The 72,089-nt window shown below is 37.2% G+C and overlaps 1 non-coding gene across 1 annotated transcript; it reads left to right on the forward strand.

The window, feature by feature from the left end:
- Window positions 1-35,296: 35,296 nt before the first annotated feature.
- On the forward strand, window positions 35,297-35,368 carry TRNAR-ACG (transfer RNA arginine (anticodon ACG)). The gene has a single exon. It is a non-coding gene; the product is annotated as a tRNA-Arg (tRNA).
- The last annotated feature ends 36,721 nt before the right edge of the window (window positions 35,369-72,089 follow it).

Below are 72,089 nucleotides of genomic sequence, written 5' to 3' on the forward strand. Positions count from 1 at the left end.
CTTAATCAACAGACCAAAATCATGGATTAGTGGCGGGGAAAATGTGAAAAAAAAAAATCCACATATCCTGATTTTTAGTTTGAAACTGTTTCTCCTGTCCCACACTCTAAATCAACATTTAATTTCTATAATTATTTTTCTTTGTCACTAAGAAGCATGATGCTTTAGAATTGTAGTGCTGGAGAAGACTCCTGAGAGTCCCATGGACAGCAAGGAGATCAAAGGAGACATCCCTAAAGGAAATCAACCCTGAATATCCATTGGAAGGACTGTTGCTGAAGCTCCAATACTTTGGCCGCCTGATGAGAGGAACCAACTCACTGGAAAAGACTCTGATACTGGGAAAGACTGAGGGAAGAGGAGAAGGGGGCTAACAGAGGATGAGATGGTTGGATGGCATCACAGACTCAATAGACTGAGTTTGAGCAAACTATGGGAGATGGTGAAGGACAGGGAAGCCTGGTGTGCTATACTTCATAGAGTCACAGAGTGGGACACAACTTAGCGACTAAACCACAAGAAGCATGAAATATAGAGGATACTCATTAAGTCCTTAAATTTCCATTTTTTAATCTTGTATCCCAACCTACAACTTATGATTTTCAAGACTATTTTTACTAACTCTGTGGAAGTACACTTTCCTATATGAATTTAATCATCAAATTTTTCTCATTAGGAATTATCTTCAGCTTTATACAAGTCAATATGCTTTATGCTGATTAATGCTATACTTGTTCCAAATAATAGATGCTTTTACACAGCTCTTCACTTTAAATATTATTTGTGTGTATCTATCATATAGGTAAAGAAACATAGCACATGGAAGTAGAACAAAATGAAAAGAAAAATGAGATAGAGACAGAACGGGAAAGAATATCCATTTAAAATATTTTTGGTACATTTGTGGTGATATATTTGATTTTTTCACTTGTATTAAAAGACTAGGATCATATGTTCATTTTAGGCAATTTATGAAATGGTTTCAGTTAAATTTTTCTTTAGAGAGACACTAGTCTCTCTAAAATGTGTCTGTTATGTGTTTCACAACTTCTTCTAAACTCCATTTCCTTCCACGCTAATATTCTAATCCTTGATATACATTTAAAAGCATTTTGATTTAATTCAAGATGCATAGGGATCTCAGATTTAGGGATGCATTGTTAAACCTCAACTAACCCATTTGTGAAAAGACAACCATTCTGGATTTTCTGTTGCTAACCCAGTTCTACCATATTTGAAAGCTGATAATTATCTTTCCCAGAATCCTCTTCATTTTATTAATTTCTTTGCCCAAAAGAAAAGTTCATGTAAGATTAGGAAAGTAAATGAAAAGGAGAAACTATTGTTCTTGGGAAGGGGCTATAGTTGGACTTGTAGGTAGACAAAGATTTACAGCCACCGCCTAGCAAGCTCATGAGAACCACCTCTCAACTGTTCCAGAGCCAAACCCTCTGATCCACAATGCAGCCGCTCTGATCTCTGGCTCTTTCTGCTTGAAAATGAAAGTGAAAGTTGCTCAGTCGTGTCCAACTCTTTGAGACCCCATGGAATATACAGCCCATGGAATTCTCCAGGCCAGAATACTAGAGTGGGTAGCCTTTCCCTTCTCTAGGGGATCTTCCCAACCCAGGGATCGAACCCAGGTCTCCTGCATTGTAGGTGGATTCTTTACCAGCTGAGCCACAAGGGAAGCAAAGTGAAAGTGTTAGTCGTGTAAGACTCTTTGGGACTCTATGGACTGTAGCCCTCCAGGCTCCTCTGTCCATGGAATTCTCCAGGCAAGAATACTGGAGTGGGTTGCCCTTCCCTTCTCCAACATGTCTTCCTGACCCAGGGATCGAACCCAGGTTTCCCGCATTGCAGGCAGATTTTTTATCATCTAAGCCACCAGGGAATCATTTTTTTTGCTTAATTCTGTAGTAAGTTTTGCTTTGGGGCTTCTCTGGTAGCTCAGTTGGTAAAAGAATCTGCTTGCAGTGCAGGAGACCCAGATTTGATTCCTGGGTCAGGAAGATCCCCTGGAGAAGGGAATGGCAACCCACTCCAGTACTCTGGCCTGGAAAATCCCATGGATGGAGGAGCCTGGCAGACAATGGTCTGTGGGGTCACAAGAGTCAGACACAACTTGGTGACTAAACTACCACATATACAGTGGTTTCTATTTTCCTGAACAAACCTTGTCTGATATTGATTTTAATATGAGGATAGAGGTTGTGTTAAAACAAACCCTTAAAATATGTGCATTGGATTTTGGCAAGAAAACTTTTATCAGAGGCTGCAAGAACCATAAACTATATTCTGTAGTCATACAACATCTGGTAAAAGTACACATCAGACAATGTACCTTAATGAACTTGCCACCCTGGGCAAGAAAGCTTTGATGCAGAGATTTAAAAGTGTGAACTAGCTGCCTTGATAGGTATAACATTATCTGGCCAGTTTAAGGGGAATGCAGAGGGAATAAAGAGTCTAAAAATAGTAATGTTTTTAAATACAGAGATAGCTCATTAAATCAAAGGTAGGTGACATAGCTTTAAAATATGTGGGAGGGAAATGACTCATAGTGACTAAGATGGCCAACTGTGGTCTCATAGGGCATAGAGAGTACTTCTCCCTTTTACTCCAGGTTTGGCTATGTGATGCTTTACCAGTGAGATGTTAGCAGGTGTACTATGGGCAGAGATGTATTGCCTATGCAGTTTAGCTGCTTTTTTGTGTACCTGCCTTTGCCGTGAGAAAAATACAATGAAGATAGATACTTCTCTCCCCCTTGATTCAAGAATTAAATATCACAGACAGATAGCCTTGCTGTCCCAGCCAACTGTAAACATGTGAGCTATAAACACATGTTTACTATCGCATGGTACTCAGATTTTTGTGACTATGCCTAGAACATGAAGCATAAAAAGCTGATTGATGGCATGGGCCTGAAAGAGGAATATTTTCATAGATATAGACTTCTAAGAAAAAGGAGTAGGAAGAAGGTCAAAATACACACACTTGGCTTTGAATGAATAGATTCTCATAGAATGAATAGACTGGATTGCTGTTCTAATTATCACTCCTATGTTACATACAGACTTTTCAATCCTAGAAATACATATTATCTCATCTGGATAAAAATATATGTTCACTTTATTTAGTTGGGTTTGTGCAGTTTATAAGATACAGGGAGAAATTTTAAGAATGCTTTCCTGGTTGAGTTTTCCCTTCTGCTCTCTTATGATTATCAATTAAAAGCATGTTCCGCAGTAACCACTGACCCAGAATCAAAAACACACAAAGCAGACCTGAACAAACATTGAAAGCTTGAAGCAAAGTCACTCCATCTGACCTCCTGGACCCATGAGCAAGACAAATATATATATATATATATATATATATATATATATATATATACACATATAAATTCTAAGTCTCTGAGTGTATGGGTAATTTGTTATTCAGAAAAAAAATGACTAATAAAGGTAAGGTATGATATTGAGAACAACATGCTGTGGGCTGTTTGTATGGCCTGCTAGCTTTAGTATTCTAATACTGAACATTTTATAAAACAACAAAAAAGGAAGGTAAGATTACTTTGTGACCTAGCTCAGTTGTGTCTGACTCTTTACAACCCCATGGACTGCAGCCCACCAGGCTCCTCTATCCATGAGACTTCCCAGGCAAGAATATTGGGGTAGGTTGCCACTTCCTTCTCCAGTGGATCTTCCCAACCTAGGATCGAACCCAGGTCTCCTGCATCTCCTGGTAGGCAGATTCCTCACCACTGCGCCACCTGGGAAGTCCTGTGACCTAGTAAAAACTGGGTAAAAGAAATGTATTGTAGCTCCCTTATTTCAGCATAGTCATGGATGGACAATAGGTCACCAGAATATTTTTGGCATCATAACAGTAGTTCAAGGTGAATTTTAGAGATTGTGTAAAGCAACAGTATAGCTCCAAGTCAAGCCAAGTCAAGGTGCTTAAGTAAGAAAAGCAGGTTATGCTGCATCATGACCAAAGATCTGTGTAGCCATCATAGGAAGACACAAGGGATGGAAGTTTCAAATATGTAAGAGGACATCATAAGTACAAGTGAAATGACCTCATTGCCACCAGAATCCTGGAAGGGAGAGCCAGTGATCTGATGTGCCTGCAGTTAGACAATCCGGACTAATGCATATACTCTCAACTTGGAGAATTCTAGGGCAATAATAGTTGTATTCATTTTATTTAAAAAGTACACTTATAATTTATGTTGAAATTTTTGACTTTTTATGTGTTGAAGAAAATGGGTAGTTTGGATGATTTAACCCACTAAAAACAAACAACAAAAATTAATTTTAACTGTCAGTTACACAACAGACATAGAAAATCCTTTTTTTGATGGTTTTCCTAATGATTTAGTTAATTTTTCAAGAACAACAATATTTTTACTTTTCAAACATACACCTCTTGAATACAGAGGAGTATGTAGACTGAGAAAGATGTTATAACTAATTTTGTTTCCAAAGTTCTTAAAAAATAGCACAAGCAAGTTCACATAAATATAACAACATGAAATGAGAAAGTTAGAAAATTCTAACAATCTTGTTAAAAGACTCAAGCATTGTTTTTCTAAAGAACAACTGAGAAGAGGATGTTAGGTCTCTTTTACTCAGATTTTTTAAACTATAATTCATATACTATTTTATACATCCATTTCAAGTGCATGAGTCGATATATTGTAAGGAAACTGGTAGGTCCAACCTTTGCTTCAATATAGTTACAGAGCACTCCATCACTCAAAGATATCCTTTGTATTTCTATGGAATCAATTTTTCTGGATATTTTATATAAATGAAACCATATAATACATAGTCTTTTGTATGTATTTTTGTATGAAATAAGCCTGGCTTATTTCATTGAGCATAAAGTTTTTGTGGTTCATTCATGTTGTAACATTTATCAATAATTTGTTCTTTTTATTGTGAAATTTAATTTTTTTATCTAGTCAGTAGTTGGTAGATTTTCAGATTGTTTTCAGTTTACAGCTATTCTGAATAATGCTGCTATGAGCATTTGCATAGTCGTCTTTGTGTAAACAAATGCTTGGATTTCTCATGGACTTAAGAATGGAATTAAATGCATATTTAACTTTTTAAGAAACTGTCACAGTCTTTTCCAAAGCAGCTGTACTAGTTCGCATTCCTACTAGCATTATATAAAGGTTCAATTTTCTCTACACGATTGCCAACACTTGGTATCATCAGGTTATTTCTTTTTTGTAACTTTTTAATGATAACAGTGGATATCTGATCAAATGAGTAAGAAAATAATTTGCCCAATGTTTTAATTGGCTTGCTTGTCATCTTCTTACTGAGCTTAAGGATTTCTCTGTATGTTTTGGTTACACATCCTTTATCATATATATAATTTGCAAATATTTTCTAGATAGGTTGTCATTTTTCTGCCCCAGGTTGGAGGAGAAAGTTTATTCATACCCACTACAAATAGGAATTACTAAATATAAAAGTGATGTTTTGTTGTGGTAAGTACACTTTATACATTTAAAGTTATATTTACTGGGAGAAATATCAACAACCTCAGGTATGCAGATGACACCACCCTTATGGCAGAAAGTTAAGAAGAACTAAAGAGCCTCTTGATGAAAATAAAAGAGGAGAGTGAAAAAGTTGGCATAAAGCTCAACATTGAGAAAACTAAGATCATGGCATCCGGTCCCATCACTTCATGGCAAATAGATGGGAAAGAGTGGAAACAGTGGCTGCCTTTATATTTGGGGGCTCCAAAATAACTGCAGATGGTGATTGAAGCCATGAAATTAAAAGACACTCACTCCTTGGAAGGAAAGTTATGACCAACCTAGACAGCATATTCAAAAGCAGAGACCTTACTTTGCCAACAAAGGTCCACCTAGTCAAAGCTATGATTTTCCCAGTGGTCATGTATAGATTTGAGAGTTGAACTGTAAAGAAAGCTGAGTGCTGAAGAATTGATGCTTTTGAACTCTGGTGTTGGAGAAGACTCTTGAGAGTCCCTTGGACTGCAAGGCAATCCAACCAGTCCATCCTAAAGGAGATCAGTTCTGGGTGTTCATTGGAAGGACTGATGTTGAAGTTGAAACTCCAATACTTTGGCCACCTGATGAGAAGAGCTGACTCATTTGAAAAGACCCTGATGCTGGGAAAGACTGAGGGCGGGAGGAGAAGGGGACAACAGAGGATGAGATGGTTGGATGGCATCACTGACTCAATTGACATGAGTTTGTATAAATTCCGGGAGTTGGTGATGGACAGGGACACTTGGCGTGCTGTGGTTCATGGGGTTGCAAAGAGTCAGATACGCCTGAGAGACTGAACTGAACTGAACTGAACTGGAATAAATTGGGTTTGTAAATTGAAAGGCACAACATTTACACACTAAAGAGTTTGCTAAGAGAAATTAGATTCTTTAGCTATACATAAACATGTACATTTGGACTTCAGATGATGGAAAAAGTAATATAATTGATTAACCTTTTTGGGTTTGTAAACCATGGAGAAAATTCTGACTCACAAGGCTAAGAAGTTGCATTTTTTATCTCGTTTGCACTCTTCAATTAGACTGATAAAGCATTTTGAAAGAATAAGACATTTTAAAGTTAGATCACTAATGATACCAAAGGAACTGCTTACTTTCCACAATAAAGATTCAAGCACAAAGGCTCAAAATTCAAAACTGCTAAGACTTCCTAAGAACACAGAATTATCTTAACATGATATGTTATGCATTTATTTGTCATTGCACAATTGACTATTAGGCTGTGACCAGAGCACGCATTGAGCAGATGCACGGGGAATGTGCTTGGCATTTAATTGAGCATAGCATTCAGGTTAGGTAGATGGATATTACTTCTACATTTTTACATGAGCAAACATGTGCTGTATTGAATTTTAATGTGCCCTAATGCAGAGCTACAATTGTCCCTAGTCAATGGTATGTTGACAAAGTTTAAAAATACACACAGATGCTATGTTCAGACATTTGACCCCCAGATGAAGGACTCAAGTCATACAGTACATAGGAGGGAGCTGGCTACACAAAAGAAAAGTAATGAACAGCCAAGAATTGAAATACACACATTTGAATGGCCCAATATACACTTAAATGAAATTACTAGTAATTATATGCAGAAACTCTGATGAATTTCTACCAAAATCTAATGCCTATTATAGTAACATGAGTGTCTTGACTCTTTGGGACCCCCTGGACTGTAGCCCACCATGCTCCTTTAGCCATAGGGTATTCCAGGCAAGAAAACTGAAGTGGCTTGCCATTTCCTCCTCCAGAGGATCTTCCTGACCTAGGGATCGAACCTGTGTCTCCTGCAAGTCTCCCACACTGCAGGTGGGTTCTTTACTGCTGAGCCACCAGGGAAGCCCTATTTATACACCCTACTCTTGAGAGTCCCTTGGACAGCAAGGAGATCTAACCAGTCCATCCTAAAGGAAACCAGTCCTGAATATTCACTAGAAGGACTGATGCTGAAGTTGAAACACCAATAGTTTGGCCACCTGATGTGAAGAAATGACTCATTTGAAAAGACCTGATGCTTGGAAAGATTGAAGGCAGGAGGAGAAGGGGACGACAGAGGATGAGATGGTTGGATGGCATCATCAACTCAATGGACATGTGTCTGAGTAGATTCTAGGAGTTGGTGATGGACAGGGAGGCCTGGTGTGCTGCAGTCCATGGGATCCCAAAGAGTCAGACATGACTGAGCGACTGAACTGAACTGAACTGAACCTTCTAAAGATATTATAGATGGAGAGCAACGAGCCCCAGTGAAGGGGCCATACAACTATTTCTGCTGTAAAATTCAAAGGTTTTTCTCAGAGTGAGAGGGAACCCTTTCCACTTTCCTGGTCTTCCTTGCTATGGTTTCCAAACATTCTAAATTCTGTCCTCCACTCTTCAGAGAGGCAACTGATAAGTGGCACTTATTAGACACATTTCTGTATTGTTTAGCTATGCTGTCCAATACCATACCCACCACCCTTATGTGACTATGATGAATTTAAATAGTAATGCAATTTAAAAGCAAAGTTTTTGGTCTCATTAGTTACATTTCAAATGTTCAATAGTGCAAACATAGACTATTTATATTATGGCAGAAGTTCTACTGGGCCATCCTTAACATTTTACAAAAAGTACAATTCATATGACCATAATTAATTAGGAAGAAAGAAAAATGTATTTTTACAGCTATAAACAATTAAGATTGGTTATAGAGATGCAACATATTTCTTTAGTGGCTTCTTTTATTTTTCTATTGTCTTGGAAACACATATTTTAAGATGTGCACTTTCACCATTCACTATTTAACCAATATTTATTATTATTCCAGACTTCATGTCAGGCTTTTGGATACAATAATTAGGATGGCAGATATGAGCCCTACCCTCATGGGAGTTATAATCTAGCAGGATGAAATAGACATTAAATTGATTTTTACACATCATAAGAAAAAGTAGCATACCATGAGTGTTGGGAGAAGGAGGTTACTAACCTATTCTGAGAGGGTTGGTGAAGTTTTCCTCCAGAGAATGACTATACCTGATGCTTTGAAATGGAAAAGAAAATAAGTTACACAGATAACATTGTATATATTGGGCACCTACAATAGGAAGCAGTGGTGGGGCACTGGATGGGTATTCTAGGTGGAATGAATAGTAAATGTATATATAGACATTGAGCAAAAAGAGAGAAAATCAGCTGCTGGTGGGTGGCCAGTATGGCTGGTTTGGAGGAAAAATAGTAGAAGAAGGCAGGGTAAAGAAAGGCAGGAAACAGTCACAAAAGGTTTGATCTAAGTAGTATGGGTTGATTTTGTTTTAAAAGTGATGAAAAACTATCAAACTGACAGAAGCAGAGAGTATAAAGGTTATTTTCAGAGGCTGTGCATGTGTGCGTGGTAAGTTCCTTCAGTCATATCCCACTCTGTGTGACCCTGTGGACACCTGTCAGGGTCCTCTGTCCATGGGATTCTCCAGGCAAGAATAGGGGATTGCCATGACTTCCTCCAGGGGGATCTTCCCGACCCAGGGATCAAACCGGTGTCTCTTAAGTCTCCTACATTGGCAGGCAGGTTCTTTACCACTAGAACCACCTGGGAAGCCCCTGTCAGAGCCTGGGGAAGGAGGAAATAGGAAGACGAAAGTCAAAACATACAAAATTTCAGTTGTGCAAGATGAATAGGTTAGGAAGATCTAACGTATAACATGGTGACTACAGGTAATCATACTGCACTTATATTTGAAACTTGCTAAAAGAATAGATCCTAAGTGTTCTCAGCAGCAGTGGGTAGGGCCAGGGAGGGGGCAGAAATTAACCATGTGAAATGCTGTACATGTAATCACCTTGATGGTAGTGACTACATTGTGATGCATATCAAATCTTAAATCTATACAGTTTTAAAAATGGAATAATTTGAAGATTAAAAGTTCCTGATCAGATCTTCAAAATTGTTTTGTCAGGAAATGGTATCTATAACATGGAAACATTAAAACAATTATTTTGGGAACATCTTCTGTCATTTTGCTTTTAAACCATCAGTGGTAGAAATTTTTTGACCCATTCTACCTTTTACTCATGGTCCTGCTGCTCTTCCATACCGATTTACCTGTGCTCCCTTTGTTTATCTATCCTCACTCCCACCTCGAAGATCTTCAGCACAGACTTAGGCACATTCCTACTCTCAGGTGGGGACATAATCCTATCAGTGGCCTCCACCAACACAAATGGTTCTTTTTCCTCTACTGTAAGGTGATATAGGGGACTGTGGTTTTCTGATCCTCTCTGTATTCTCTTTTATTACCTATCCAGAAATTCCTTTATTTTCACACAATTTCACACCTTTTGAAAAGAAGAGTGTAGGTCTCAACTTACTGTCATGTCTAAGAAGCCTACTTACATGTTCACAGGCCCTTGTGATTGTTTAAAAGACTCCTATGCCACTAGAGGGACTCTGCTGATCCACCACTGGATTAAAAAAGAGAATGACATGCCTCCACTCAGTATGTATTCTAAGGTATTTTCAGAAATTACATCTCCTACTGTTATGCAATGATGCTGGTAGCAAATCATGTGGTAACGTGACCTGGAAATTCCTGACTCAATTCTTGGCCTGGGATCATATTTAGGACTTCAGTAAAGAGGAACTAAAAAGCCTCTTGATGAAAGTGAAAGTGGAGAGTGAAAAAGTTGGCTTAAAGCTCAACATTCAGAAAACAAAGATCATGGCATCCAGTCCCATCACTTCATGGCAAATAGATGGGGAAACAGTGTCAGACTTTATTTTTTTGGGCTCCAAAATCACTGCAGATGGTGACTGCAGCCATGAAATTAAAAGATGCTTACTCCTTGGAGGAAAGTTATGACCAACCTAGATAGCATATTCAAAAGCAGAGACATTACTTTGCCAACAAAGGTCTGTCTAGTCAAGGCTATGGTTTTTCCAGTGGTCATGCATGGATGTGAAAGCTGGACTGTGAAGAAACCTGAGCACAGAAGAATTGATGCTTTTGAACTGTGGTGTTGGAGAAGACTCTTGCAAGTCCCTTGGACTGCAAGGAGATCCAACCAGTCCATTCTGAAGGAGATTAGCCCTGGGATTTCTTTGGAAGGAATTATGCTAAAGCTGAAACTCCAGTACTTTGGCCACCTCATGTGAAGAGTTGACTCACTGGAAAAGACTCTGATGCTGGGAGGGATTGGGGGCAGGAAGAGAAGAGGACGACAGAGGCTGAGATGGCTGGATGGCATCACTGACTCGATGGACGTGAGTCTGAGTGAACTCCGGGAGTTGGTGATGGACAGGGAGGCCTGGCGTGCTGCGATTCATGGGGTCGCAAAGAGTCGGACACGAAAGAGCGACTGAACTGAACTGAACTGAACTGAGAGTTCCTCTGGGCTTAGATATTTCATTTTGCAAACAAGAAAGGAATTGAGAATCTTGTGATTGTAATTTTCCTATCATATTTTGCTGAATAAACACCATATCCAATGTCCCATAAAGTATAAAGATTTTCTGTTTATAATTTGTTTTGTGCATTTTCATTTAAACCATGCCTGACAAGAAATCATCCTTCTTCAAAAGAAAAAATGGTTATTGTTTCACCAGTTGTTTTATTGCATTTATTCTTTTTGTTTGTTTGTTTTTAGTTTATATTGTATCTCCTGCCTCGTCTTCTCACTAGAGCCAGCTGTTGAGTCAGCAGTGTGTAGGCAACTCAAGTAGGACATGATTACTGAGATTTCTTTTATGTTCTCCTCCAGGGCAGCCACCTGCTTTGTCATTGCAAAAAAAAAATGACTCATGTGGCAGCCTGACAAATACCTGGTTGCTCAGCATAGCCTTCTGTGAGACACACTTGTAGCTCGGCTTTAAAGGAGGGTTAAAATGAAGATTAAGAAATCATTGAAATATCCCTGCAGAGCCCAGCTAAAAGGCAAAGAGAGACCTTCACATTATAAATAAAACATTAGCAGAGTCAGAGCAGGGCGTTGGGTTTCTTTTATGATTATTATACCTAAATGATGCAGGAAAACAAAGTAACAAGATAAAAATATATGTCAAAGCAGTATCTGATTCCCTGATGTACTCTCTGACCCAACAGTCAAAATATTTCAGTCATGTTTCTTTGTAGTTTACCCTTTGAACCAGAAAAGTTTCAGTTAAATCTGTGTCAAAAATCCTAGTTTAGTTAGCACACACAGCGTAATTAACCTGAAACAAATCCTCCCTTCTCTTCTGTATTAAAGGCTCACAGAGCTGGTTTCTCTACCACCTAGAAATGATACTGGAAATTGTCCCATTTAACTATTTCTGGGTAACACACTACCTCCAGACTCAAATAATTTAAGACTCAAAATAATTATTTTATTTGCTTACGATTTGTGGGTGGGAATTCAGGAATACTCTGATTGGGTGGTTTGTCTCTGATCCTGGGCACTGACAGCTGGCTATCTGGGGCTGGAGAACACAATTCCATAATGACCCCATCATTCAGATGTCTGGTGCCCCAATTTTCATTGGTCTCTTGTTTTCTCCACAAAGCATATCCTGGGTCTATCCATGTGGCTGTGCTTCTCACCATACGGTGGTCTCAGGATAGGTGGCCCTCTTACCCACTGGTTTGCTTTCTCCAGAGTGAGTGCTGCAATAAGTCTAGCTGAAAGATACACACATGCTCGGTTGCTAAGTCGTGTCAATTCTCTGCAAACCAATAGATCATGCCCACCAGGTTCCTCTGTCCCTGGAATTCTCCAGGCATGAATACTGGAGTGAGTTGTCATTTCCTACTTTAGGGGATCGTCCTGACTTAGGGATCAAACCTGCATCTCCTGTGTCTCCTGCATTGGTAGATAGATTCTTTACCACTGGTTACCTGGAAAGCCCAGATGAGAGAGAGAGAGAGAAAGAGAGAGAGAGAGAGAGAGAGAGTGTGTGTGTGTGTGTGTGTGTGTGTTGTTGTTGTTGTTTCAGTCATGTCCAACTCTTTGCAGCCCAATAGACTACAGCCAGCCAGGCTCCTCTGCTCGTGATATTTTCCAAGCAAGAATACTGGAGTGGGCTGCCATGCCCTTCCCCAGGGGCTCTTCCCAACTCTGGGATTGAAGCCTCATCTCTTATGTCTCCTGCATTGTCAGGTGGGTTCTTCACCACTAATGCCACCTGGGAAGCCCAGGTGAAAGATTCAAGGTTTCTAATAATGAAATATCAGAATACCAGGATGTCTCTCACATGCATTCTATTAATCAATCAGGTTACATCACAAGTAGGGAAAAACAGACCCCAGCACTGGATGGGGGAAGTGTATGAACATACAGGAAGCATGAAACAAAAGTCCATTTGTTCAGTAACAATATGTACTTTATTCTGTGAGATTGCGCTGAGGTTCCAGCTCAGTGAAGAAGATAATATTATAGGTTGCACAATGGGCTTCCACATTATTTTCTTCATGTTAACTTTATGACAAGGCATAACATGTCAACAATAAGTTTCTCATTTGGCTGAGAATAGCTGCTCAAATCTAGTCCCATTCTTTTTGCTTTTACATATATATTTGTTTCATAGTGGGTTATACTCATGTAACATATACTGAGTAGATGAAGTTGTTTCTAGGTCTGAGAATCAGATTTTCTTAAAAATATCTTTCCAACTCATTTGGTTTTATAAGAAACATATAATAATTTCTTACTAATCATTTATATTTTCTTTCAGGTTTTTTTTTTTTTAACAATGTGAATCAGGGTTATTGTTACCATCTTTTTAATGGCTGAGTAATACTCCATTGTGTATATGTACCATAGCTTCCTTATCCATTCATCTGCTGATGGACATCTAGGTTGCTTCCATGTCCTGGCTATTATAAACAGTGCTGCGATGAACATTGGGGTACATGTGTCTCTTTCCCTTCTGGTTTCCTCAGTGTGTACGCCCAGCAGTGGGATTGCTGGATCATAAGGCAGTTCTATTTCCAGTTTTTTTAAGGAATCTCCACACTGTTCTCCATAGTGGCTGAACTAGTTTGCATTCCCACCAACAGTGTAAGAGGGTTCCCTTTTCTCCACATAACAATAACCCTGTGTACGAGACAGCAAAAGAGACACTGATGTATAGAACAGTCTTATGGACTCTGTGGGAGAGGGAGAGGGTGGGAAGATTTGGGAGAATGGCATTGAAACATGTAAAATATCATGTAAGAAACGAGATGCCAGTCCAGGTTCGATGCACGATACTGGATGTTTGGGGCTAGTGCACTGGGACGACCCAGAGGGATGGTATGGGGAGGGAGGAGGGAGGAGGGTTCAGGATGGGGAACACTTGTATACCTGTGGCGGATTCATTTTGATATTTGGCAAAACTAACACAATTATGTAAAGTTTAAAAATAAAATAAAATAAAAAAACAATGTGAATCAGGTCAAATGATCATTTGCCACCCCCTAAAAAAAAATCTCTATTAATACATTAGGTATTGTGATGATTTTTATAAATTAACATTTTATTAATGTAGTTATATTTCAAATTCTCTATTTTGTTTGTTATTAACAGTAATCAACTGAAGAAAATTTCTCTCATTAGAAAAGAATTATTGTAAACTTTAAGAGTTATTCTCTTGATGGTAGTTTTGTGAAAATATGTATTTTCCTCAAGAGTGTTCCTTCTTATTTTTATCATATTATTGAGAAATTTGAGAAAATAGCACACTTTGTATTCTCTACAGACTGCAGTTACCGTATTTAAGGAAACCATGAGAGTTATATATTTCTAAGACAAAATCCTGTTTTTAATCTCTGAGTTTATGCAAATTAATGAGAGCTTAAATATATATTTGCAGATCAAGACAAAATACTGAAAATAGCTATTGACATATCCCATGAGGTGCAAAGATGTTCAAAGGAAAAACCCTAGTTCTTAAAATGGAAATTAACTACAAGATAATTTACATAGAATCAGTTGTGGTATTATTGAATTCCTCTATTAAGCAACCATACAAGAAAAAATAACTTACTCAGGTAGGTTCATGATACCTTCTGGTGGAAGGTATTTAACGAGAAGACCCTGCTACATTTTGAACTATTTCTTGCCTAATTCGTTTTATAATAGTAGACTTTTGCAGCCATGATAGATGGTATGGCTGAAAGAGATCTTAAACTGTGAGATTATACAACAAAACTAAATCATAAACTAAAGTGAAAGTGAAGTCGCTCAGTCGTGCCTGACTCTTTGCGACCCCATGGATAGTAGCCTGCACCAAGTTCCTCTGTCCATGGGATTTTCAAGGCAAGAGTTCTGGAGTGGGTTGCCATTTCCTTCTCCCAGGAATCTTCCCAACCCAGGGATTGAACCCAGGTCTCTCACATTGTAGACAGACGCTTTACCATCTGAGCCACCAGCGAAGTCATAAACTAACTAGATTCCAAATATGGTCATTTTAAATGTCTCTTAATTTGGATGTATGGGTCCTAATGTTGAAAGACAGCCTCCAATCTTCAAAGGAGTTCTCACAGAAGTTTTATGGAAAATAAAGGGAACGATGCTAATATTAAATGTCTTCTGTCACTGCCACTGTTACCACTATCAGGACCACTACTTCCTACTGAATTATTATGATAGTAACAATAATAAAATTATCTTGCAGAAAGTTTCAAGCTACAGACATCAGCAGAAAATATTCGTCTTAGTCTTCAAATGATATAAACAGACAGTCATAGAAGCACATCAGCATTTATAGGATATGCTCTGCTAAGAGTTTTTTCCGATTTAATTTCACCAATTTCTAATTCAGGTAATTTGACTGTAATCTCTAAGTTTCTTTCAACAAATTTTAAAGTATACTTTCATGTATCACTATTATTCTCCTGATGAAAATGTGAAACAGAAATGCAAAATCCAAGCACATGCTCATCTTTAAAAAGAAATACACTTAGAAATTAGCAAAAACACATTTTGAAAAACATCATATATTTGGAAGCCATTTCTCCTACTCTTATGTTGTATTTGTAGGCCACTACAACATCCAATTTTTATCTTTATCTGGTTTATGGATTTCTGGGTACCTGTTTGGTTTATGGTATCTGGGTACCTGTTAACATAACTTATTATTATTGTATTGACTGAAATTATATCCATTGTGGAATTATATATTTGCAGCAATAGACAAATATATAAGGGGGCAAATAAAATTAGACTTGTTTTTATCCTATTTTACTTTCCTGATGAAACTAGTGAGTCCTCTTTCAAGTGATAACCTAAATAATTTAATAGCTTCAGGCCTGAAACACTGTAGTAATAAAATATAATTTAGTAAATGTAGATAAATATTTGATTGGACATGAGTAAAATTTCTGCCCACACCATTCACAAAAATCCTAGATTCAGGATTATGACTATTTGTTTTTTAACTTTTCCTACCTAGTTTTATAATTTTATAATAAATAGGATTTTATTCTTTCCATCAAGTATTAATAATGCTTATGTAACATTTCTTATGAATCAGAAGGTAGGAAAAATAATATACAAGTTATTTTCATATCGTGTTTTATACTGGATAATTTTTCCAGAAATAAACATAAAACTGCTTCCCTGCTTACAATGTGTGAGTCCAGAAAATTATGCAGCATACATTCAGAAACGAGAGGCAGAAATCTCAATTATGAGTAGATTTGACCCGCTAAAAGAACTTTGTTCTGTTATCCTATTATTTTGGGTTCTTTATAAAAACACAGATAAAAAGCAACAATGATATGACTAATGCCTACTTCATGAGGCTGAAGAAACTTGGGGTTAAAGATTATCTTTGTCTTTGTGCAATGTGTTTTTTTCTATGTATCAATCCACTGTGTGTCAAAATATGATTGTTCTATGTACTGCAAATTTCCAGCATGATTAGAGAATAGGATTATAATTCACCAATCACCAATATTTAATGGGATACTAGTACATATTGTCAACAGAAAAAAAAATGGGTAATGATCATTAACATGTAATTATAAGGGTGTAAATGAAAACCAAGGGAACATTTCATGAAAAGATAGGCACAATAAAGGACAGAAATAGTATGGACCTAATAGAAGCAGAGGATATTAAGAAGAGGTGGCAAGAATACACAGAAGAATGATACAAAAAAGATCTTCATGACACAGATAACCACAATGGTGTGATCACTCAACTAGAGACAGACATCATGGAATGTGAAGTCAAGTGGACCTTAGGAAGCATCACTATGCACAAAGCTAGTGGAGGTGATAGAGTTCCAGCTGAGCTATTTAAAATCCTAAAAGATGATGCTGTGAAGGTGCTGCACTCAATATGCCAGCAAATCTGGAAAGTGAAACAGTGGCCACAGGACTGGAAAAGATCAGTTTTCATTCCAACCCCAAAGAAAGGCAATGTCAAAGAATGCTCAAACTACTGCACAATTGCACTAATCTTATACGCTAGTAAAGTAACGTGCAAAATTCTCCAAGCCAGGCTTCAATTGTACATGAACCGTGAAATTCCAGATGTTCAAGCTAGTTTTAGAAAAGGCAGAGGAACCAGAGATCAAACTGCCAACATCCGCTGGATCATCCGCTTTTGAACTGTGGCATTGGAGAAGACTCTTGAGAGTCCCTTGGACTGCAAGGAGATCCAACCAGTCCATCCCAAAGGAAATCAGTCCTGAATATTTATTGGAAGGACTGATGCTGAAGCTAAATTCCAATACTTTGGCCACCTGATGCAAAGAACTGACTCATCGGAAAAGACCCTGATGCTGGGAAAAACTGAAGGTGGGAGGAGAAGGGGACGACAGAGGATGAGATGGTTGGATGGCATCACCAACTCAATGGACATGAGTTTAAGTAAACTCCAGGAGTTGGTGATGGACAGGGAGGCCTGGTGTGCTTCCGTTCATGGGCTTGCAAAGAGTTGGACATGCCTGATAGACTGAACTGAACTGAAATGAAAACATCAATATCTTTCAATATGTCATGGAATATTGCTCTTATATTAATATTTACTATTAAAGACTGCTACCTTTTAGCCTCAGTAGCTATGCCTACAGATAATATTCCAAAAAATTTGAATGTCTAGAGCTAGAAAACCTTCTACCTTAACCACTGATTAAAACACCAAATTCATGCACCAGTACAAATTCAAACTGTCAAATATTGTAAAATTGTTAGTGCATTTGAGTGTAAAGAGTGGTGCTCATTTTTGAGAAATTAACAAAAAGATTAAAAACTGTGTAAGGGGAGATTAAGGGGAGATGTAGAGGAAAAAATGAAATGCTCTGCACTAAATATAAATATGTACTGCATAAAAAATCCTGCAAAATGTCAACTTGATATTGAGGCAGGGATGGAATAGCAGAATGGCTTTGCTTTGGTGTCAAATATACTTTGGGGATGATAATTATTCTATATTCAAGTTTTGCAGGACAATATGGCATAATGAAGACTCTAAGGTTCTTTATTACTAACAAAATAAATTTGATTGACATTTTTTATCTCCCAATTTCCCAATACATTTGACCTTCAAACCTTGTTTTATCTTTTTGCTTAGTACCCTTTTTTACCATAAAACACCTTTTGTAAAAAATGGATACAGAAAAATGTGAACCCCAAATTAATTTGTATAGTTTAGACTGTGCAGGGGAAAGGCTAAAAGAGTTGCATCAGTACCTAGGAATTCATATTTCTTTGACATTAGGCTGAATGTTATGTATCTACTACCTGTGAATATATATAAGCAGATCAGGTATTCATACACAATGACACAATGATCATACACTTTCCTTTTGTTTTCTATAATGTGATCTTTACATCTGAGACCTCCATATAATTACCAAAATTAAACAAGTAAACTGATATTCTAGAAACCTTTTCATTTGGAGGGCACCTAGAGAACTGGTGGTTTATTCACTGTGGATATGTTTTTTATCTGACTTACTGCTTATTTGTACTTCAAAGGGAGCATAAATCACAGAACAGCCTTCTGTTTAAAATATTAATAAGTTTTTATTTTGATAATACCTTCTCTACTACTGCCTGAGAATAATTACAGAAAGAATATCAGAATTCTATCTTATGCAAGTGTGCCTGATCAAAAACACACGTAAACATTCATGCACCAGAGAGAAAGACAGAGCTGCTTATGTATGCAGCAGAATAACATCACACTGAATTGAGAAACTAGTCTCTCGGGACCAATTTTATGCCTTCCTCTACAGCTGTATGGAGCCACTTTGGAACATAATATATTCTTTTGAAGTCAATGATCCCTGAGGGTTCAAAGCAAGATAAAAATTTGGCTCTTGATAGAGTGGATGCATTGTGCAGAATAGAGTCTTTAATTCTAAGCCTCACTGAGCACATGCATACCCACACACATACAAGATAAAGAGAAAGGGGGAGTAATTCACTGGAGAATATGTAAAATGATCAGGGCCCAAAATATTGACTTGACATGCAAGAAGTAAAATCAGAAGCTTAGCTATCCTTTGTATTAGAGTGAGGTTGAGGAGGTATGTCTATTTATACGTCTTTACTCAAAAAGGGGAGAAAAAATAGGAGAAAAATAAAAGAGAAATGATCACATGGCTCAAAGGGATATGACCACAGAAAAGAAAACCAAGGTTTAAGAAAAGAAATAATGTTGCTATTTTTTTTTTTCTGAAATTGTGTTTCACAACATTTAACCTGGAACCAATCTTCAAGTATCAACCAAATTTTCAAAGGGACTTGATTGGAGTAAAGCTGTTCACAGGTTTAGTTCAAACTTACGAGCATTCATTATTAATCTGTGTGCACGTGTGTGCATGCACGTGTGTGTGTGTGTATGTGTGTTCAGCTTCTTTGAGAATTTCTATTGCTCACATTATACAAAACACAAGACAAAGTCCATTTTTGTATGCATACTGCATACAGTTAAACAGTGGAAATGATCAATTCATGATAACTTCAGTGATGGCTTTGTCAGTATTTATTTGCATGTTTTTGTTAGATTTCAATTCATATAGAACAGTCTCCAAAACTAGCTTAGATTTTATTAATTTTTGTACCTAATTTCAGGTTAAGAGACTTTGGAATGTTTAGCTGGAGTTCTTATTTAACATTACTAACACATATTCTGAAATCTGATAGCATGCTAAAAAGGAGGGGCTCTAGGGTTCCTATTCAGAGAGCTTTATAATTAGAACAGAGTTGAAATTCAGAAAACTGTTAATAGAAGTAAAGCTTGTGAAACAGGAAACACTGGGCAAAAATCTAAGACTTTTGTCAGATAGTCCTTGGATCTGAAAGAGAGAAGACAAGGAGACATTTACTCCAAGAAAGGGGTTCATGTACATATTTATCCAATGGGTTAGACTGAAAAAGAAGTTCAGTTTCAGAGCGGTGTTGAAGCAACTTCAAACAGTATACACTTCCGCTTCTTTGCTGCAAGGATAAGCTATTTTTTGTAGGTAGTAAGAACTATGCAAGTGTAAGGACCTTTTGATGGAAGAGGCAGTGATATGATCACACAGTGATGGATACTTTGGATCAATTCCAACATACTGTTGCTGGGCTCCTTGTCATCAGGATGGGCTGTATTTCAGTCGGAACCTTCTGACTCTTCCATGGCAGTGCCTAACCTATTGATTTGGAAGTTCTGACCCTCTACTTCTAATATTGGAGATAGGCTAGATAGGTTATAGTCCTAGATGAGTTATAGATTGGCCAGCTCTTCTAGGTCATGTATAGATCTTTTCTCCTTCAACTGTTCTCAACCTATTCCTCTACCCTTCACATTTGGTCAACTGAGCTTTTGACTATTGCAATTGTTTTTTTTTTTTTTTGCACATATCAACTTGGTAAAGTGTTCTTTCAACTCCAATGTATTTCTTTAGCAAGAACCTAGAATTCTCTTTGTCTCTTATTCTTTATACAGAGTCCTGGCACAAGCCAGCAGGAAAACCATGTAGGATTTTTTAACATATAACTAAAACATTAGCCCACTCTCACATTTTAAAGCATCTAATGATACCAGTTTCTCATTAAGACCAATACAAAATGCAGAGTATGAGGGAGGCGCCAAGATGGCGGAGGAGTAGGATGGGGAAAACACTTTCTCCCCCACAAATTCATCAAAAGAGCATTTAAACGTCGAGTAAATTCCACAAAACAACTTCTGAATGCCGGCAGAGGACATCAGGCACCCAGAAAAGCAACCCAACTCTTCGAAAGGAGGTAGGAAAAAATACTAAAGACAATAAAAGAGACAAAAGAGGGAGAGACGGAGTTCCGTCCCGGGAAGGGAGTCTTAAAAAGAGAGAAGTTTCCAAACACCAGGAAACCTTCTCACTGCCGAATCCGTGCCGAGCTTTGGAAGCACAGAGGGCAACATAACAGGGAGAAAAAATAATAAACAATTAAAACTCGCAGATTGCGAGCCCTACGGTAACTCCCCCAGTGGAGAAGCAGCGCAGACGCCTGCATCCGCCATTAGCAAGCGGGGGCTGGGCAGGGAGGCGCGGCGCGGGCTGCATTGCTGAGAGTAAGAATCTGGCCTAAATATCCTGAGCACTATCTGAGCGAAATAATTTGGGCTAGCAAACCAGACTGTGGGATATCTACCATGCGAAAAGCCAGCCCTAACCTAAGACACCACCAGCCCGCGCACGGAACAAAGGACTAAACAGAGATAGCCGGCTGCAGACCTTCCCCCTCCGGTGACAGGCAGCCAGAGCCGGAAGGGGGCAATCGCAGCCCCAGAGAGACATTATCTATAAAACTGGCTTCTTTGCTAACTAAAACTTATTGGGGGTCTGGATGGTCAACATCTGCCTGAGAAGGTGCGCCGGTTTTACACCCAGATAACCGAGTGGCAGGGAGGCGATAAGTCGCAGTATTGGCGCTCGCCAAACACCTCATCACCTGAGCTGCTCGGACCTGGGAAGAGCACAAAACGCAGGCCCAACTGAGTCTGCGCCTCTGAGGACTACCTGAGTGCCTGAACCTGAGCGGCTTGGACCTGGGAGGTGCATGCAACCCAGGGCCAGCCTCGGATTGTTCCCGGCGGAACAACCTAGAGCCTGAGCAGTGTGGGCAGGGAGGCTACAGGCGCCGTGAGCGGGGGCAGACCCAGTGTGGCTGAGGCACTATGAGCGCACGCCAGTGTCATTTGTTTGCAGCATCCCTCCCTCCCTCCCCACAGCGCGACTGAACAAAGAGAAGAAATACAGCTCCACCCACCAGAACACCGACACAAGCTTCCCTAACCAGGAAACCTTGACAAGCCACCTGTACAAACCCACACACAGCGAGGAAACGCCACAATAAAGAGAACTCCACAAACTGCCAGAATACAGAAAGGACTCCCAAACTCAGCAATTTAAACAAGATGAAGAGACAGAGGAATACCCAGCAGATAAAGGAACAGGATAAATGCCCACCAAACCAAACAAAAGAGGAAGAGATAGGGAATCTACCTGATAAAGAATTCCAAATAATGATAGTGAAATTGATCCAAAACCTTGAAATTAAAATGGAATCACAGATAAATAGCCTGGAGACAAGGATTGAGAAGATGCAAGAAAGGTTTAACAAGGACCTAGAAGAAATAAAAAAGAGTCAATATATAATGAATAATGCAATAAGTGAAATTAAAAACACTCTGGAGGCAACAAATAGTAGAATAACAGAGGCAGAAGATAGGATTAGTGAATTAGAAGATAGAATGGTAGAAATAAATGAATCAGAGAGGATAAAAGAAAAACGAATTAAAAGAAATGAGGATAATCTCAGAGACCTCCAGGACAATATTAAACGCTACAACATTTGAATCATAGGGGTTCCAGAAGAAGAAGACAAAAAGAAAGACCATGAGAAAATATTTGAGGAGATAATAGTGGAAAAGTTCCCTAAAATGGGGAAGGAAATAATCACCCAAGTCCAAGAAACCCAGAGAGTCCCAAACAGGATAAACCCAAGGCGAAACACCCCAAGACACATATTAATCAAATTAACAAAGATCAAACACAAAGAACAAATATTAAAAGCAGCAAGGGAAAAACAACAAATAACACACAAGGGAATTCCCATAAGGCTAACAGCTGATCTTTCAATAGAAACTCTTCAAGCCAGGAGGGAATGGCAAGACATACTTAAAATGATGAAAGAAAATAACCTACAGCCCAGATTATTGTACCCAGCAAGGATCTCATTCAAGTATGAAGGAGAAATCAAAAGCTTTTCAGACAAGCAAAAGTTGAGAGAATTCTGCACCACCAAACCAGCTCTCCAACAAATACTAAAGGATATTCTCTAGACAGGAAACACAAAAATGGTGTATAAACTCGAACCCAAAACAATAAAGTAAATGGCAACGGGATCATACTTATCAGTAATTACCTTAAACGTAAATGGGTTGAATGCCCCAACCAAAAGACAAAGACTGGCTGAATGGATACAAAAACAAGACCCCTACATATGTTGTCTACAAGAGACCCACCTCAAAACAGGGGACACATACAGACTGAAAGTGAAGGGCTGGAAAAAGATTTTCCATGCAAATAGGGACCAAAAGTAAGCAGGAGTCACAATACTCGTATCAGATAAATTAGACTTTAAAACAAAGGCTGTGAAAAGAGACAAAGAAGGTCACTACATAATGATCAAAGGATCAATCCAAGAAGAAGATATAACAATTATAAATATATATGCACCCAACACGGGAGCACTGCAGTATGTAAGACAAATGCTAACAAGTATGAAAGGAGAAATTAACAATAACACAATAATAGTGGGAGACTTTAATACCCCACTCACACCTATGGATAGATCAACTAAACAGAAAATTAACAAGGAAACACAAACTTTAAACGATACAATAGACCAGTTAGACCTAATTGATAGCTATAGGACATTTCATCCCCCCCCCCCACAAAAAAAGACTGCTCACTATGGCAATTATTGAAGCTGACTTAGGGTGACATAGAGGCTTATTTCCCTTTACCCTTCTGAGTTCTTAGCTGAGGATCTCTGTAAGAAATGACAGAATAGCAGGACAAAATCAAACAGAAGTTTATTAACATAAAAAAAAATAAAATAAAAAGGAAGCAAATTCTAACACAGATTACAACATAGATAGTCCTTGAAAATAGCTAAAATAGCTAAATAGCCCAGTCACAAAAGAACAAATACTGTGTGATTCCACTTAAAAAAAAAAGAAAAAAAAAAAGAAAAAAGGGGTACTCTTTCTACCTCTTTCTGATGTCTATGTCAAAAGCTTTCTCTATCCTTTCACTTTAATAAAATATATGCTGCACAAAAAAAAAAAATACATTATGTACACGGTCATGCTGTCATGTTTAAAAAAATGTTTGCATATGGATGAGAATAAAAGTGGAATGGCTAAAAACAAAAAATGCAGAGTATAAGCACTGTCATACATGTGCTATTTCTTCAAATGATTTAGTCTCAAAAGTGAAATGAGAACACTGTCCATAGAAGAACAAGCAATATTTAATTGAATAATCATGTTAAAAATAGATACAAAGAGAGGCATATTTAGTCTACCACTCTATTTGATATTGCAGGAAAAAAATGAGACAATAGGACAAAGGAGAAGGGAGGGGTATGCATATATCAAAGACCTTACTAGTAGGAGTCATTCTCCTCAGACAAATATGCAAAGTGAGAACACTTCCATGCCAGCAAAGGATGTGGGACAGAGTTATGCATTATGACTTAGTAGGTAAAGATTTTGGAGAGAATAAAATAACTAGGAAGAAAATAGCATGATGACAGCAAAGGATAAAAGGTGATATAAATCCCTTCACATCGAACACATTTCCACATAGCTTTTGGTATAGCCATTCCAGAAAAACATAGCCTTTCTCATTTTCACGTACAATAATTTCATGAGGCCACATCTTTACTAAAAATTCTAATTTAAACTTAAACGAAAGCTCTTCAAGATCACACCACCGCCTCCCTCTCTGGCTTACTTCCCTCTCATCTTACCTCTAAGTATTATACCCAAGTTCTAGTAATACCAAGCTTCTAGCTGTGCTTACATGCACCAAGCCTGCTCCTTCCCAACTTCTGTTACCTCTTTTCTGTTGTTCAGTTGCTCAGTCGTGTCCGATTCTTTGTGACCCCACGGGTTGTAGCACACCAGGCTTCCCTGTCCTTCACCATCTCCCCTTCTCCTCCAGCGTTCAATTTTTCCCAGCATCAGGGTCTTTTCCACTGAGTCGACTCTTCGCATCAGGTGGTCAAAGTACTGGAGCTTCAGTATCAGTCCCTCCAATGAATATTCTATTGTAACCTCTGCTTAGGCCTAAGACCCATCTTTTTCTCTTCCCTCAAGTTTGATATTTTGCTGACCCTTTCACACTCCCAAAGATGAACCACATAATTATCTTTTATGCTCCCACAGTATCCATTGATCAAATTCAACACACTCTGTTTTAAAAATGCTTTTTCATCCTACCCACATTAAAGTCATCCATTGCTATACATGCACAGCCTAATACAGCACTTTCTACATACAGACAACCCCTGGTGTTCAATGTTTTGATTTTACAATACAAAGATTTATTCAGTGTTTGAATGCTGATCTTTTCCTGGGCAGAAAATATTCAGTACAATTCTCTCTTGTGATGCAAGGCAGCTTCAAGCCACAGCTCCCAGTCAGCCATAAGATCACAAGGGAAGACAAACAACTCATACAACCACTATATACATCCATATGGCCATTCTGTTTTTCACTTTCTGTACAGTATCCAATGAATTAAACAAGATATTCAATACTTTATTATAAAATAGGCCTTTTGATAGATGATTTTGTACAACTGTAGGCTAATATAATTATTCTGAGAATATTTAAGGTAAGCTGCACTAAGCTATGGTGTTTACTAGGCTCGATGTATTAAATGCACTTTCTACTTAATAATATTTTCAACTTACAATGGGCTTACCAGGATGTCATCCGCTTATAATTTGAGGATGATCTGTATTACCAACTCAAATTTTCTGACCAAGTGGAAAGCAAATACATGGTTCACTGGGTCACCTAGAAAGTCATTTAGAGAATTCTATATTTCTCTTATGGAAGTTAAATTTTAGAAGGATATATATATATATATATATGAAGGCAATGGCACCCCACTCCAGTACTCTTGCCTGGAAAATCCCATGGATGGAGGAGCCTAGTAGGCTGCAGTCCATGGGATCGCTAAGAGTCAGACACGACTGCGCGACTTCACTTTCACTTTTCACTTTCATGCATTGGAGAAGGAAATGGCAACCCACACCAGTGTTCTTGCCTGGAGAATCCCAGGGACGGGGGAGCCTGGTGGGCTGCAGTCTATGGGGTCACACAGAGTCAGACACGACTGAAGTGACTTAGCAGTAGCATACACACACACACACACACACACACACACACACACACACACACACACAATAAATGGGTTGCCTTGAAAATGAACCAAGATCATTCTGTTTTTTCTGAGATTGCACCCAAGTACTACTGCATTTTGGACTCTTCTGTTGACTATGAGGACTGCTCCATTTCTTCTAAGGGATTCTTGCCCACAGTAGTAGATATCATCTGAATTAAGTCATTTGAATTAAGTTCACCCATTCCTATTCAGCTATGACACACCTAGACAGCATATTAAAAAGCAGAGACATTAATTTGCCAACAAAGGTGTGTACAGTCAAAGCTTTGGTTTTTCTAGTAGTCATGTATAGATGTGAGAGTTGGACTATAAAGAAAGCTGAGCACTGAAGAATTGATGCTTTTGAGCTGTGGTATTGGAAAAGACTTTTGATAGTCCCTTGGACTGCAAGGAGATCAAACCAAACAATCCTAAAGGAAATCAGTCCTGAATATTCATTGGAAGGGCTGATGCTGAAGCTGAAACTCCGATCCTTTGGCCACCTGATGCAAAGAACTGGCTCATTGGAAAAGACCCTGATGCTGGGAAAGACTGAAAGCAGGAGGAGAAGGGGATGACAGAGAACGAGATGGTTGGATGGCATCACCGAGTTGATGGACAAGAGTTTGACCAAGCTTAGGGAGTTGGTGATGGACAGGGAATCCTGGCATTTTGCAGTCCATGGAGTCACAAAGAGTCGGACACAACTAAGTGACTGAACTGAACTGATTCTCATTCATTTTAGTTTACTGATTCCTAAAATATTGATGTTCACTCTTGGCATCTCTTGCTTGACCACATCCAATTTACTTTGATTCATGCACCCAATGTTCCAGGTTCATATGCAATATTGTTCTTTACAGCATCAAACTTACTTTCACCACCAGATACATACGCAACTGGACAATGTTTCCACTTTGGCCCAGCCTCTTCATTCTTTCTGGAGCTATTTCTTCGCTCTTTCCCAGTAGTATATTGGACACCTACCAACCTGGGGGGCTCATCTTTCGGTGTCCTATCTTTTTGCCTTTTCATACGGGGGTTCTCAAGGCAAGAATACTGAAGTGGTTTGCCATTCCCTCCTCCAGTGGACCATGTTTTGTCAGAACTCTCTCCACCATGACTTGTCCAACTTGTGTGGCCCTGCATGGCATGGCTCATAGCTTCATTGAGTTACACAAGGCTCTTATCCACGTGATCATTTTGGTTAGTTTTCTGTGATTGTGATTTTTGTTATGAAGACTCTACGATTGTGGTTTTTTCTGCTTCTGCTTGTCTTCTGATGGATGGGGATAAGAGGCTTCTGCAAGCTTCCTGATGGGAGAGGCTGGTTGTGGGGGAAACTGGGTCTTGCTCTGGTGGACAGGGTCAGTAAATCTTTAATCCAATTTTCTGCTGATGAGAGGGGTTGTGCTCCCTTCCTATTAGTTGTTTGGCCTAAGGTGGCCCAGTCCTGGAGTCTACAGGCTCTATGGTAGTGCTAAAGGTGACCTCCCAAGGGACTTATGCTATCATGTGTCACCCAGGACTGCTGCCAGTGCCCCTGTCCCCATGGCAGACCAATGTCAACCCATGCTTCACAGAAGACCCTCAAACACTCATAGGCAGGTATGACCCAGTCTCCTGCAGAGTCACTGCTCCTTTCACACAAGGTTTTGTTTGTGCCTTCCAAATGTCTGTTTCCCCCAGTCCTGTAGAAGTTCTGTAATCAAATCCCACTGACATTCAAAAGTTAGATTACCTGAGGATTCCTAGTCCCTTTGCCCTGAGGATTCCCAGGTTGGGAAGTCAGATGTGGGTCCTAGAATCTTTGCAACAGTGCAAGAACTTCTTTGGTATAATTGCTCTCCAGTTTGTGGGTCACCCACCTGGTAGCTCTATGGTAGGATTACAGGCTCTTATTTTAGGGCTAATGACTGAAGTTGATGAATCACAAGCTGGAATCAAGATTGATGGGAGAAATGTCAACAACCTCAGATATGCAGAAGGTACCACCCTAGTGGCAGAAAGCTAAGCAGAAATAAAGACTCTCTTGATGATGGTGAAAGAGGAGAGTGAAAAAGCTGGCTTAAAACTCATCATTCAAAAACCTAAGATCAAGGCATCTGGTCCCATCACTTCATGGCAAATAGATGGGGAAACAATGGAAACAGTGGCAAATTTTATTTTCTTGGGCTCCAAAATCACTTCAGAAGGTAACTGAAGCCAAGAAATTAAAAGATGCTTGCTCTTTGGAAGAAAGGTTATGACAAGCTTAGACAGCATATTAAAAAGCAGAGATACCACTTTGCCAACAAAGGTACACATGTTCAAAGCTACCATTTTTTCAGTAGTCATATACAGATGTGAGAGTGGGACCATAAAGAATGCTGAGCATCAAAGAATTGATGCTTTTGAACTGTGGTGTTGGAGAGGACTCTTGAGAGTCCCTAGGACAGCAAGGAGATCAAACCAGTCCATCCTAAAGGAAATCAGTCCTGAATATTCATTGGAAGGACTGATGCTGAAGCTGAAGCCCTAGTATTTTGGCTACCTGATGTGAAGAGGCAACTCATTGGAAAAGACCCTGATGCTAGGAAAGACTGAGGGCAAGAGGAGAAGGGGGCAGCAGAGGATGAGATGGCTGAATGACATCATCGACTCAAAGGACATGAGTTTGAGCAAACTCAGGGAGATAGTGAAGGACAGAGGAACTTTGTGTGCTGTCCTCTGTGGTGTCCCAAAGAGTTGGACACAGCTTAGTGATTGAACAACAACAATAATAAATATAAATCTGTATGCAATCACCATGTATAATAATAGTATTTATTAATCAATGCGCAATGCTCCTGAAAAATTAAAAGCATTTGGCTTTTAATCTTTTCTTTCCTTTTTTTTCCTTAAATCTTAATATCTGAGTTGCTATATTGAATATCATAAAAAAAATTGAAGAGAATTTGGACTACTTCTTTTTTCATTTGTAATGTTATTTGCATTTTGATAGATTTATCTTAGGACAAATAATTTAAATGTTTCATGTAACAAATATATAAATACATAGCAGTAGAAATTAATAACACATTTTAAAATCCTATACATAATATATTCTCTTTTAAGACTGCTTCCAAATTTATTCTATGAGGCCAGCATTACCTTGATACCAAAATCAGACAAAAACATAAGTAGGAAAATTAGAGGTCATTATTCATTGACCTAGATGCAAAAATCCTCAGCAACATATTAGCAAACTGAATTCAACAATACATTAAAAATATCACAGACCACGGTCAACTGGGATGGATCCAGGAATGTAAGAATGGATCAGTATCAGCAAATTGATAAATATGAAAAACCACATTAACAAAATAAAGAATAAAAATCATATAATCATCTCAATAGATGAAGAAAAAGAAAACTCTTGACAAAATTCAACATCTATTTATGATAAAAACTTTCAACAAAGTGGATATAGAGGGAACATACCTTAATATAAAAAAGGTCATATATGACAAACTCACAGCTAACAACATACTCAATGGTGAAAAGCTGAAAGCATTTCTGGTAAGGTCAGGAACTAGACCAAGATAACCTATATTGCCTCTTTTATTCAATACATTGCTGAAAGTCCCAGCCATAACAATGAGAAAAGAAAAAGAAATAAAATGCATCCACATTGGAAAAGGATAAATAAAACTGTCACAGTTTGCAGATGGCATGATACTATCTATAGAACACTCTAAAGATTCTACAAAAAAAAAAAAAAAAAAATAGAACTAATAAAGAAGTCCAGTAAACTTTACTGCAGGATGCAAAAGTAGTAAGCAGAAATATTGTATTTCTACACACTAGCAATGGATTAACAGGAAGAGAAATTAAGGAAATAATCTATTTACAATTGTATCTAATATAGTACTAAGCAATAAATTTAAGCAAGGAGGTGAAAGATGCAGACTCTGAAAAATACATAATGTGGTAAAAGAAATTAAAGACACAAATAAATGGAAAGATATAATATGCTTATGGGCTGGAAGAATTAATATTGTTAAAATATCCATACTACCCAAATCAATCTACAGATTCAATGCTATTGCTATCATAATACAAATGGTAGTTTTCACAGACTGAAAATATATAATCCTAAAATTTGTCTGGAACCAGAACCACCAAAGACCCCAAATAGCCAAAGCTATCTTTAGAAATAAGAACAAAGCTGAAGGTATCACATGCCATCATTTAAAAGTATCCTACAAAGCTAGAGTAATCAAAACAATATGGTGCTGGCATGAAACAGACATCTTGAACAACAGAACAGAATGGGTGCACGCATGTTAAGTCACTTCAGTTGTGTCTGGCTCTGTGCACACTGATGCACTGTAATCCTCCAAGTTCCTCTGTCTGTGGGGATTCTCCAGGCAAGAATACTGGAGTGGGTTGCCATGCCCTCCTCCAGGGGATCTACTTGACCCTGGGATCAAATCCACGTCTCATGTCTCCTGCACTGGCAGGTGGGTTCTTTACCACTAGAGCCACCTGGAAAGCCACAGCACAGAAGAGATAATCTCAAGAAGAACTCATACTTATATGGGCAATTGGTCTATAACAAAAAGTGCAAGAACATATAATAGGGGAAAGGCAGCCTCTTCAGTAAGTGATGTTGAGAAACTGGAAAGCAATGTGAAAAAGAATGAAACTGAGCCACTTTCTTACACCATATATGAAAATAAACTCAAAATGGATTAAAGACTTAAATTTAAGACCCCAAATCATAAAACTCCTAGAAGAAAACATAGCCAGTATGTGTTCTGGTATAACTCTACATAGTATTTTTCTGGTATGTCTCCTCTGGTAATGTACACACAAATAAAAACAAACAAATGGGACTACATCAAACTAAAAAGTTTTGATACTTCAAAATGATTCATCTTGTAGGGGGTTAATATCATATATATATATATATATGTATATGTATATATGTATATATATAAAGAACTTATATAATGCCATAACAAAAATTATTAAAAATGGGAAAAGAACCTGAAGAAAAAAACAAATTTTTCCAAGTGAGATGTAAAGATGGCCAACAGACACACAAAAAGCTACTCAACATCCCTAATCATCAGGGAAACACAAATGAAAACTACAATGACATATCATCTCACACCTGTCAGAATGGCTATCATCAAAAAGAAAGCAAATAAAACAGACATAGGTAATGGTGTAGAGAAAAGGGAACCTTCATATACTGTGGTGAAAATGTAAATTTGTACAGTTATCACAGAAACATTATTGGACATTCCTCAAATAATTAGAAACAGAACTGTCATATGATTTAACAACTCCATTTCCCAGTATTTAAGTGAAGAAAACGATCATTCTAATTTGAAAAGATAAATGCACTCAGAAGTAGATTCATACACACAGAGAAATTGTTGGATGTCAGAAAGGAGTTGCATACGAGGTTGGGTGAAATAGCTAAATGGGATTAAGAAGTATGAACTTCCAGTTGTAAAATAAATCAATCACAAAGATATATTGTATAGTATAAGGAATATGTGTGTGCTTAGTCACTCAGTCGTGTCCGACTCTTTGCGACCCCATGGACTGTAGCCTGCCAGGTTCCTCTGTCCATGGGGATTCTCTAGGCAAGAATGCTGGAGTGGGTTCCCATGCCTTCCTCCAGGGGATATTCTTGACCCAGGGATTGAACCCAGGTCTCCCACAGGGCAGGCAGGTTATCATCTGAGCCACCATGGAAGCCCAGTATAAGGAATATGGTCAATAATAATGCAACAACTTTGTACAGGAACAGATGTTTACTAGACTTATCAGGGTGATCGTTTTGTAATGTATTTAAATGTTGAATCACTAAGCTGAATACTTGAAGTTAACATAATATTGTACATAAGCTATATTTCAATTAAACAACTAAAATGAAAAATTAAACAATTCTTGCAGAATTAATAAATGAACATTTAATTATATAATCTAAATAAAAATATAAGTCAAGGGGTTAACAATGGAATTAATATAGCTTTTAGCTAGTTACTTTTATAGTCACAAAATTTAGTATCAGCACTGCATTAGAGTTGCAGCAGGAAATCAATGAAATGGATATACAAATCAATATACACCCAAAGAAAACAATCTGACCCCAAATAAATTGTGTCTCACGATGTGGAGGCAAATTTTGTTTTGCCATAGTATAGTAGCACTTCTGGGTGCAAATCTGGATCTCAAGATGCTTGCAATAATCAAATATATGTATATACTTGGGTATGTTAAATGCATTTACAATACCCATATATCCTTGGCCATCATTTAGGTGTAGAAATAGTAAAAGATATAAAGATGCTGATCTAAATTAGTACAGGAAATAACAGTACATTCCTCCTACATTCAAAAGAAATGTATCACACATTCATCTTTCACATGTCCCTTCCTTTCAAATCTGAGTACTAAATATTTTTTTCAAATGTCATTTGTCACCATTAAGAATCAATTTGGTTTAACTTTTTATTGCTTTTATGGAAAGAGTCTCAAATATGGTAAGTAATGGAAAGAAATAGTCAATGCCAAAGGGTTAGTTATTCTGAATGGATTTTATTGTAATAGCATCCACAAATGTATATATCTAGCTTTAAAACTAATAACTGAAGCACATCATTTAAAATGTTTCAGTTCTGAGACAGCAATGAAAAAAAAAGAATTCAAATTACTCCAAGTAAAAGTAATTTTTCTTGAAGTTAGGTATATATTAGCAAAACAACTCTAGGCAAGTCTAAATGGGAAAAATACTCAAATAGGGAAAAGGCAACTGAATTTTTTTCTGAATTTATCAGGATACACCTTTTGTGTTTGATAGTGTTAAAAGGACAGTAACGGTCAGTTAACTACCAAATTGAACTGACAGCATTTCCATTTGGACACAAGTGATGAACTATAATTACTTGCTCTTAACTTCCCTACTCTTAGTTAATACTGCTTTACAGTGGGTGGCAGGGTAGAGGAAAATTATATTACTATATAAACATCTTGGGCTTCTCTGGTACTGCAGATGGTAAAGAATCTGCCTTCAGTGGGGGAGATCTGGGTTCAATCCCTGGGCTGGGAAGACCCCTTGGAGAAGGGAACGGCTACCCTCTCCACTATTCTTGCCTGGAGAATTCCATGGACAGAGGAGAGCACTGATTCAAAACTTACTCTACCTGGAATGGAGTCTAGGCACCTTTTTGATGGCAGCTTTCTTTGATTATCTACCTTTTTTTTTGAGCTCTTTGTGATTGAATTTTGTATTGTATTTTTGTTTAACCTTTCACTTCTCCCAAGGATTTGGGTCATGTTTGAGATGGTCACAGAAGCCTTTTCTGTCCGTAAATGATGCTAGTTCTGTTACTTTCACACCCAGCAGTGGAATCTGCTGTGTAACTGGCTAGACCAATACACTGTAGTTATATTTATCAGATTCATTTAGCCTTTGTTTTCCATGTTCTGTGGGTTATATTTTTCTCAGACTATATATTAGACTGAATAAAACCCTTATATGACTTAAAATTCCCTATACATTTCTGAACACTTTGCACCATAGAGTAGAGGATGCTTTGGGTGAGGTCAACCCTTGAATCAAGTTAATTTCCAATTCTTTTGTAAATTGGACCAGGGGATCTTTTTATTATCAAAAGAAGGAAAAAATCTGTATTAATGAATTTGATATTTTGTTCTCTCATATTTAGTTTGAATATTAAAAACATGTGTTTTCCCCAAGACTGTGACTTTTTCAATGCAAACAATTTTTTTTCATAGTTTGTGCCTCCCCTAAAATTTAGTATTAAACTTCACACATAGTAGAGAACTAATAAAACAGTTAATGAATTTCTGTAATGTTGCTGCTGCTAAGTCACTTCAGTTGTGTCCGACTCTGTGCGACCCCATCGACGGCAGCCCATTAGGCTCCACCGTCCCTGGGATTCTCCAGGCAGGAACACTGGAGTGGGTTGCCATTTCCTTCTCCAATGCATGAAAGTGAAAAGTGAAAGGGAATTGGCTCAGTCGTGTCCGACTCTTAGCGACCCCATGGACTGCAGCCTACCAGGCTCCTCTGTCCATGGATTTTCCAGGCAAGAGTACTGGAATGGGATGCCATTGCCTTCTCCATCTGTAATGTTACTCTAATATAAACAAATCTAGCACCTCTGGTAAAACAAAAGTCTATTTTTTAATTTCCTACAACTTACAGTTTAAAAGTTAGAGTTCTTCAGATCAATTCATTAATATGTTGCACTGATATTTGAAACAGAGGATGGAGAATTCAAGATAAGCAATGATTTTCCTAAGTATGCCACATACATTTTTGTTGATTATGGTATCTTTACCTTATTACTGTGGATATTAGTGATAGCATATCCATTAGATATAATACATGCAAACATTAGATTTTTGATCTACTTAGTCAGTAAGTTGAAATACAGTAGTGTTGTTTTCTATTCCTCATTTATATCACAAATTACCTGAAGTGTGATCTGTACATAGACATATGAATTTTCAAGTTTCCATAAGATGCAACTGGATTCTCAAATAGTGCAAACAATTTTTAAAAACCAGTTTAGAATGTAACATATTACTCATAAGGTACAATCAATTAGGAATAGTAGACAACCAAAGTAAGATATGGGCTTCCCTGATGGCTCAGAGGTTAAAAGAATCTGCCTGTAATGTGAGAGACGCCAGTTCAATCCCTGGGTCAGGAAGATCCCCTGGAGAAGAGAATGGCTACCCACTCCAGTATTCTTGCCTGGAGAATTCCATGGACAGAGGAGCCTGGTGGGTTAGAATCCAAAGGGTCACAAAGATTGGACATAACTGAGGGACTAACAAAAACAACAAAAAAGTAAGCTGTAAATACTTCACATTTTAACTGAATGATATAAACCTCGGGCACTAGCTAGTGCGTGACAAACTCTAACATGATTTTGAATAACTAGAAATATAAATGGGAAAATAGGGATGGCTGAATCAAGGTGTTGAATGTTAATGTTCTCCATTCAATAAACTTAACTGCTTCTTTACCACTTTATGAACTAAATATATTTTCTGACTATCATAAAGGTTTACTTCTTATCTACAGAATAAATTTATAATAGTTACTAGTATTTTTGCTAATATTATAATTAATAATTAAGACATTAAAGTAATGTTAAAACTTGATACAATCCCTTGAAGCTAATGTTAAAAGCATGAGTAGTCTTTGAATAATGTTACCCAGTAATGTTGAGTTTTCTAAATTAACATTTATTTTTAAAAATATTCCTGTAAAATAACTCCATTTTAAACACCTAAAAACAACTATTTTTCTTAAACTATTCACTATCTAGGATTTCCCTGGTAGCTCAGATGGTAAAGCTTCTGCCTACGATGCAGGAGACCCAGGTTCGATCCCTGGGTTGGAAAGATCCTCTGGAGAAGGAAATGGCAACCCACACCAGTACTCTTGCCTGGAAAATCCCATGGATGGAGGAGCGTGATAGGCTACAGCCCATGGGGTTGCAAAGAGTCGGACACGACTGAGCAACTTCACATTCATTATCTATTTCTATAATTTACTGTACTAGGCATGATACCATTCACAAGAGCAGGAATGACTATGCTATTGCAGAATTTGAAATTAAAGCTGGAAATACCAATGTTCAGTTCAGTTCAGTTGCTCAGTTATGTCCAACTCTTTGCGACCCCATGAAGCACAGCACACCAGGCCTCCCTGTATATCACCAACTCCCGGAGTTCACCCAAACTCATGTCCATTAAGTTGGTGAAGCCATCCAACCACCTCATTCTCTGTCGTCCCCTTCTCCTCCTGCCCTCAATCTTTCCCAGCATCAAGGTCTTTTCAAATGAGTCAGCTCTTCGCATCAGGTGGACAAAGTATTGGAGTTTCAGCTTCAACATCAGTCCTTCCAATGAACACCCAATGATCTCCTTTAGGATGGACTGGTTGGATCTCCTTGCAGTCCAAGGGACTCTCAAGAGTCTTCTCCAACACCACAGTTCAAAAGCATCAATTCTTCGGCACTCAGCTTTCTTTATAGTCCAGCTGTCACATCCATACATGACTACTGGAAAAACCATAGCCTTGACTAGATGGACCTTTGTTGACAAAGTAATATCTATGCATTTTAATATGCTGTCTAGGTTGGTCATAACTTTCTTTCCAAGGAGTAAGTGTCTTTTAATTTCATGGCTGCAGTCACCATCTGCAGTGATTTTGGAGCCCCCAAAAATAAAGTCAGCCACTGTTTCCCCATCTATTTGCCATGAAGTGATGGGACTGGATCCTGTGATCTTAGTTTTCTGAATGCTGAGCTTTAAGCCAACTTTTTGAGTAAACAAACATTAAAAATCAACAAAACCCAGAATTAGCATTGAATGAAAGTAGTGTCTTTAAGTATCCCACTGATATCCTTTTGCACCTTTCTTACAATTCTTATTATTCATTTCATACTATTAAAACTTTTACTACATTTTAAACTTCTAGAAGTTAAAACTTACACTTGATGTACTTAGCATGAGGTATCAATCAAAGCAATCATATAGCAGCAGGCTCAACAAATATTTTTCTGATAAGTGAATGATTTTTAAATTAAAAAAGTCACACTTCCGGTGGGAAACAAATGATGGAAGTGTCAGGAATATAACATTTCTTTTCTTACAAAGACATGTGGGGATTTTCTTTCCTTTTGGAAGGTTTGAAGGGGAAACTTAATTCCAAATTTATTGGGTCCAAATTAAAAAAAAAATGAGTGTTTGGATGAGTACATCTGTTGTGTGCTGAGGATGAAGAGTAGAAGGTAAGCATGGTGATTAGAAAAAAGAAATTAATAACTATTATTACATCATAGACAATGGCAAGGAGAAAAAAGAAAGTCTTCTTAAGTGAATAATGCAAAGAAATAGAGAAAAACAATATAATGGGAAAGACTAGAGAGATCTCTTCAATAAAATTGGAGATACCAAGAAAACATTTCATGCAAAGATGGGCACAATAAATGACAGAAATGACAAGAACCTAAGAGAAGCTGAAGCGATTAACAAGAGATGACAAGAATATATAGAACTATACAACAAAGGTCATAATGACTAGGAAAATCACGATGGTGTGGTCACTCACCTACAGCCAAACATCCTGGAATATGAAGTCAAGTGGGCTTTAGGAAGCATTACTACAAAGCTAGTGGAGGTGATGGAATTCCAGCTGAGCTATTTCAAATCCTGAAAGATGATGCAGTTAAAGTGCTGCATTCAATATGTGAGCACACTTGGAAAACTCAGTAGTGGCCACAGGACAAGAAAAAGTCAGTTTTCATTCTAATCCCAAAGAAAGGCAATGTCAAAGAAAACTAAACTGTCAGACAATTGAGCTCTTTTCACATGCTAACAAGGTAATGCTTAAAATCCTTCAAGCTAGGCTTCAACAATATGTTAAACAAGAACTTCCAGATGTACAAGTAGGATTTAGAAAAAGCAAAGGAACCAGAGACCAAATTCCCAACACCCACTGGATCATAGAAAAAGCAAAGGGATTCCAGAAAAGCATCTACTTATGTTTCATTGACTATGCTAAAGCCTTTGACTGTGTGGATCACAACAAACTGTGGAAAATTCTTAAAGAGATGGCAATACCAGACCACCTTAGTCTCCTACTGCTGCTGCTATTGCTGCTAAGTTGCTTCAGTCGTGTCCATCTCTGTGCGACCCCATAGATGGCAGCCCACCAGGTTCCCCCATCCCTGGGATTCTCCAGGCAAGAACACTGGAGTGGGTTGCCATTTCCTCCTCCAATGCATGAAAGTGAAAAGTGAAAGTGAGGTTGCTCAGTCATGTCCTACTCTTAGCGACCCCATGGACTGCAGCCTACCAGGCTCCTCCATCCATGGGATTCCCCAGGCAAGAGTACTGGAGTGAGGTGCCATTGCCTTCTCTGTTAGTTTCTTGAGAATCCTGTATGCAGGTCAAGAAGCAACAGTTTGAACTGGTCATGGAACAATGGACTGGTTCAAAATTGGGAAAGGAGTACCTCAAGGCTGTACATTGTCACCCTGTTTATTTAACTTATATGCAGAGTGCATCATGAGAAATGCAGGGCTGGAGGAATCATAAGCTGGAATCAAGATTTCTGGGAGAAATATCAACAACTTCAGATATGCAGATAATACCATCCTATTGGCAAAAAGCAAAGAGGAACTAAAAAGCCTCTTGATGAGCATGAAAGAGAGTGAAAAAGCTGGCTTAAAACTCAATATTCAAAAAACTAAAATCTTGGCATCTGGTTGCATGACTTCATGGCAAATAAATGGGGGAAAAGTGAAAACATTGGCAGATTTTATACTCTTAGGCTCCAAAATCTGTGGATAGTGACTGCAGCCATGAAATTAAAAGATGCTTGCTCCTTGGAAGAAAAGCTATGACAAATGTAGATAGCGTAGTAAAAAACAGTACATAACTTTGCCAACAAAGGTCTGTCTAGTCAAAGCTGTTATGTACAGTATGTAGTACTCATGTACAGATGTGAGAGTTGGACCATAAAGAAGGCTGAGTATTAAAGAATTGATGCTTTCAAACTGTGGTGGTAGAAAAGACTGTTGAGACTCACCTGGACTGCAAGGAGATCAAACCAGTCAATCCTAAAAGAAATCAACCCTGACTATTCATTCGAAGGACTGATGCTGAAACTGAAGCTCCAATACTTTGTTTGGTGCAAAGAGCAAACTCATTGGAAAAGACCCTGATTCTGGGAAAGACTGAGGGCAGGAGGAGAAGAGGGGACAGAGGATGAGATGGCTGGATAGCACCACTGACTCAATGGACAAGGAGTTTGAGCAAACTCTGGGAGATAGTGAAGGACAGGGAAGCCTGGTATGCTGTAGTCCATGGTGTCACAAAAGTCAGACACGACTTAGTGACTGAACAACAACAAGACACCCTGATGGAGGGTTGAGCCATATAGTAAGATCTATAAATAGAATAAAAATGTATAAACTGAAAATTAAATCAAGATAAGGATTGAAGATGTCTTTTTTTTTTTTTAATATAATAATATTCATCATCAAAGGAGGGCTTTGCTGGTGGCTCAGTTGGTAAAGAATCCTCCTGCAATGCAGGAGACCTGGGCTTGATCCCTGGGTCGGGAAGATGCCCGGGAGAAGGAAATGCCACCCACTCCAGTATTCTTGCCTGAAAATCCCATGGATGAAGGAGCCTGCATGGGGCCCACCTTCTGCAGGCCGCATGGGTTTGCAAAGAGTAGGACACGACTGAGCACAATGTTCTGTCTTTCTGTCTATTCATCATTAAGGTCCTGCACCAGGGTCTCTTAGGCTCAGTGACTCACAAGAAGGATTCACAAGACAAAGTTGCATTATAGGAAAATAATATAGACTCAAATCAGCATAGGGAAAGACATCTGGGTGAAGCCCAGGAGAGATGAGACACAAGCTTCCAGGTGTCCTCTCCCAGTGGAGTCACATGATGGACACACTTAATTCTACCAGAAATGGTATGTAACAACTCATGTTAAGTGTTGCCAACCAAAGAAGTTCCTCATCTCCAGGGTTTTTAATAGGGTCAATCATGCAGCCATGCAGCACTTGAATGACTGGCCTCACTCAGACTCCAGTCCCTGCAGAGTGAAAATAGGTGTAAATTAAATTGTTAACATAAACTATACAATCAAACTGGTACAGCATGGCCCATGTCCTCAGGAATAAAAAAAACAAGCACTCATCACAGATTACATTGTTAGCCAAACTTACCTGGTCAAAGGGTATAGCATGAACCAAAGTTTCAGGCATACAAAAGTCCTCTTTATCAGGGAGAGTATTCCAAGGCTCAGAGTTCATCATCTAAGAGCCAGTTAAGGGCTAGTCATGACAACGAGCATTTTTGGTGAATGTCCCTTATATAATACAGGAAATATTGAAAGGATTACAAGAATTTGAAAAATCTGTTATTTGGAGTTGGTAATGGGTCCCTCTCAGGAAGCATACAAAATAGGCAGAAACTTGGAAAGGATAGTGGGTATAGACTGCCATGTATTCAGCAAACCTATTTTCTATCTCTCTTGGTCACAGAGTTGTACTAAATTGTACACATTCTCATACAGGTTTCTAAGACCAGATAACTGAGACTAGATGATGAAATGGTGGTGGTAGTGAGGTGTGTTATTTTCAGTGATGTGAAGGTTATCTATCAAAGGAAAGCTAAGCCTGAGTTCAATGGTTTAGGTTTAAATCGCTTTTACATACAAGGTCAAACCTGTAATTATCTTAAGAAGCAATCAGTTGAAAATTGCTATACTGTGAATTTCAGTAAACTAATAGTCTTTTACTTTTAGATCTGATAAATTACCTGCAAACATTGTAAGATAGCAGAGTGACATATTAAAACATTAGAATACATAATAAAAGTAGAAATGACAAAAATCCCAAGTATCACCAAGAATAACACAAATATCTATTAACTTTATTAAACAATGTTATGTTTAAACTAACTTTTAACAATGAGCTCCATAATGTTTTTATTTATGTATGCTTTGTGTTCTGAATGAAAAGTTTGAATTTTTAAAAAAATCAGTTGCGTGATATCATAATTGCAGTATAAGTCTGAGGAAATATAATTAAGACAGTGAAATGTTAAATATTTAAGAAAAAATGAGTTTCACAAAAGGTGGATCAATATTCTAGAAACAAAACAATAATCTAGAAAGGATATTATGCAATTCATATAAGATTATCCAGTGAAAGTTTAAAATTCAGTGTAACTTTTCAGTGAAAATTCAGTGAACTAAAAAGCAGCGCATAAAAATATAAGCAGAAGGAGCATAGCTTTTCAATTTGTTATGAGGTAAAATACCTCATTCAACATACAGCAAGCTTGTGCAATTTTTGTGTCACTATTCTGTGGGTATGAAAGGGGCGTTGTTTTTTTGTTGTTTTTCCTTCTGAAGCAAAACTAAAATGGCTTTTATCTTTGTTCATCTGATTTTAGGTTTACATTGCTCAAGGAAGCTGCATAATATTGATTACTACTGCTTAGGTTCTGTATTTCATGTGAGAACTATCTTTACATAAGAAAGATAGTTTAAGTGGTAAACTATGGCAAGCACTTCATTCATAAGAGAATTTATGTTTTGTTCACTTGTATTTTGTTGGCTCAAAGATACCTTGGTTACTTAGACTCAGAGTATATTTTTTCACAAATGAAGATTAAATGATTTCCTTGACTTCCTAATTTTTGGCCAGTTCCCAGTAGGCTATACAATAAATGACTTTCATGTAAAAAAAACCTGAATTTCATAACTTTAATTATTATATATACATTCAGTAAATTTATACTTAACAATGTGTGGTTGTTTATGCATAACTGTGCCGTGAAGAAGCTATCAACTCTTTATAAATTGAAGTATATGGCTTTGCATCAAACCATAAGTGAATCTGCAAGGACAGAAATCAAGTAGTCACACTTTCTAACTATATACACTATTATTAAGACATAAACAGTATAAAAACTAGTTTTATTTGTTTATAAACTAAGTTGCTAGACATGGCCAACATAGAAAAATCTAAAGATGTCCTGCCTCCTAAAAATAATTGACAATAAAATGAAATGAAGAGGGAATGTCCTACACAGCTGAAGACAATGTGGCTACTTGTTTTCACATTTAATAACAACTCTTCCAAAAACAAACAAAAAATAACTACACAGAAGCCACCCCTTTTGTAACTCCAAAGTCAGAAAATGATGAAACTTTACAATAACTATAAGTACATTAAAAAAAAGCAATATTAAATCCTTTTTGGTCTTCTCCCAAGCCCCTGCTCCACAGTAGAACTTTGCAGGAGACTTTGACAAAAATTATGGAGGAGTTTCTAAAAATTTTCCTCAAAAAACATGAATATCATTTAAAGGATTATTTTCAGATCTATTTTACTCCAGGTTAGAATATTTTTTTCTGTTTTCTTCCAAAATGACACAAATCAGACAAGGTCTCATTTTAAAGCATAGAGCTAATAAGAAATTAGACTTACATCTTATGGTATTAAGAGTCAAATATGGGTACTTTTCTTTTTCATTAGGCTCCCTCAAACTTTTTTAATTGAAATTAACTCACCCATTCATATACATTTCTAGTTTATTACTCATACAGAAAGTTGGATATAACTATTTATTTGAATTCTTCACTCATCCCAAATGCAGAGTCATTACTTCCTGTCACCAAGAGATACTTCAGGGTTGATGATTTAAATGCTCATTTATGATATGAAATTACACTTTACTTTTACCAGTTTTTTCATCATTTTCCTCTTGTAGACCTAGAATCTGTAGGCACATTCTTCTACAATGCCTGCTACATCCTGACTGCTGCTGACACAGAGTTCAACATAAATATTTGCTTTAAAATGACAAAGTCTGGAGTTTTTATATATTGATTCTTCTAAACTTGGATCACTGCTAGTCATAGTAAAACAGCTGATTCATCACAACCTGATAACAAGAGAGTTTTTGGCAAAAACTTTGATGCCCTAAGTATCCATTCTGACAAAGCAATTCTAAAATTTCCCCCAAAATATGAATATCATTTGCTTAAAAGATTTTCAACTATATTTTAATCCAAGTTAGACTATTTTTCTGTTTTCTTTCTAATCCACACAAATAAGACAAGGCCTCCTTTTATATACTTTGAATTATTTATTAAATTTTCTTGACATTAATGCTAATGGGTTAAAATATTTCATGAAACTACAGACACAGATCTGCATTTGAAGTGCTTCTGACCAGTAAGATTTCTGTTTTAGCCTAAACATGAGGCTCTCTCTCTACCATAAGGGCTCTCTGTTCATCCTTCTCTCCTCATGCCCAGAGTCTCTGATGGCAATTTCCATACCTCTATCGGATCCTGGACCAGGCATCTGACAACAGCAGCCTCTATTTTACACTTGAGGGAAACTGATAAGCAGGATCTTTGCCAGAATGGCAAGGTAGCGAGCATCTGACCACTGGTGCCCTGATTCCTACTAACCAACATCCTCTAGGAGATGGCTAGAGACAGTTCTTTAAAAAATCTAATGCCATACGCAACAGGATGGATGAAACTGGAGGGCATATGCTAAGTGAACTAAGCCAGTCACAGAGAAAGTACTACATGAGTCTCCATATATGAGGTACCTAAACAGTCAAAATCACAGAGACAGAGAGTACGATGGTGGTTGCCATAGGCTAGAGGGAGGGAGACATGAGAGGTTGCTTTTCAGCAACATAGATTCAGTTATGCAAGATGAGGAAGTCCTAGGGAGCTGCTGCACAGCACTGTGCCGGGAGTTAACAGTATGGCATTGTGACTGAAAATTTTGTTAAGAAGGTACATTTCATTCTAAGTGCTCTTGCACAATTAAAAGAAAAAAAAAACAAAGAACAAAACTGAAACCGTGCAAGGTTCCTCTCCTTCATCACAGGCAAATAAGTAAAACCTTGTGCTTACTCTTCTTTCTTAGAAGTTTCTCACCATATAGATTACAATGTGTCCTCTCACAAACATGACTCTGCTTCCTTCCCTAGCTTCTTACCTCCTCAAAACTTGCAGCTTAAATGTTTTCTGTAACTCTCAGTCCATGATATAAGTCCTTATAGTCCTATAAGTCCATATAATAAGTCCTATGTTCTTATTCTTTTTTTTCTTTTCCCCTGAAAAGTCTCTCTGCCTCCAAATTAATTTGAAACTCACCATGAAAAAATTCCTCTGGCTTGATATGTTTGTCAGTTGCTCTGAGATGTAGACACAAAGGAGTAAACATGCAAAAAAAAAAAAAAGAAGTGAAAGTCACTCAGTCGACTTTGGACTACAGCCTGCCAGGCTCCTGTCCATGGAATCCTCCAGGCAAGAATACTGGAGTAGGGAGCCATTCACTTCTCCAGGGCATCTTCCTGACCAGGAATCACACCCAGGTCTCCTGCACTGCAGGTGGATTCTTTGCTGTTTAAACCATCAAGGAAGTCCCTTACAGGTAAAGATTTTATTAAAGGCAAGACTATGTGAAAGGAAACAGGGAAAGAGGCAGGGAAGACTGCTGAGAGAACCAATCAGGCAGTGTTGCAATTTGATCCTTAGTGTAAAAGAGGAGAGAAGGCTAGGTGGAAGTTGTGCAATCTAAGAAATATTCAACAAGGTCATCAGGGAGTCTTGAGCCCAAGCCCACCCCTGTCTCTGCAGAATGGTCTACTTTAGTATTTCTGACTCACTCGTGTTGAGGAGGTGAAGCTTATAGGAGGTGTGGCCTTGTGAATGCTATGATGGTTTTTAAGGCTCAAAACCTGGGGCCATTTATCAGTTATGCTCCAGGAAACAGGAGGAACACAAGATGCATTACCACAGCTGTCCCACTCAACTCTCCGTTACCAGTCAGCTACCACCCTCTTTCTTTCTTCATCTTCATGGCTCCACTTTTTGAACAAGGTTTCTTTGTTCATTTCTCTATTTCTTTCAGTTCAGTTCAGTTCAGTCACTCAGTCGTGTCCGACTCTTTGCGACCCCATAAATCGCAGCATGCCAGGCCTCCCTGTCCATCACCAGCTCCCTGAGTCCACCCAAACCCACATCCATCAAGTCAGTGATGCCATCCAACCATCTCATCCTCTGTTGTCCCCTTCTCCTCCTGCCCTCAATCTTTCCCAGCATCAGGGTCTTTTCCAATGAGTCAGCTCTTCGGTACAAGTTCTTTACCTCATGCTAATACCTCAATCTACCTCATGCTGGTTTCTTCTCTGTAACCACAAACATTTTCTCAATGAATTCTCTGATATATATTTGGCATTAAGACAATGCACAATTTGTAGTTCTTTTATTCATTCTCTAAGCTGCAAACTGTAGAATACAATCTTCTTCCAAAAGATGTTTCATTTCATGTTCATTTCTATGCTTGATTTTGATCTATAAACCACATGATCATTTTTGTTGATATCTGCTTCTTACTGAGGGTTTCCTTGGTGGCTCAGAGAGTAAAGAATCTGCCTGCAATGCAAGAGACCCGGTTTCATTCACTGGGTCGGGAGATTCCCTGGAGAAGAAAATGGCTACCTACTCCAGTATTCTTGCCTGAAGAATTCCATGGCAGAGTAGCCTGGCGTGCTACAGTCCATGGGGTCACAAAAGAGTCAGACACAACGGAGCAACTAACACTTTAACTTTTCTTACTGAACTTTATACATTACATGCTCTGTACCTACAAGCTCTGCATCTGTGGACTCTACCAACTGCAGACTGAAACTATCTTCTTTTTAAATTCCAGAAAGTTTCAAAAAGCAATGTACTTGGCAACTATTTACACAGAATTTACATTAAGACTAGATATTAAAAATAATCTAGAGATGATTTAAAGTATACAGGCAGACATGTGGAGGTTATATGTAAATACTATGCCATTTTGCATTAAGCACTTTACCATCTGTAGAGTGGATTTTGGTATCTGAGGATGACCCCTTCCCCATTCTCTGGATAGCATGGGATGACTGCAGTTGATGTGTCTCAGATGGTTAATATCTCATCCCTCCTAATTTCTGTATTCAATTATAATTGACACAGCAATAAATATGAATTTAAATCACACATCTAAATTTTTGTCCCTGAGCCTAATACCTAGATTTCCAAGTATACTTGGATACTGTATAACTCAAATGAAAATCCTAAATGAATTACTTCTTACCAAACTTTCTCCCATATTCTAAATCTACAGTAACCATGCTAACAGTGCCCCAATTACCCAAGTTAGAAACTGGAACTCCAATATCATTTCTTTATCCCCATAACTGTTATCTATATCCAATATAATGTGCACTGTTAAACTTAAGAATTGCTTCTCCACTGCCACTCCTCTATTTTAAGCCACTATCACACTTATCATGAATTACTATAAAATTAGTCTTACTTCATTCCCATCTTTATCTTTAAATATGCTAGTGCATTATAGACTACAGATGATTATGTTACTTTAAGTAACAACACATTAATGTTTTTCATGTTATATTGTACCCAATCTACAAAATAAAGATGAAATAACATGAAAACAGTTTTTGGAAAATAAATAATTCAGCTCAAAGTCTACCATTCCCTAGATATGTAACTTGAGAACTCTGATTTATTTCATTTTTCTTAATGAAAAATGGATTGGATTAGATCAATACGGTCCAAATAGTGGGCCATATGCAAAACTAATTGTGTTTATACAGCATGTTCACATGCGACACTAAACAACATTGCTACTACAATTTGAAAGTCTCTGCTATTTTAACAAAGGATTTGTATTACAGAAAGTTATATAGCCCTCTAACCAGATTATTTCACTCTGTCAGTCTAATCCTTCCTCATTAACTGTCCTTTTAAGGTTAAAGCACAACGTTTACTCAACACAGACATGCTCTCAAGATGCTGAGCTTCCAAGTTTCAGAATCCTATCACGAGTAATTTCTACTGTCTGGTTCTATTAGTAAACGTTTCTTAGGCCAAGGAATTAAAAGGATTTATAAAAGTTAGGATTGTGCATTTTATTAATCTGTGAATTTTGTGATATAACATTCTACTCACTAAAGAATAAATATAGGCATAGGGATTTTACATAAGGTTAAAAAAAAATTCCAGAAAGAATCAGGAGAGAAAACATTGTTACTGTTTCATCATTAGTGATATATCTAAAAAATCTAGACTAACCAGTTACACAGTATCCTGAATTTTTGTTGTTCTTTCTGTCACATTTATTACATTTTCCTCTGTATTTATTTTTTAAACTATTAATTGGTTTCACTAACATCAGAGACCCACTCCAGTATTCTTTCCTGGAGAATCCAAGGGACAGAGGAGCCTGGTGGGCTGCCGTCTATGGGGTGGCACAGAGTTGGACACGACTGAAGCAACAGCAGCAGCAGCAGCAGCAGCAGAGAATTGAAGCTTAGGTTTGAAGGAATCCATTAGATGCTCAGGGAATTATGCAGACTAAAAATTATAACTTCTCTGATGTTTCAGAAGAGAGGAGACTAGAAGACCTGAAGAAATAAATATTGCTCTAGCTGTTGAGGTCAGTCTCCAACTCACTAATTACATCCAAGACACTGAAGATGATCCCAAAAATCTCTGTTTTTTTTTTTTTTCATATGATTCCTTATAATAAATCATAGTTTTTAAAATATCAAAGGGTTTAGCAAACAACCACTGTTATCTACTGTGGTTTAATCAACCCTCTTCTCCTTAAAAAGTGTCAGTGGGTCAGTGAGATTCCAAGATTAATCTCAAAGCAATCACACTGGCACCTTATACTACTTGCTTTTACAGTAAGAGATTAGGACTACACATCTATACAGTTAAGCAATTAGTTTTAGGATCAAGGAATAAAATTCTATTCATATGAAAGTCTCTAATGGTTATTACATAGTTTTATGATCTCTATTATTTGATATCAAAATAATAATAGTGGAGGAAAATACTTTTCAGCATTTAACACTCATAACTCATAACTTTTTTATTTCATTTGTGACCTGATTTGCAAAGGTGAATTAAAAAATGTTCGACACAAGAGTTATAGGAAAATAAGCACAATCAAAGGGAAAGCCACGTGCCTTCTCTATGCCAACCTAAGAATTATTCCTGCAAAGCATTCTAAAAATGATATCTCTTTTCATTTATGAAATATTTTATCTTAGTGCCAGTATCACTTCCAGAAGTGACTCGAGGACACATTTCATTCTTGATTTTTTTCCATCTTATACATGAAACCCTTCATGTACCTCAAATAAAAGAACTAAATGGATTAGAACTTTACTATCAATGTAATGTGCCCGTGTTAATAATAATCGTCCTCCATCAAATCCTACTCCTTAAACTGGCTCTTTTTAACAGGTTAAAATCATTTAGTACTATTGTTTATACACTGATACATATCTTTTGAGGGAAGGAGAAAAAGGAAAGAAAATGATGAGCACTTGGAATAAGAATATGTGTCAATACAACAGGGGAAAAAAGCCATTATCTAATGTGTAAATATAATCAAAAGCTGATGAATACTTTTTTTTTTTTTGTATTTTGGAAGATGGATGTATAAATTCAGACAATATGAGCTGACTCCGACTTTGGTATTTAATGTGCACGATCCTCACATATCACATAACACCCTTGAGCATAGGTCTGCTGATTTGAAGAATGAGGATGAAACACATAACTCAAACAGTTTGGGTGGGGGTTTAATGAGTGACCTATCTAAGAGCTGGACACATGATAAGTACACAATGATAGTGCTGTATTAATGAAATCCTATTGTTCCCACTCAAACTTCTCACTTTTCTTCTATAAAGTCCCAAATGTATAAAACATAGCATTTCTTATACTTTTGTACCCCACAGTAGGTAATTAGGTACGCATCCTAAACAAGTGTTAGAGGTTGAAAGCAACTGATACAATTTGGTAAAACCATATCTGCATATCTATAAAAGGGTCTTTTATTATAGAACTTTATTTTCAAAGCAGGAATAAGGCATTGTTGTTCCAACTGTGTCTCCAGAGTATTTTAATTCTTCTATGGTTCTTTTATTTTCCTTTCTGGTTTCCTTTGTAATTGTCTGCCTCCTCTCTGGTGGAGGCCACCAGAGACTGAATTAGACTGTTTCATTTTGAAGGGGATCCACACTCAATTTTTAATAGCAGCTTCTTCAGTTCTTGCTAGACTGCCAGGGATCTTCTCAGGCTATTACAATACCACCAGCAGTGACACATAGCATGCTCTGCAGGAATCAGATTTTCCTGCTCAGACAAATCAGATTTTTCTCCCACTTTATGTATAATTTTATATGTTTTTCTATGCCATCTTTAAATCTATGAAAACATATGCATGAAATAATGTCATGTGTAAGCAGAAAACGATAGCCTAATTTGGGCTTTAAGTATTCATCTCACATTACACAGCAATTTTCAGCAGTCATCTTTGAATGACACATCGAGGAGTCTCCTTTGTCAGAGATCTTTCATTAGTAAATACTATTCCATTGCCACCTGAACTGTTTCTTGCACAGTTTGCATAGACATTGAGTCTCTGTTATGCATTAATGAAAAACAAGCATGAGCTATTCATAAAGATTAACCACTGGCAGCATCAAATGCAAAAACAATTTTTTCCCCTGCTGTTGATGTCTATAAGAGGGTCTGCTACGGGCCAAAACACAGAATTGTTCTTAATGTTGACAACAATGTAGTGAACTGACTTCTGAAGAAACGGGCAATGAAAAGAAGACTCAGAGAAGAAAATGATGAAACAACAGCTGGTTTCTCTGTGGATGAAATCTGTCTCCTCCAAGATACTTTTTCCGCCCACAGACATATATATTACTGTCATTACTGTAGGCTCATAAAAAACTTAGCATCCAAGAGGCTTATGCCATTACATATAACAAACTACATAAAAACTGTGCACTTCTGTTTACTACCAACAAGCAGTTAGGGGATAAAATTTATTAAAAAATGCCATTGAAAAATCATACATTATGTGGATAGGCATATAATGAAAGCTGTATACATCACTACGTAGAAAACTGCACTACATTACTGAAAACAATTTAAGAAGGTATAAATAGTTGATGTTCCTGCATTGAAGACACAATTGTGTAAAGATATCAAGTCCTCTTAAATTGACCTTTAGATAAATATGACTTTCAACTCAGTTTTAGAATTTTTTAAAAGAAACTAGCAAGTTGAATTTAAAATGTATATGCAAAATGCAATAGGCCTAGACTAGACAATAAGATAGTGAAGAAAAAGAACAACACTTGAAAACTTTTCTAACCAGATATCAAGATTTCTTATAAAATTTTCACTAAAGCACTGTTGTAATGTCACAAGGCTATACAGAGCCATAATCAGCATGGAATGTTCAGAAACTGACTCACACATTTATGAACACTGGGTTTCTGACAAAGTTGGTCCCATAAAACAGTGGGAGAATGACAGTCATTTCAATAAATTAAACTGAGTTAAACAGTAATTAAAAAAAATAATCTTGATTCACTCCTCCCATAATCCACAAAAACATCACCTGCAGGTGGATTATAGATTGATAGATGACAGGTAAAACACTAAAGACTTCTAAAAGATAACATAGGCAAGTACCTTTGTGATGATTTTAAAAGAGAGGATTATAAACATTTTCTTAATGTGTCTAATTAAAAACTTTATCCAAAGACATCATTGAATTATTCAAAGGCAAGCCACAGATTAAAGAGGGTATATACAGATCATTAACAAAGGACTTGCATCCATAATATATAGAAATGCCTATTACTCCAGAAAAAGAAAGAAGTTGCCATTACAAAGAAGTAAAGATGTATAATACTTGGGGACTTCACAAATTCAGATACAACTATGAATTGTATAATTGAATTATTTATAATAATTATACAATTAAATTATATCTGATACAATTATGAAAAGCTGCTAGACCACATTAGTCACATGGAGATAAAAACTAAAACCACAGTGAGATATCATCACACACATAAACAATGGCTAAACTTAAAAAAAAACAAACTATTACATTGCAATGTTTCATGTATCTAATATTTTTATAACAGAAAAGCTTATTCATGGAATGCCAAGTTACCTTAAGGGAAGGCAGGGTGGGTTCCACTGGGATGGTGCAAGGGCACAGTCTTGTTTTGTTTTCTAATCTGGGAAATGGTTACACTTCTATGTTCACTTTATGAAAACACACTGGGCTGAACAATCATGATACATGCAGTTTTCTATTTATTTTTAAAATCGAGAAAAGGAAGAGAATAATAACAACTCTATTTTTTCCTTACTTTAAACCCACTCTATTGAAGTATGATTGGCATACAAAAAGCTTTACATATTTAATGTAGACAACTTGATGAATTTGGAAATAAGTGTATACCCTTGAAACCATCACCACAACCTATAGCATAAACATCTACATCACCTCTGGAAGTTTCCTACCACCCTCCTCATTTATTATTATTTTTTCTCAAGAAAGTTACTGTTACAGGACATAGAGAAATGAAATATTCCAAAAGAAGTTAATTTTCAGAAAAAGTGGATTTTCAAAATACATGGTCATATAGTGCTGGGAATAAAATATGCATAGGCAAAAGTGATGAAGGAGAAAGGAGGAGAAATGCTGTATTGCCTGACCCGAGAGAATAAAGAAATGGGATTTGAGACAAATAAACAGCTTGGTTTTAGGAAGGAAAACAAGTTTTTTCTCCATATTACCAGAGTGAATTCACTCTGTAAATCTTTCACTCTCAAATGTATCTAGACCTTTCTTCCTGTAACTATAACTTCATGCATACCATTCTCCTGAGGAAATGATTTTCTGAATTTACTACCTGCTGTGTAATATATTGCTTTCAGTTTGGGGTCTTAAATTAGCCTCTCATGTTTTGAGATCCTGTCTCTTAATTCTTCTGTATTATAGGACTCAACCACATGTCTGTTGCACTGTTTCAGAGACAAGAGTCCTCATCTTCTCACCCTGTCCTCATTGGACAGCCATGTTCTTTCTCATTTTTACTACACCTTTCTTGATTTTAGCTTATCATCTCTGTATACATTCCAGCTCCATTCTATACACTTTGATTGATAAGATCTAAATAATTCCAAGTGGACCTGCATCCTGATATTATACAGTTTAAACAAAATAACATTGTGCATATTTTCAGTATGTTTTTGACTGTCACCCTATTTTTTTTTTTGTCATTTTAAATACACTAGCACTTTGAATTGGATGTTTTCAATGTATTTTATTTTTGCCAAGTCCCATAAATGTGGGATAAGAGGTAATGCAGAAATATTTTTAATAATTATTAAAATAGAAATACTATTATATAAAAGGGCTTTCTGGGTGGCTCAGTGGTAAAGAATCTGACTGCCAATGCAGGAGACACAGGAGATGTGGATTCGATACCTGGGTCTGGACGATCCCCTGGAAGAGGAAAGGGCAACCCACTCCAGGATTCTTGCCTAGAAAATTTCATGGACAAAGGAGCCTGGTGGGCTACAGTCCATGAGGTCTCAAAGAGTTGGACACGACTGAGTGACTAAGCACACACTCAATAAATAATAAATCTCCATGGTATAGGAGAGTGTGTTCAAAACTTGAGTAATCAATTGAAACTCTGTGGGTGAATTACAGCTACAGGTTCCCAGGTCTCACAGAGAACTGCTGAACCATAATCTCCAGAGATGGAGGGTCAACGCTTCAACAAACACTTAACATGGTTTTAGTTCTTAGTTGTTTTCGAAACACTGGATTTTGAAATAGATTGTGATCTTCGTTTGTATGATTGTTGGTAAAAGTGTTAGTCACTCAATCATGTCTGAGTCTTTGGGACCTCATGGACTATAGCCTGCCAAACTCCTCTGTCCATGGAATTCTTCAGGAAAGAATACTGGAGTGAGGAGCCATTTCCTCTGGGCTTACCAGGCGGGTCAGTGGTGAATAATCACCTGCCAATGTAGGAGATGCAGGAGACATGGGTTCAGTCACTGGGTCAGGAAAATTACCTGGAGAAGGAAATGGCAACCCACCCAGTATTCCTGCCTAGAGAATCCCATGGACAGAAGAGCCTGGCAGGCTACAGTCCATGGAGTCACAGAGTCAGACACAACTGAACAAAACACACCACGTATTTTATCTCTTTTTTCCTAAGAGAATTTTATTTTGTTCAAGTTACCATTTCACTTCTACTTAACTAGGACAAAACTAAGTTTAGCCTAACTTCATGTTATTTCATTATCAAGTGAACTAACACATGGAAAATTGCTGCCAACTCTTATCGGTTCAGGAGGGAGCATGTACTCTAAGACAGTCCATTAGAACTGAAGAGTAGAACCTTCCTTCTATGCTTCTGTCTTTCACACCTACTCTTTCTATCTTAGATAATAAGGCAGCCTGATGCCTCAGTTGCTGTCAATGGCTGTATGTGAAAAGGGAGCAGGCTGAGTATAAAGCCACCTGTTCAAAGAGAACTGACACAAGAGAATCACAGTAGAATGGAGTTAAAGGCCTAATATATTAAAATCTACAGCATCACTAATTTCTGACTTCTTGTTATGTAAGACAAATCTCCTTCTCATTTAATTGACTTGAGTGTTTTTGTCTCTACAGACATTTTTAAATGAGTTTTCGTACTCAAATGACTTCAGTAAATCAATAAAATTATTTAATTCATGATATCTGCCCAGAACCAGCACAGTGCAGAATTTTGTTAAACAACAAATTCAAAGTTTTAATTCCTTCTGTGAAGTCAAGTTCAGCAGACCAACTCATCCAATATCCGGAAAATACTATAATCTGTTTTAGTAGTGGTTCACCTTGGATTTCTGTTGAAGAAGCATAATACAAATGTTAAGTGAATCCTAGACTGCTAGTTGGGCTTCCTTGATGGCTCAGACAATAAGGAAACCATCTGCAACTGGGAGACCTGGGTTCAATCCCTGGGTTGGGAAGATCCCCTGGAGGATGGCATGGCAACCCACTCCAGTAGTCTTGCCTGGAGAATCCCTATGGACAGAGGAGCCTGGCGGGTTATAGTGAGCCATGTGGTCACGAAGAGTCTGACACAACTGAGCGACTAAGCACACAGCAGAGCCAAGAATTTGTCCTTGATCCCTGGATATGTGCATTGTGCTTTCAACTTAACCTGCATATTTGCACATTTAACATACTTTTCCATGTCTACTTATCATGAAAACCAAATTTCTCATCTTTTTCCCATATCATCTTTACTGCCATGGGATTCAGTAAACACACATGTAAGACACTCAGAATCACTTTTATTATCTCTAGATTTTGTAATCTCTCATGATCATTATCATCAATTACTCATTAAGAAGGTGGTCTTGACTCCTCCCTCTCCTCCCCTTCATATTCAAACAGCTGTTACTCTCTTCTCTCTCATTTTCCAGGTCTGCCTACACTCCTTCCCATGACTCTGCCATGTGTCTACAGTTTATCCTGTTCAAGTCTTATCCTTTTAAAACATAAATCTAATCATGTTGCTTAATTGGAAGCTTTCAAAGGCTCATCACTGAATGATAACATAAAAAAAAAAAAAAAATAGTATACTGTAGCAATGGCATCCCACTCCGGTACACTTGTCTGGAAAATCCCATGGGCGGAGGAGCCTGGTAGGCTGTAGTCCATGAGGTCACAAAGAGTCAGACATGACTGAGTGACTTGACTTTGACTTTTCACTTTCATGCACTGGAGAAGGAAATGGCAACCCACTCCAGTGTTCTTGCCTGGAGAATCCCAGGGACGGGAGAGCCTGGTTGGCTGCCATCTGTGGGGTCACACAGAATCGGACACGACTGAAGCGACTTAGCAGCAGCAGCATTTAAGAACCTCAGGTTCCTATAAACTCTGTCCTGACAGTCTTCCCATCTTAATTATATACTACAACTAGATACAATGACCTTTTTCTAGACTCTTCACATTATTTGTATATACTGTTTTCTGTGCTTTTAATGCCTGTTCTTTTAAAATTCTATCTGGAGAACATCACTTCTCTTCTCAATTTCACAATCTCTGAGAAAATGTTCCTTATCTAAAATACAATAGGAACAACAACCACTTTTGTTTTCCTTTAGTAATACTGTATACATCATAATTATAGCACTTGACATACTCTGTTATTTCTTTTCATCTTTACTTTAAAAAACCTGAGAGGATATTGAGGATAAGACATTAAGTTTTATTTTATATATATATATATATATATATATATATATTCTGTGTCTAGAACAATGCCAGGAACATAGTTCAGTTCAGTTCAGTTCAGTCGCTCAGTCGTGTCCGACTCTTTGCGACCCCATGAATCACAGCACGCCAGGCCTCCCTGTCCATCACCAACTCCCGGAGTTCACTCAGACTCATATCCATCGAGTCAATGATGCCATCCAGCCATCTCATCCTCTGTCATCACCTTCTCCTCCTGCCCCCAATCCCTCCCAGCATCAGAGTCTTTTCCAGTGAGTCACCTCTTTGCATGAGGTGGCCAAAGTACTGGAGTTTCAGCTTTAGCATCATTCCTTCCAAAGAAATCCCAGGGCTGATTTCCTTCAGAATAGACTGGTTGGACCTCCTTGCAGTCCATGGAACTCTCAAGGGTCTTTTCCAACACCACAGTTCAAAAGCATCAATTCTTTGGCGCTCAGCCTTCTTCACAGTCCAACTCTCACATCAATACATGACCACAGGAAAAACCATAGCCTTGACTAGACAAACCTTTGTTGGCAAAGTAATGTCTCTGCTTTTCAATATGCTATCTAGGTTGGTCATAACTTTTCTTCCAAGGAGTAAGTGTCTTTTAATTTCATGGCTGCAGTCACCATCTGCAGTGATTTTGGAGCCCCCCAAAAATAAAGTCTGACACTGTTTCCACTGTTTCCCCATCTATTTCCCATGAAGTGATGGGACCAGATGCCATGATCTTCGTTTTCTGAATGTTGAGCTTTAAGCCAACTTTTTCACTCTCCACTTTCACTTTCATCAAGAGGCTTTTTAGTTCCTCTTCACTTTCTGCCATAAAGGTGGTGTTGTCTGCATATCTGAGATTATTGATATTTCTCCCAGCAATCTTGATTCCAGCTTGTGCTTCTTCCAGCCCAGTGTTTCTCATGATGTACTCTGCATATAAGTTAAATAAGCAGGGTGACAATATATGTAATCCTTTTCCTATTTGGAACCAGTCTGTTGTTCCATGTCCAGTTCTAACTGTTGCTTCCTGACCTGTATACAAATTTCTCAAGAGGCAGATCAGGTGGTCTGGTATTCCCATCTCTTGAAGGATTTTCCACAGTTTATTGTGATCCACACAGTCAAAGGCTTTGACATAGTCAATAAAGCAGAAATAGATGTTTTTATGGAACTCTCTTGCTTTTTCTATGATCCAACAGATGTTGGCAATTTAGTCTCTGGTTCCTCTGCCTTTTCTAAAACCAGCTTGAATAGCAAGAAGAGATAAGAAAGCCTTCCTCAGCAATCAATGCAAAGAAATAGAGGAAAACAATAGAATGGGAAAGACTAGAGATCTCTTCAAGAAAATTAGAGATATCAAGAGAACATTTCATGCAAAGATGGGCTCGATAAAGGACAGAAATGGTATGGACCTAACAGAAGCAGAAGATACTAAGAAGAGGTGGCAAGAACACACAGAAGAACTGTACAAAAAAGAGCTTCAGGACCCAGATAATCACGATGGTGTGATCACTCACCTAGAGCCAGATATTCTGGAATGTAAAGTCAAGAGGGCCTTAGAAAGCATCACTATGAACAAAGCTAGTGGAGGTGATGGAATTCCAGTTGAGCTATTTCAAATCCTGAAAGATGACACTGAAAGTGCTGCACTCAGTATGCCAGCAAATTTGGAAAACTCAGCAGTGGCCACAGGACTGGAAAAGGTCAGTTTTCATTCCAATCCCAAAGAAAGGCAATGCCAAAGAATGCTCAAACTACCGCACAATTGCACTCATCTCACATGCTAGTAAGGTAATGCTCAAAATTCTCCAAGCCAGGAACATAGTAGTATGCCTAATAAATATTGATTGAACTAATCCATACCGTGTAAATCTGGAAAAACAAGTTCTTCTAATTAATGAATCCTCAATTTTTTAAAATTAAGTTTTGTTGTAAAAAATAGTATATATACATATATTTAAGAAGTGGAGCTATCTTTTCTACTTGCTCCTTTAATCCCAACACAGTTCTTACAGAATGATGATCTACTCACAGATGACTTCCCTGAATAGATACCTCAGTCCCCAACTCCCACCCTCAACCTCCTACAGTGAAGGAATCTATATCTTATGATAGTAATAATAAGCTTCTACACATGAATAAAGATTATGGATCTGATAGAATCTTTTTCAATAGAAATCATAAGGCAATCAGTCCACCAAACATGCCACATGATGCACTAACACGTTCCATAATTTACTAATTTATTGTTGTTTGGTCATTCAGTCATGTTTGACTCTTTGCAATCCCATGGACTACAGCACGCCAGGCTTCCCTGTCTTTCACCATCTCCCAGAACTTGCTCATACTCATGTCCATGGAGTCAGTGATGCCATCCAACCATCTCATCTGCTGTCATTTCCTTCTCCTCCTGCCTTCAATCTTTCCTAGCATCAGGGTCTTTTCTAATGAGTCAGCTCTTCTAATCATGTGGCCAAAGTATTAGAGCTTCAGCATCAGTCCTTCCAATGAATATTCAGGATTGATTTCCTTTAGGATGGACTGGTTTGATCTCCTTTCAGTCCAAGGGACTCTCAAGGGTCTTCTCCAACACCACAGTTCAAAAGCACCAATTCTCGGAGCTCAGCCTTCTTTATAGTTCAACTCTCACATCCATACACGACTATTGGAAAAACCATAGTTTTGACTAGACAGACCTTTGTTGGCAATGTAATGTCTCTGCTTTTTAATATGCTGTCTAGGTTGGTCTTTTCTTCCAAGGAGCAAGCATCTTTTAATTTCATGGCTGCAGTCACCATCTGTAGCAATTTACTAATAGCTACTCAATTTCTTCCTGGCATGCCGGGAGCCACCACGGGAGATCCCACCCATGACAAAGGTCATGCAGAAGAGACCTGACAGGCAAAGGCAGATCAGGCCTCAAGGGACCCCCTGAATCTGCTCGAGCATCTACCCCAAAACCAGAATCTGTCTGTCTTACTATATGATGCCTTTCACCAACTCTTCTGACATTAACAAGGGGGCTATCCCTGACCAGCTTTCTCTGGAAAAAATCAACTTAGGGCTTTAGTTAATGGGCATGAAAGGAATATTTCAATTCAAATCCCTCTGATGGCTTTCTAGCTTGCCTGACAGGTTTATCCATACTCTTGCAATTAACACACATGATTGTTTACAACTCCCCAACCTTGAAAGGCATGGGAAGCCAAAACATTCTAAAAGTCCTAATGACCATAGAGTCCTTTAAAGGATTAAAAATTATTAGAACAGATAGTACTGGTAAAGGGCTTCATTATTGGGCCAGTGCTTGCTGCCAAGTGCCCATATCCCTTATCCATTGTGCACCTGGAAGTGATTGGTTAACGTAGTTGGAATGTAGGAAAAACAAGTAGCAGCCTTGGAATTACCACATCAGACCTTTGAGCTAATTGGTTCCTTCTTTGTTGTGACCCACTGCACCTTTGCTCTGTGAGAATGTAACTCTGTTTAGTACTTTCTGAGGCTGGGAGAAATAAAGAAGAAACACTTTAAGGGAAAATAAGTTTTCTGATTGATCAGCCTTTATCAAAAAAGGGTTATAAAATGTCCACAGGCCTCCAAGGCCGGAAGATAACGTGCACATTGTTTATGGGAAAGGTATGCAGAAAAAATCCTTGTTTTGATAAAGACAAAACAGATGTAATTAATGTTTGGGCTGATTCTGTATGACTTTGCATCTTTCATTTCCCTCTATGTACAAGTCAAGGTATAAAAGTTCCTTTTGAAAATAAATTTATGGGCCTCACTCACTGAAGCTTGGTTTCCCCGTGCCGTTCTTTTTTTCCTTTTCTCTCTCTATTCTTATTTCAGGATGACTCCTTGGAACACGGGAGCTTTATTGGCTTTCTGTGTTTATCAAGGAAGATCAAGCCCTGCTCTCTGCTTTGCTATCCTCATCGCCTAGGCCGTCATCCTGAGGGTACCCCTGGATCTTGCTGGGGCTGGACCCCGGCACTGGCATGCATTCAAAAATCTTAGGGAAGTGCCATATATTCCCAACAATTTATCTACATTTAACTTGTCAAATAAGTTTATAAAACAACTTGGCTAAGGTACCACAGCTCTCTCTATGTATTGGTCACAAATCTGATATTAGCTAATTATGTCTCTATCTAGGAATCATTAATATGTTTTAATAATTTCACAGTGGGACTGTCCTGATATTTCTTCTGCAGAGACCAAGGCAAATAATTGTTGTCAAACATTTTAATGTTCAAGCAACATTTTGCACCATAGTTATAATTTGACTTTTATTCATAGATACATTGACTTTTCTTCATGCTTAAAGAACAAATTTGTTGGGGATATTTTAAAATGTATCTTCATAAATTAGGGTAAATGAATCTTAATCATATCATAGAATTAGGGTAAACTGTCCAGCAGCCTAGACCAAATGGAAAACCCATACATGTGGCTCACTATCTTGACCTACACTTCTTTACTTAATTTTTATGTATGATGCCTTTTATATTGTTCCTATTTTCTCATACCAATTATTTATTTAATTATGATTTTGTCTAACATAATCTGAATCCTCTTATTCCTTGGAATACTAGCATTTTATTTTCATTTTAGGGGATGCCTTTTAGTAAGATAATTCAAACTGGAAATTGCTACCTTCTGCATATTTGCTAGATAGGATTTTGTTAACCTCATGTCTGACTCATCATTAATGGACAGATGTAGGTTTTGGAAGCTATGACATTAACCAGGATCTGTTTACCCCACCATCATGGGGCACCTTCTTATATGTCTTGACTGGGTTCAGAGAAAGGTTCAGGAGAGAAAATTTGGATCTCTATATGACACTCTTGATAACAAATACCAATGCATGATTTCTCCCCTGCAACACTCTCATATCAGAATTATTATGGAAAAGGGAAAAAATCTACATTGGGAATTATAAATTATATTAAAGTACAAAAGGGATCTTAGTTTATATAAACTTTTGTGGAAGGTTATTTTGAAAGTTGGATTTGTGGATTTACAATATACATACATCCATGCAACCAGCATGAAACATGGCATTAATAACACCTTCTGTGATTTACTTAGTCCCATTGATCTCTATATTAACTAACTGCATTTATAATCACAAGGATAACTTTAATTTTTAAAGAAACCTATAACTTTTAATATCCATCCTAGACTAACATCATTTTGACTCATTTCTATGCTGTACCTGTTCCACCATCTTTGGCAATAGCACGTTTTTTGTTTTTTTGTGCTTTTTTTTTTTTTTTTTACATTTTTAAATTGGAATATATTTGCCTTGCAATGTTGTATTACTTTCTGCTGTACAACAAAGTGAATCAGCTATATGTATACATATATTCTCTCCCTTTTGAGCCTCTTGTCCAAAACCCACTCCACTCCTCTAGGTCATCACAGAACACTGAGCTGAGCTCCCTGTGCTATACAGCAGTTCTTCACAAGCCATCCATTTTACACACGATAGTGTATATATGTCAATGCTACCCTCCCAACGTGTCTCATCCTCTCCTTTCCCCACCCACAGTGTTCACATATTTGCTCTCCATGTCTTTGTCTCTATTCTTGCCTGCAAATAAAACATATATATATATGGACTCTAGAATATGGTATCATGGTAGTACTCATTTGAAAATCCTTCCAGGATTACTTTTTTCTTGGCTCACTTACTTGTATATTCTATCTTCTGATTCATGAAAAGGCAACACAACTCAAAATGTAAGAAATGATTAAAAACTTGCATTTGTTCAAAATTACTATGTTAGTTAATATATATAAATAAGCTATTATTTGTAAATAAATGAACAGCATAAAAGAAATAATTTTAAGTAAACTTATCCAGCTCTTCGTTTAATTTTCTTTCTAGTAGTAATAAGTACTACTAGATAGCTCTTGACTGAAAAACTATGTTAGCTTTTTCAGATATTTTGCTGTAGGATTCAAAATTTCTTGTCTTTTTGTAATCTACCCTAGTGCCCTTCCTCTAGGCAAATATTTCTTCTTTTTTAAACATTGTGAAAGAAAGTATCTTTTTTATTCTCAAAGTAACCATCATTGACTCCATGAGCTCATTCTTTCTTAGTTTTCTATAGATTTATCTGTAATAGGTGACATTTATCATCTTGGATGAATAAAATAGAAATTGAGAAATATCATTATTCTACTACATATTTCAAAAAACAAGATCTCTTTTCTCTTTTTGATTCTTACACAGTGGGAAATGGTTAATAATCTAAGGGTAATAATAATTACTTACAAAATAAAATACTGTCAAAATAATTAAGATGATTCAGAGATCTCTTTCCAAGGAAAATTCTGTTTTGTAATATTGACAAATAATATTACTCTGTGTGGAAATTACTCCATAGTGCTTTTTTTTATGCATTTCTCATTTTTGTTATAGAACATCACGAATTTTCCTGTTAATAGCCTTCCAAAATTTAATATTTAATGTGTTCATTCAAAAACATTGTTTTACAAACTTATTAGTATCACACTGTAGCTGCATAGCATTCATTGAGATAACTTCAACACTTCAAAAATATCTGGAATTAGGAGTCAAGATAATTTATAACTATAGAAAATAAATTCTGTAACAACTCATAGATTCTGACTGCCAGAGTTCTTGCCTTCCTATCATGAAGTTAAATACCATAAGATGAATTAATTACTTTTAGCACCTAATCACAATCATTTCTTATCTTGAGTGTCAGCTGATCCAGTGGACAGAGTGACATTACTGCTTCAGGTCTCCTAAATGCCAAGAGATAGATGTGGCAGGTAGAGTCATCTAGGCTAAAGAATCTAAGGTACCTCTCTGGACGGAAAGCTGAGATAATTTCCAATGAACTTCAAAGGAGGAAAAATGAGACTCTTTCTATAAAGAGGGGCCTAAAGTTTAGCACTGCATAACAGGAAGTCATAGGCCTCTAAGTATTATTCTAAGGAGTATGCACTGTTTTTTAACTTCTTTTCTCATGAAATAAAAGGTTGTGGGGTCAAAAAAACACCATAAACAAATAGAAAGCAAAATGAATGAGAATTTTCCCTTTATTTGTATAAAGATGAACACAGTCCTTTCAAATCCTGTCCTATAAAGGCATGAACTACTACATCTAATAAAGTTTACCACTTGTAAAAAAAATGAACAAACAGAAAAGGTAAGTCTGTTTCATTTAAGGTCAATGGACATATGGAATTTAAGAATTTATTAGAATGATTACCATCACCTTTACTCATTTACAGAAGCCATTTTTAAAACTAATTCAGGATCAGGATTGTGGCCTTTTAAATGGGTTAAAAACTAAACTGATAATAAAAAGTACTTGATAATATAAAGCATCAATAGTGAATGCTTATCAAACCCTTACCAAATGTGTTCTAACAGTGTATTATACACTTTAAATTATATAATTTGATTCCCACAAAAAAAAACCTTTTAATATTTGTGTTTTAAAGATGAGAAACAGATATTCAAATAATTTAAACAGTATGCTCCAATTCATTTAATAAGGAATTGAATTCTGGTCTATCAAACTAAATTAATAACTATGCTCCCAAAAAACTGTGCTATAATCCTCTTTGAACACAATAAAATGATGTCATTGTAAATATAATATAGTTTCTAAATAAGCAAATATTTCAGTTACTTGACACTGAAGAATGAGAGCTTTTCAACTGATGTTCTTCCTGGTTAATTACTTAGACTATTTTATTTCATCTGGTGTAACGAAAATATTTCTAAAGTGTTTAACTTAATTTCCAGGTTGAGAAAAACCACAATTCAACAAGTTTTAAATGGGTCAGGTTACTATCTGATTTTTATACCCCACTAGATACATGGATTGTAGAAACTTGAAGAGACACTTCATAAACAACCACAATAACTAGAGAAATAAAAGATTTGCCACTTGTCTAATGCTCATAAAATGGATATATAGAATGTAAGCATGCAGCAATGGTATAATAACACTATTTTCAATAAAATAAATTGCTAAGGAAAATAATAAGCTATTTTGGGAGTCCCCATGACATCACTGACAGTCTTAAAATAATATTGCTCAAACTTCTAATACATCATTGTAATATTTGTTTGATTTACATGCAACAATAATTCTAAGTGATGATCTGCAGAATTCATGAATTACATGAATGGGTATTTCTGCCTAACAGTTCAAAAGTTTTGTATATTTTGACAAAATTTTATAGTTTTAGGAATATATCATTCCATTTGTATATAGGAACATTTCTATTAAAATACCAACAAACTTGAGTAATAATTGGCAAAGTTCAAAAATAATGAGATCCCAACTTTTGCATCCTTTTATAGGTGCTCAATTTGTAAGACTTCTTTTTCAACATGATTCCTCTTTTGACTTGTGCCAACTTTTGTCTACATTACTCTACATCCAAAGGTCTACCCCATGTCTTCTCTTTCTCTAAAGTGTTCCACAGATAGAGTTGTTACAAGATTAAGAGTTTAAGCATAAATTCCAAACCCTAGGATTTGGGATAGAATGCAAAGGCAAACAAAGGAATCTCTCTAAAACTGATTTTGTGCCACTGTGTCTGTACTTTTTAAAAAAAAAACGTCCAAAATAACCTTCACAAAAACTCTTTAAAGCAGATCTTTCTCTACTACACATTAAAAGGTATAGAAATGTAGGGGAGGGAAAAAAAAAAAAAGATTAAGTAGCTTTCCTAAAACATTCAATTCTGGCAACTGGATTTAAAACTATGTAAATATGCCTGGCCTCATAATTCATTATGTTTCAATTCACCAATACCAGAAAGCAAAGCATTCAAATGTAAGTCCCATTACTTTCAAAAGCTTTAATTTTAAGACTGTTAGTGCAAATGAATGAAGATTTAATATTTCTAATTATTATTTTTGTCTTCTTTAGTGGCTGGAGTTTCAGTTTTGGTGCTTACAAGTTAAAAGGTAAATGAAATTTTCACTTCATCCTCAAATTGAAATGATTTGTTTGCCACAATTTGATAAAAACTTTTTTTATTTTTGCTAAAGGAAATATAGGAGTTTTATTACCAGTTCAGAGAGACTTACTTGTCTATATTTAATTTTTTGTTCTCATTTTTTTAAAGTCAGTCAACCAGGCCACAAAAGATAATGAAGTAAGATAGAATTCAGTCCACTGGTTAAGGCATAAGTATGGTGGAAAGGTTAGATTAACATATTGCCAGTTTTCCTGTTCACTAACCCATCAAGAGTGAGAGGTACAAAATTATATTTTAGAAATTGAGGGATACAATAGAAAACATTGGGAATAACAGTGGAATATATATCATTTCAAGACAATCATAATGTATGGGTCACAGAATTAGTGATAAGGTAGTGAGTCCATTATGGCCAATTTTTAAGTATTTGTTTAATATGGCAGAGGAAGGATTCTGTAATATATCACAGTATAATCAAAATGGTATATTTGTACTGAACAACCTGAATCATAGAAGTATTACACTCAAGATTTGGTCAAAAACCAAATGTAACCACTTTAATTAGCAAGTTGAGTTTGGATAGAGACATAAAAGAGTTTAAGTGTTTTTGTTTCTTAAAATAAGAATGTAATTGTACACTAGATTCAGCGTCAATAAGGAGACTATTAGGAAAGATTAAATTAGATATGGGAGCAATGTCAGTAACTGTAGTATTAACAATTATGAATATGACAAAAATATAAGAATATGTATAAAGACAAAAGTATTGATAAGGACTTAAGTATTTTAACTATTTTGTGAAAAGATATCAACCTATTGTCTTTTTTTTAACTTCAATAACTTTAGTAATGGAGAAGTTGACATCTATTAATATTATTATTTGTAAACAATTTATATATATTTGTATGTGTGTGTGTGTGTGTGTATACTTTTTGTCCTTTCCAGATTAGCTGAGGAAACTACAAGTGAGATAGTTATGAAAGAATAGGAACTTTACCACAAACTAAAAGTGAACAAAACAATGCGAGAGCAGATTTCAGTGTTGTGCTTCAAATGGATGAATCAGCCATGCGTTTTGAGAAGAGGACAGCTGTGTGGAATCTATGTCATCCATATCTTCTGAGGCATGAAGCCTCTGAAAGACACTATTCAATACTTATAATGAGATGGAAAGGAGTTACAGTGATGTGACTAATTGTGGTGGAGGTTGCAAGTATACCTCTTTCAATTCTTCTTCCCTTACTTGACAGACAAAAAAGTATGATGCCTAGACCCTTTGCTGTTAGGTGCATCCATGTGATAGTTTTAAGAATCAGAATTAAATTGAAGTTAATATTTGTCTTCTTGGCCGAGACAGAAGAGAAAATCTGTCTCTGGATGCAACATAAATCCATTCCAAGATGGCAGCATCTCTAACTATCTGTGTCCTTAAAAGACTTATGTTGAACACATAGGCCTACTCATGCCATAGATACTTATGAGTGAGTGAAAAGTAAATCTTTATCTATAAAGTTATTAAAATGAAGAGACATTACCTTGCCGACAAAGGTCTAAATACTGAAAGCTATGGTTTTTCCAGTAGTCAAGTACAGATGTGAGACTTGGACTGCAAAGAAGGTTGAGAACTGAAGAATAGATGCTTTCAAATTGTGGTGCTAGAGAATACTCTTAAGAGTTCCTTGACTGCAAGGACATCAAACCAGTCAATCCTAAAGGAAATCAACTCTGAATATTCACTGGGAGCTGAAGCTTCAATACTTTGGCCACCTGACATGAAGAGTTGACTCACTGGAAAAGACCCTGATGCTGGAAAAGACTGATGGCAAAAGGAGAAGAGGGCAGCAGGGGATGATGAGATGATTAGAGAGCATTACTGACTCAATGGACATGAATTTGAGCAAACTCTGGGAGTTGGTAGAGGACAGAGGACCCTGGCATGCCACAATTCATAGGATTGCAGAGTTGGACATGACTTAGCAACCAAACAACAACAGTTACTGAGATGTTAGCTTATGCTAATAACAGAGGATTTAACCACAAAATTAGAGGCAGGAAAATAAGAAAAGGGCCAGGGAAACTGTAATAGGAGGATAAGAGAAGAGTCTGCAGTTCTGAAATGTATATAATAAGCCAGACTCTCCAATACATAAATGAGTTTTTTCTAGGCAGAAAAATGAATGATTACTGGCTTCTCTAGGAGACGAAGTCACCAATGGAAATATAAGAATCACATTTCTATGATTCTGTATCATACATTTTTTTCACATTTTGACATCTCTGAAATCTTATTACATCTCATGATGGATGTCATGAAATACAACTGCATCATTGCTTAACTGAATGCTTTCTTTAGTAGCACACAATGCTGCATCTTACAAATAGTAATGGCTTAGATTTATTGAAATATGTTAATGTCTGCTATTTTGTCTTCAGTTTTTATTAGGGAATATGGCTTACTAAATATAAATTAAATTCTCTGACTAAAGTTGAGAAGATTCAGACATGTAAGTAATTAACATCAGGTTATAAATACATAAACATCTATTTATTTAATTTTGAGTTTATAAGAAACTCCTACCAGAGGCTGATCATTTTTATTTGTAACAACAGAAGTACACATTGTGATGACTTTCTTGGATATTTGTAATTATACAGAATATAAAACTTCCACAGCATGATGATTTCTGTGTGCTTAACAATTCTAACTTTGTGATAGATGTGTGTGGCAGACACGCAGATGCATCACTCAGGTCCTCCTTCAAGCTCCTCTTTCACTGTCCAGTTTCCAGGGGTGTGGCTATCAGGCAGCTTCTAGCTGTTTGCTTCTTCATGGGTGGCCTCATTTTTTTTTTTTTAGCTAATGCTATAAAGAAAATTTATGACCAATCTAGATAGCATATTTAAAAGCAGAGACGTTACTTTGTCAGCAAAGGTTCATCTAGTCAAGGCTATGGTTTTTCCAGTAGTCATGTATGGATGTGTGAGTTGGACTGTGAAGAAATCTGAGTGCTGAAGAATTGATGCTTTTGAACTGTGGTGTTGGAGAAGACTCCTGAGAGTCCCTTGGACTGCAAGGAGATCCAACCAGTCCATTCTGAAGGAGATCAGCCCTGGGTGGTCTTTGGAGGGAATGATGCTAAAGCTGAAGCTCCAGTACTTTGGCCACCTGATGCGAAGAGTTGACTCATTGGAAAAGACTCTGATGCTGGGAGGGATTCGGGGCAGGAGGAGAAGGGGATGACACAGGATGAGATGGCTGGATGGCATCACCGACTTGATGGACGTGGGTTTGAGTGAACTCCTGGAGTTGGTGATGGACAGGGAGGCCTGGCGTGCTGCAATTCATGGGTTCCCAGTTCGGACAGGACCGGGTGACTGAACTGAACTGAATTGACTGATACTCTTTCAAGGATGACCCCCGGCTTGTGACTGAGAAAGGCAGTACCACAAAGGCCTGGTCATTTCTACCCAAAGCAAGACTAACAGATAATTCCTGTTCTAGATCTCCCTGATGGGCTGCAGACACTTCATCATATCTATGAAATAGCATAACTCTTCCTGCCTAATTGTCCTTCTTTCATAGGTGTTACTAACCAACAAAAGTTTTGAACTCCTAAAAAATATTTCCATCTGCTTCCCAGATAATTCAATTGGCATAACATGAATACAATAATTTTCATCGTGATCAGAAAAAAGTAAAACAACATTTGCTTTTTAGTCGTCTCCTTGACTTTGAAAATTGCAAGCATTTTAGTTTGTGTTTTCACATTTCTTTTGTATTTACTGTGTCTGAAATCTGGATGTGTCTTCCAAGTGATGTGGACAAGGACTATACATTTCTAAATAATAGCGAACTTGATATAAATTGTTATTAGAATAATGACGGGTATTTGAGTATATGTCAACCTAGAATCAAGGAATTATGACATATTGTTCTCAGCTACATTATGCAAGGTGCTGTATTTTATATTTAAAAGTCTGGAAGCTAGCAAACATATGCTACAAAACAACCTCCCCATATGTAATTCTACATTTATGGGCTAGCTAATTAACCTCTCTGTCAATGTGAAAATACAACCAGTATTAAAGTTGCTATGAAGATAAAATGAGATGATTCATATCAAAAGCCTTTGAAAATTTAGGAGAACCCTGTGATTTCTCCCAACTGTGTATATCAGACTTTGAATATAACTAACATGTATCAAATATCACACCATTTACCCTTCCCATGCACAAAGAAAATATCTATGAATCCTGGAATATTCTATAAAGCTTTAATGTAGCATGAGATTCTCTTTGAACATAACACAATAGCTGACCATTAATGATTACCTATTATCCTATTATTTTGAATTTGCAAATGAAAATGCCAAGCCTGAACTCTTAATTTTTGACTTCAAGGTCTTTTAAAAATCAGGTTTCCATGGACTTTTCTTTTGAGACTACAATAGTCAAGTTACTCAACAAAGCAATTTTTTATTCCATTCTATCGCTATAGCTCCTCAGAAACAACTTAAGAGTTAGTTGTGTGGTTGCCCTGACCAGTGAAGTGAGAAACCCAAATATTAGTAGACCTGGCAGATCAGGATAATAAGTAACTACTCTGAAAGGATAAGTAACTACTATTTACTATACAAACAATCACTCAATGCACAACAAACAGCTCCAATAAAAGGCTCTGTGGTAATAAAAAATGATCTATATCTTCACTGTCCAATAAGATAACCAACAGTCTTATGTAACTGTTGGATAGTTTAAAAGCATTCAGTATGACATGACTCATATGCATCCAGTCCCATCACTTCATGGCAAATAGATGGGGAAACAGTGGAAACAGTGGCTGACTTTATTTTTGGGGCTCCATACTCACTGTAGATGGTGACTGCAGCCATGAAATTAGAAGATGGTTACTCCTTGGAAGGAAAGTTATGACCAACCTAGACAGCATATTAAAAAGCAGAGACAGGACTTTGGCCAAAAAGGTCCATCTAGTCAAAGCTATGATTTTTCCAGTAGTCATGTATGGATGTGAGAGTTGGACTATAAAGAAAGCCGAGTACCAAAGAACTGATGCTTTTGAACTGTGGTGTTGGATAAGACTCTTCAGAGTCCCTTGGACTGCAAGGAGATTAACCAGTCCATCCTAAAGGAAGTCAGTCCTCAATATTCTTTGGAAGGACAAATGTGGAAGCTGAAACTCTAGTATTTTTCCACCTGATGCAAAGAGCTGACTCATTTGAAAAGAACCTGATGCTGGGAAAGATTGAAGGCAGGAGGAGAAGGGGATGGCAGAGGAGGAGATGGTTGGATGGCATCACCGACTCAGTGGGCATGAGTTTGAGTAAACTCCGGGAGTTGGTGATGGACAAGGAGGTCTCGCGTTCTGCAGTGGATGGGGTTGCAAGAGTCAGACACAACTGAGCGACTGAACTAAACTGATGACACAGGAACTGAAATTTTAATTATACTTACTTTAAATATAAATTTAAATAGACAGGGAATGGTAGAGGAAAGAACTGCAAATATCCACTCCTCTACAAAAACATGGAAGTGAAAAAATGTTGAAAACAATTTTTTTATAACTCTGTAAATTAACTAAAATTTGCAACAATCAGATGAGTGTTTATTCAAGGAAAACAGCTGAATTTCAGTAGGATCAATAAACTTTGTGATGTTTTCACTTGAAATATTATTATCCCCTTCTCCCCAGCTCTGAAGTAACCAAGAAAATAAGCAACATCTACATGAAACCCATAAAAACTATAACAGACTACAACAAGGAGGTCAGCACATGTTTGATCCCAACCTCAGAAAAACCTCAGAAAAAACTTAACCACCCTGGTGGCTCAGACGGTAAAGCATCTGTTTACAATGCGGGAGACCTGGGTTCAAGCCCTGTGTTGGGAAGATCCCCTGGAGAAGGAAATGGCAATCCAATGCAGTACTATTGCCTGGAAAATCCCATGAACAGAGGAGCCTGGTAGGCTACAGTCCATGGGGTGGAAAAGAGTCAGACACGACTGAGCGACTTCACTTCACTTCACTTCACTTCACTTCACAACCTCTCTGGCAACTCCCTGGAAAATCAGAGTTTGCCTCTGCTTGATTTAACTCAGAGCTCAAGGTAAACAAGCATCCATATTTCCAGAATGTTTGATGCAAACAGTTAGTAGCAATTGTATAATACCACATCTTCCTGAGGTGAAGATACTAGTTGTGGTTAACAATCAGCTGGCCAAAAAATTGAAAATGAAAAACTTGGGAATGAGTTGTCTACAGGAATTTCTGAAAGTTTCAACTTGTCCCTGGGAATCCAGAAGGCCACACACATATCCACAGGCTTACCATACCTAGGAGAGATCTGATAAGATTTAATCTCTTACCTCAGGTTGACAATAAGCAGGAAGTTAAAGCTACTGCACAGCCATTGTTTCGTAAAACATTAAAATTGTGCTTCAACAGACACATAGAGTGTCTTGGAAAATTTTCAAAGAATTATTGGTTCAATGCATTTAAGAAAAATCTCTGCCCAATCATTAACAGATCACTTGGCTAATTGAGCAGACTTCAAAAGTCACACATGATAAAGAATAAGACTTTAAAAAATCAGACCTGGAAAATCACTAAATAACAGGAGCAGCAACAACAAAAAGTAACAATAACAAATAACAATAATAAATTCTGGGAAGTGGGCAGAATTTTCTTTCTAGGGTTGCCACATTATTTTAATTTAAATTATTTTAAAATATTATAATTATAAAGAAGTAGGAAAGCATTGGATAATACACAGAAAAACAAATATGTTCAAAGACTTAATGGAAGTCATATCTAAACAATTAAAACAAAGTAAAATAATTACTTAGGGTATATCAATAAAAGACAGACAAATGAAAATACAAGAGTAAAAATAAAGCAACGGAAATGAAAATTTTAAGAGTTGCAAAAGCTGTTATTAGCTGGCTGAAGAATGAATCAGTAAACCTGAAGAAGAGTCAACTGCCATTATTCAGCCTGAGGAATAGAAACCATGTCCCCATCTCCCCGAAAAAGAAGAGAAATGAACAGAGACTTTCAGTGATATGGTACATAATATAGTGGACCACTATGATCACAATGGACTTTCCAGAAGGAGGAGGCGAACAGAAAAGATATTTGAAGAAATAGTAGCTAAAAACTTCCCAATTTTAATGAATACCATTTAGCTATCCATTTAACAAGCTCAGACAAGGAAATGGCAACCCACTCCAGTATTCTTGCCTGGAAAATCCCAGGGACAGAGAAGCCTGGTGGGCTACCGTCTGTGGGATCGCACAGAGTTGGACATGACTGATGCAACTTAGCAGCAGCAAGCTCAATGAGCTCTATGTAGGAAAAATTCAATGAGAAATATACTTAAATGCCTCACCACAAAACTGTTCTAAGGATAAGATAGAGACGACTAAAAACAGGAAAAGAAAAGTAATATACTACATGAAACAAATCGTCAACAGAAATAATCACAAAGTATGTTCTCAAAACACAATGGAATATATGTGCACAATTATCTATAAAAACCAATTGGTGAGTATATCAAAATTTTAGGAAACAATATCCATACACAAATATCTCCTGTATTTCTACACAAGCAATGAATATTCAAAAACTGATATTAAGAAAACTACACAATTTATGATAGTGGCAATAAGAAAATATGCATATATATAGCAATATATTAAGAAGCCAAAAATTTGTACACAAAATCTTTCAAAATTAAGGAAATTAAAGAAAGACTAAATGAATGGTAACAAATCCCATGTTCATGGACTGAAAATTTTAGTATACTAAATGACTATAATCACAAATTGATCTATAGATTCAACATAATCCCTATGAAAATTTTAGCTGCATTGTGTGTGTGTGTGTGTGTGTGTGTGTGTGTGTGTGTGTGTGTAAATTGACAAGCTAATGCTACAGTTCAGTTCAGTCACTCAGTTGTGTCCGACTATTTGCGATCAAAAGGACTGCAGCACGCCAGGCCTTCCTGTCCATCACCAACTCCCAGAGTTTACTCAAATACTGGCCCATTAAGTTAGTAATGCCATCCAACCTCTATCCTCTATCATCCCCTTCTCCTCTCAACTTCAGTCTTTCCCAGCATCAGGTTTTTTTTTAAATGAGTCAGCTCTTCGCATCAGGTGGCCAAAGTATTGGAGTTTTAGCTTCAGAATCAGTCCTTCCAATGAATATTTAGGACTGATTTCCTTTACGGTTGACTGGTTGGATCTCCTTGCAGTCCAAGGGACTCTCAAGAGTCTTCTCCAACACCACAGTTCAAAAGCATCAATTCTTTGGTGTACAGCTTTCTTTACAGTCCAACTCTCACATCCATACATGACCACTGGAAAAAC

The sequence above is a fragment of the Bos grunniens genome, chromosome 4 (genome assembly GCF_055505025.1).
Source record: "Bos grunniens cultivar Pamir isolate PY7600 chromosome 4, Bosgru_T2T1.0, whole genome shotgun sequence".
Lineage (NCBI taxonomy): Eukaryota > Metazoa > Chordata > Mammalia > Artiodactyla > Bovidae > Bos > Bos grunniens.